The following is a 72,089-nucleotide window of genomic DNA, read 5'->3' as shown; positions in this document are numbered from 1 at the left end:
TAACTCTGTATAACAGTAAACCATTTAAATGCTGAATTTATTGTGCATTTGACACTTTTGTACAAATTAAAAGCAATGAAGCTGAAGGTAACAATCCGAAACTTTATTTAATTTACATAAAAAATATATATATATCTGCAGATGTTGCAGTAAGCACAAACTTCCTTAAATGCATATTAGAAACCTTTTCAACAACAAAAACAACGAAAAAACCTTGCAAGAAACTGGGAAATTTATATTTTCACACATGTAAACAGATGTTGGAGAATAATCTAATAAAATTTCATGCAACTATTATGTTGAAACTATTAAGCTAGACACATAAAAGCTCAAAAATAATACATTCTATACTTTTTAAGCATCTGAAAATAATATAGAAACATTATCTTAAAAATTCTAATATTGTTGGGTGTATTCAAGACTCTGTAGGTCCTTAACTTTTCAGCTCCTGTGAGTTAGGATAAGGTTCCTCCTCTCCATCCATCTGGTTGGGTGTTTCAAGCTGGTCATCTTCATCTTGAAGGACTTCCCTCTCCTTCCCATCTCCTCTCCTGTCCCTCTTGATCTCAGCATAGTCTGTGTCTGTAGGTTCTGTCTCTTGCTCCTCAGGTGGTCTAGCCTTTAAAAGGGAGTAATCGATGCTGGCGTAATCGACCTCTCCTGCTTCCGCCCCGACTGCTTTGTCTACCTCTGCTGTGTCTGTTGGTTCAGCCGTGTTTGGGTTCCCTCCATTAAGCTGTCCATGAAGAGGTGTTTGCTCATTGATTCCAGTCTGAGCTACGTCTGTCTGCACCATCTGATACATACAAAATATATCTGTATTCTTTTGACATTCTTTTATGGAAGAGAGGTCATTAGAGGATTCTATCAAGTGTAATTTTTGAAAATTCTCTGTTTGGCGTCATTCACATATTTAATATTATTCAATTACTAGTATATACTTAATTGTGAGCCCCAACATTAATGTTAAACTATTTTTATGGCACTGGCTTTTGAGAAAAAAAACAAACAAAAAAAAATCCAATGTGTTTCGAATGATATTAGGTTGAGTAAACAATGACGCAATTTTTGTTTCGTAAAAGATGGATAAAATAATGCAATGCTCCAGAGTGACACAACAGCGTGAGATATTTCTGTATGAGACTGTGTTTAAACGAAACAAAATGTAAATATTATATTATATACACATATTGGTTCCTATATTTATATTCAGTAATGCTTATTGATTCTGTTTTACCTCCAAATTGTCTTCAGTCTCTGTATTTGCAGTTGGCACTTTGTGTTTGCATCTGTTAAGGAAAGATTTTCAGCTGATCAGACATGAAGCAAACATTTAAATGCTATAAATTATAAGGACAAATGTGGTTTGATGACTTTTTAGGCAAATGATAGGCCTACCTGTGGCAAAACACCCAACAACACAAAACCATTGAGAAGATGAGCGCCGAACACATCATTCCCACCACAAATGCGAGTATCGTTGAGATGTTCAAATTCTTAAAGAAATCTTCTATACCTTGAGTTTACACAGAATTGTTAGTAATATCTATAAAAGTCAATAGACAATGCCTGTTGTTCAGAAATGGGAGTATCAGATTTGTCCAAGTAGGACATGTTTCTGAAATCTTGTCTTGGAACAACATTTAACCCAATATCTAACCATAAATTGTCTTTAAAATCAGAGAAAGGTGATAGCTTGATAAGATTTTTGTTCAGTCATCCGTGCTCAGCCCTGGTCCTAAACATAACCACATCCCTAAACCTTCTCCTAATATCTGATTTGTTGAAAGCAATGTTGTTCAAGAAGACCTAAAGATGTCAAAGAAGGAAAATGTCCTAATTGGCGAAATCATAATTGCCCTGAAATAAATCCACAGAGTCTGCAGAATGTAAATTAACTGTTTTGTTGTTTACCTGTTGTTTTTGTGGTGTCATTTTGTGGGATGTTTTCACTTCCAGGACTGAAGGACTTGTTCACTTTCAGTTCATTTGTATCACCTAGCATGTGATGAATTTGATATTATAATTAGTAAACACATGTTTTGGCTTTAGGGCTGCCCCCTGCAAAGACGTGTGTAGCCACTCAATATTTCAACAGTTGCCAACACATTTACACATTTTCATTTCATTTTTCAAAGGTTCATTGTTTTTGACACCATATTGACTGGTATGCAAGAAATAAACACTTTTATTTCTACTTTTTGAATATCCCAGGGATTTTGCTGTTTTTCTGAATTTTTGCTTTATGTAACGGTGTAGTAGTAGTAGTTCTAGTAATTAAAGTGTAAATTTGTAAACTCACATGTGACTTTGAGGGTCCTGTTTGTACTGATGGTTTTGCTTCCGTAGCTCACTTCACATGCTACAGTGGCATTGTCCAGGTCAGAGGTTAGAGTTAAGGTCAACGTGGAATTGTAAAGGCTTTTGGAATTGGTCAGGATGATGTTATCCTTTAGATAGGTGATGTTTTCCTCTCTTGTCTTGATCCACCATGTTATTTTAGGAGGAGTTTCAGGACAAGGAAAAGGAGCTGAACATCTGAGATCGGCCTTCTGTCCTTCAATGAGAAGAGGAACCTTCATTTTAGGCTTATCTGCAAATAGAAGTACACAACAAAAGTTATACACTGCCAACATTTACCGCAGTCTAAGTAAGTGAGTCATTCTTTGAGTACAGATTCATACAATACAAAAGAATTGCATATTGTACTTCAATAAATGTACATTAAATCATTAAAACATCAGAAGTGTGCAGAAATACAATTTCAGAGAACTGAAAGAGAACATCAGACTAGACAAGAATGCATTACCAGTTCAACATTGCCAAACATAAGCATTACCTTGGATGGTGATCTTAACTGTGAGGTTATAAGTGTTTCGACTAGACTCCTCCAGTCTGAGCATATAATGTTTTTTATCAATTGCTGTAATGTTTTTCATGATGATGCTGCAGTTGTTCTTGGTCAGATCATGTTCAAGCATCTCAATCCGTCTTGATTTATTTTCTTTCACGTTTTCGTCGGTCAGCTTTCTTAAGTTGAATATTTCACTACAGTTACCTTTTTTATTACACGCATTCCACAGAACATTACTAGGTTTTGCTTCACCTGGATAAGTGAAGGTACATGAAATGAGGACACACAATCCTGTAACTGCAGTAACTTCTGGTGGATGGAAGGTGATGTTCCAGTCATTCTTTTCTTGGCCTTGAATAAAACAAGCACTTTAAGCTTTTTCGATATAATCTACTTTTTAACATATTGAATATAAATATTCTAAGTTAAATGTAAAACATTAGAAACATCACAATATAAGATGTATACCTGTACACAACATATTTAATATCAAAATAAAGAGGATTGTACAAGTTGTGATGATCTGCATTTTGGATGTATTCAACAAATCTGCACAAACACAAACAAACAAACATTAATTTAGCATTTAACATTTCTAAAGAAACTATACATTGCCTGCTATAGAACATATGGATACTGCACTAAAGAGAGAGCTTCTTACCGTTTTCTCAATTCAACCCCTTCACAATGTTATCGAATTGCAAAAGCACACAAGTAACAATGTAAATGCATCCTTCCTCTTGTCATTTTACTTCCTCTTTAAAATGCCTTATAAATGAGTGTTCATCAGTATTGCTCTTGGAAGGGGGTGTATTTTAAAATCAATATACATAGCGTAATATAGCATGTGGGGATTGGGATAGCAGGATAAAAGAAAGCATCCTTGCCCAGAGATATAGATAGCACAGGGAGAAGAAAACATGTCTAGTTTAAGATTTTTTATTTACAAGAGGTAATATAAATATCACTTATATATTTATCACTTTTAAAGTCAGTTTCAACCATTACAGTTTTACAGAAATCATTCAGATGTTCAGATTTGCTGATTAGATTTTTTTTAGGTTTCTTTGATGGATAGAAAGTTCAGAAGAACAGCATTTATCTGAAATATAATTTTTTTAACATTATAAATGTCATCATTGTAACTTTTCATCAATTTAAAGCATCCTTGCTAAATAAAACTACTCTCAGCTACTCTCTTCTTCTTGTTCTGCCTGGCTCTTTGGCCTGCATCACTCATTGCAGAGCAAACCTGTTCTTAATAAAGTGGCTGTGAAAACATGGGAAAAGTCAATGAGGACGAAGTTGGGGTGAAACGATCTTTATATATGTGGAGCAAAATACTTAATCGCTCCGTCTACAGTGCATTGTGATTGGATGTTTATACTGTCAATACAGGAAACAAACCAATGGGCCACCGCCTGCTCGAAGTCCCTGCTTGTTGTTCCTCAGCAAAAAAGGAAAAAATATACTTAAAAAAGGCTCGGTATGCCCGATTAACAATCCAGCCCTGTAGGGAGCGGGAAATCACCAGATGAATACTCTGCAGTGGAGTCTTAAAACCGCGCTGTCGGTGTGCTATTTCTGATGTCCAGGAGCTGATCGGGAAAAATTCCTTAAGACAAGACAAACAAACAAAAAATGTACAAGTACCAAGAGGAACAAACATGGCTGCCATCTGTGGCGCCATCTTGAGAAGATTAAGATGGTGTGTAGTTTTGAGATTGTGTTTATAGTTGTGAGAAAATGGCGAGTTTTTTCATGAATTGTGTGTTAGCAATTTAGAAAGACTGTAAAGCCGAGTTTAGACTGCACGATTTTTAAAGTAGTCGGGTCACACTGCATGACTTTACAACAGGAAGAATCGCCGACAACTCTGGCACACAAACTACATTTCACAGCCAAACACACACGAGATGTTACAAGAAAACAACGCGATATCACGGGTGCAAGACTGGAGTTCTCAAGTGAGACAGGGATTATTATTAAAAATGGTAGCCCACAAGAAGCTTGCAATACTAATTGCCTGTGCGCTGATTTGCAGCGAAAACAAGAAAAAGAAAAGAAAGGAAGAATATGGAGGAGGGAATGGTTTGGGAGACGCGAGCCATGCTTGCTGATATTGTGGTCTATAACTCCTCCTCAAACTCCCCGCTACTCTGTATCTTGCTCTCTCATTGGCTGTCGGTCATCGCCGAAGTAGTTTTCAGTCAGAACACTTTTCACACGGACGTATTTTGAATCGCTGACAGGTCCAGATATTTAGCATGCCAAATATATCACGGGCGTCTGTGACTCGTCGGCGATTCTCCAGATAGCATCTTTGCTCATTCACACTGTGTGATTGTCACTCGCGGGAATGAGCACCGATTTGCCTGTGATTTCGGCATTTGTCTTAACATGCATTTCATAATCCAGTCACAAATGGTCAGCCCTAAAAACAGACGTAAATTATTTATAAAGTGTTTTGTGATCAGATCACCACATTGCATTTAGGCCTGTCTTTGATTAATTTTAAATGTGTTCCACAAATCTGCACAAAAACAAACAAACAACATTACTTTAGCATTTAGCATTATTAAACAAACCATACATTGCCTGAAACCGGAGGAGCCGTCGCTGTCCACCGGGCGTCAGAGTAGTGTCGTGCCATCTACTGAGGGCCGTCCAGTTCCACCGCCAGGCACCAAGGAAAGTGTTCACCCAGCTGGTGGGGGGCTGAGCGGCAGTGTGTCTTGGAACCGGAACAAGATTTTTTTTTTTCCACCTCTCCCATCTCTTGTCTCTGTCGCTCCTCATCCTTCCGTCTCCTTTTCTCTCGCCTCATCTGTCTGGAATGGAGCGAAGCCGGTGGAGTGATTTCGAAATGAGCAACACCTGCGCCACTCACCGGTCTCGAGTCCCATGGAGGAGATCCGGAAGGATAGAGGAGGACTTACGACAGTGAAGGACGAGAGATGTAACTGCGTTACAGACATATTTCCTGTATTTGGTTCAAGTGGGTGTGAGGACCACAACTACATAAAACTTCTGATTAACTAATGGGACGGACATACAGTCGTGGCCAAAAGTTTTGAGAATTACATAAATATTGGAAATTGGAAAAGTTGCTGCTTAAGTTTTTATAATAGCAATTTGCATATACTCCAGAATGTTATGAAGAGTGATCAGATAAATTGCATAGTCCTTCTTTGCCATGAAAATTAACTTAATCCCAAAAAAACCTTTCAACTGCATTTCATTGCTGTCATTAAAGGACCTGCTGAGATCATTTCAGTAATCATCTTGTTAACTCAGGTGAGAATGTGGATGAGCACAAGGCTGGAGATCATTATGTCAGGCTGATTGGGTTAGAATGGCAGACTTGACATGTTAAAAGGAGGGTGATGCTTGAAATCATTGTTTTACCATTGTTAACCATGGTGACCTGCAAAGAAACGCGTGCAGCCATCATTGCGTTGCATAAAAATGGCTTCACAGGCAAGGATATTGTGGCTACTAAGATTGCACCTAAATCATCAATTTATAGTATCATCAAGAACTTCAAGGAAAGAGGTTCAATTTTTGTAAAGAACGTTTCAGTGAGTCCAAGAAAGTCCAGCAAGCACCAGGATGGTCTCCTAAAGAGGATTCAGCTGTGGGATCGGAGTGCTACCAGTGCAGAGCTTGCTCAGGAATGGCAGCAGGCAGGTGTGAGCACATCTGCACGCACAGTGAGGCCATTTTTTTTTGGAAGATGGCCTGGTGTCAAGAAGGGCAGCAAAGAAGCCACTTCTCTTCAAAAAAACCATCAGGGAGAGATTGATCTTCTGCAGAAAGTATAGTGAATGGACTACTGAGGACTGGGGCAAAGTCATATTCTCTGATGAAGCCCCCTTCTGATTGTTTGGGGCATCTGGAAAAAGGCTTGTCCGGAGAAGAAAAGGTGAGCGCTACCATCAGTCCTGTGTCATGCCAACAGTAAAGCATCCTGACACCATTCATGTGTGGGGTTGCTTCTCATCCAAGGGAGTGGGCTCACTCACAATTCTGCCCAAAAACACAGCCATGAATAAAGAATGGTACCAAAACACCCTCCAACAGCAACTTCTTCCAACAATCCAACAACAGTTTGGTGAAGAACAATGCATTTTCCAGCACGATGGAGCACCATGCCATAAGGCAAAAGTGATAACTAAGTGGCTTGGGGACCAGAATGTTGAAATTTTGGGTCTATGGCCTGGAAACTCCCCAGATCTTAATCCCATTGAGAACTTGTGGTCAATCCTCAAGAGACGGGTGGACAAACAAAAACCCACTAATTCTGACAAACTCCAAGAAGTGATTATGAAAGAATGGGTTGCTATCAGTCAGGATTTGGCCCAGAAGTTGATTGAGAGCATGCCCAGTCGAATTGCAGAGGTCCTGAAAAAGAAGGGCCAACACTGCAAATACTGACTAGTACTGACATAAATGTCATGTAAGTGTCGATAAAATCCTTTGAAACGTATGAAGTGCTTGTAATTATATTTCAGTACATCACAGAAACAACTGAAACAAAGATCTAAAAGCAGTTTAGCAGCAAACCTTTTGAAAACGAATATTTATGTAATTCTCAAAACTTTTGGCCATGAGTGTACAACATAATGCTTTAAAAATGTTGTAAAAATGCTTTTTTTTACACATTTTGTACATTTAATTCTTTGCACTTTAAAATAAACTTCTATATTTCTATCACTAGTGCGGTTACTGGGGCAGGTGAAAACTCCGCCCACTCACCACATGATACTGGTTGTGGGCATCAAATGAAATGTAATGGTCCTTTACATTAAACAATTTAAAGGGATTAAAGTGAATAAAAAATAAATAAAATAAATAAATAAATAAAACCCTGAGAATTAACTACAATTTATTGTAAAGTAATGCATTTGGAAATCTTTAATTTACTAAAAGGCTTCCAGGAATGTCAAGTAACCATTTAATGAATTCACAATATGCACACATTCAATCTTAATATTATACCTTATTAACCTAATATATTACTTATATTTCTCAAATTAAAACCCATTCATTTCTGTGTTCTATACAGCTTCTCATGTGCATGGATAATATACAGTACTGTACACCCAAATGGAATTAAATATACTTTAGTCCTGCTAACATCCCCTAAAACACAAAAAGGATGAAATTTAAACACTTTGAAGTAATTCACACTGTTTATTTGAAAAAGAACATCTGAACAAGAAGAAAACATTCAGGAATGGCACAAATAAGTTTATGGATCTGTAAAGACGCAGTGACTAAAATAAAATATTTTAAAATTTCAGAATAATCAAAGACCAACATAAAAAAAAAAGAAAAAGAAGAAGCTCCTTAAAATCAAGGAGTTCCTTAAAATCAAATGATTCATTTCACTCTTTCAAACAAGTTCTTATATTTGACCTTACCGCTTTAAGTCAAACCATTCACAGTGTTCTCATAAGTTTTAATTTTAGAACTGCAGAAGCAGCTCACAGATGTGCAAGATGCTTCCTGCCTCTGTTGGAGAACTTCCTCATTTTATGCACAAATGGTTTATTGTTGTACATGCAGTTATATGGAAATGAACAGCATATGTCTGCAAAAAAAAACTATTATTTGATACAAATGTATCATTAGTCATCAAAAAGATTAAAGAAATTTAAATAAATAAATAAATAAAATGTTGTAAGTAAGATGCTCTTCACTTTACTTTATTAACTCTTGAAAGGGAGGATCTATGTTGATGTGACAGACAGAAAAGAGATCCATACTGCATGTGTAATGACATAGTTCAGCTGTGAGAGCAAAGGATAAAAAGAAGATTAAGCTCCGGGAGATATGGTGAAAAAATACAACAAACAACAAAGCACCACAACGTCTGTGATCAGTGTTTTAATGCTTCTGTTTCAGGCATTTTGATCAGAGGAGAGGACTGGAACCGGAACCGGAAACAATTCCCATAACATAATGTACTTGCTACATCATTAGAAGAATGGCATCTACGCTAATATTTGTCTGTTTCTCTCTTATTCCGAGGTCACCGTAGCCACCAGATCCAGTCTGTATCCAGATCAGAGGGTCACTGCAGTCACCCTTTTTTTTCTCCATTCTGTCACCAATGGAGTTTCGGTTCCTTGCCGCTGTCGCCTCTGGCTTGCTTAGTTGGGGTCACTTCATCTACAGCGATATCGTTGACTTGATTGCAAATAAATGCACAGACACTATTTAACTGAACAGAGATTACATCACTGAATTCAATGATGAACTGCCTTTAACTATCATTTTGCATTATTGACACACTGTTTTCCTAATGAATGTTGTTCAGTTGCTTTGACGCAATGTATTTTGTTTAAAGCGCTATATAAATAAAGGTGACTTGATTTGACTTGACTTGACTTGACTGGATTTACTTAGTTTATAAAAGCATACATTTACTTAAAATTATTTATTTCTAAATACAGCAAAAAAAAATTGTAAAAAAAGTATATATATATATATATATAAAAAAAAAAACATGCATTATTAAATGTTGAAATTAAAGGGTTAGTTCATCGAAAAATGAAAATTATGTCATTACTGACTCATCACTGACTCTACCCTCATTTCGTTCCGAACCCGTAAGACCTCCGAAGATGAAACGGTTGTCTTACAGGTTTGGAATGACATGAGAGTGAGTTATTAATGACATAATTTTCATTTTTATATATATTAAACTGCTCTTTGGAATGGTTGATTCTAATTGGTCAATCGCTGTATTATATGCTCAATTATTCTGCATATTGACCTCTCATGTCACTCCATAGTCTCTTCTTTTCTCACATAATAAAATAATTTAAAGTCAAATATATATATACTTTGTCTATTGTTATTTATTTATTTTTCAGTTATTTTACTGTAAGTGGGGTAATTTATATCAAGATGATTGTTTATGCTAAATAATCTGTAATCTTTTATTGTGGTAATGGCCAACTGGTTGTATGCCATCTTTTATATAATCAGTTATAGCCTTTCATTTATGTCTTTATTTCTTTTCATATGGCTTTCCCCATTATAAGAAGGCTCATGAAGAAAACCATAATGAAAAACAGCCACATGAAGAATCGATCCAGAACCTTGGCGACCTTTTTCCACTCTCCGGTTCTTCTTGCTGTGGCTCTCTGATCGCGGTAACAGTTTGCAACATATTCAATATTCCTCATGAGATGTTGCTGCTCACACTTGCACTGCACTTTGAGCCCACCATCATGATATTCATCCTCTCCTCTTTCTGTGGCTTTTCCTGCCTCTGCCGTCCCATCACCGCAATCCATGCTCATGAACACTCCCTCCTTCCACACACCATACTGACAGGTGGGGTGTTTTCCCAGTGAGCACGCCGGACTCATGATCTGAGACACATCTTCTGTGTCACCTGGGAGCTTTGGAGACGCGGCATCCTGACTTCTCTCAAATTTGAACACAAAGTCATCTTTCCCAGCTTGGCCGTTCATGTTGCAGTTGGATTTCAGGTGCTTTTTGGATTCAGGTGCTTCTGGTCTCTCTGGCTGTGAGGTCATGCAGTTCTCACCGACTTCGTAGACAAAGCAAATCCTGGCCAGATACTGCAGGATGAATTTCTTGGCCCAGTCTGGGACGGGTTTGGCCTCAGGGCCACAGTGATGTATGTTCATAATAAAGATGGTGAGGGCAGTGGATGCAGTGATCATGGTCATTGTGGCTATGTAATATTTTCCTGTAGAGAAAGTACATAAGAGAAAGTTTAGAAACTTTTTGTCTCAGTGATATTGCAAATACAAGATTATATTAGTTTGACTAGATCAGAATGAAAATTTAAAAAGCGAGTGAGCGACATTTGGCTAAGTATGGTATTCAATACTCATGGATTTCCAAACTCCATACTAGGGGTTTGATACCTTGCTTAATGTGGTTATGCATTTAATATTTATAAAATGCAACTGACATAATGTGCACCTTTACACTTTGTCATATGAATAACCAATCAGTATTCACACAGATAGCTGCACTATGTAAGATGTATGGTTTTCATTTACTGAAAATAACCGACCTAGTCATTTGTTAGAGAATCAGACTTCACTGGTTGAGCTGTGTGAACTTGATTCGCTAAAAAAACTGTCCTGTGTCTGAAATCGTCCCCTGTATGCTCAAAGGCTAGAGAATACCCATAATGCACTGTGAGAGTCAATTGGTGTCTCACCAGAAGATTGCCAGTTTCAAATAATTATTGAACTGCAAGCACAAACTATGCTTTCCGGTGCACTTGTTTCATCACTCACTTGTTTTCATTTACTCCTTTAAGTGACCTGTTTTATAGCCTTATGGAAATAGTGAATGAGGGAAGATTTCGATTTAGGATACATATGAGACACATAAGTGACACAAAACTTAATATTTAGCTAAAAAAAAAGTGCTAAAATGTCCAGGCTGATATTTGAATAGCATGTGCTCACTATTTGCTGTATATATAGTTCATGACTTAAGGCTGACTTTATATTAAAGCTTTCTATATATGCAAACTTTAATTATATCTAAATGTTTTTCAGCAGTTATGATTCACCTATAAGAGGAACATTCTCTGAGGGAGGCATGATCTCAGCTACCAACAGCTGAAACACAGTGAGTGCTAACATCACAGTGACCCCCAGTGACACCTTCTCTCCAGAGTCTGCAGGTAGATAGAAGCCCAGCGGAGCCAAGAAAGAGATCATCACACAGGGAATGAGCAAGTTGAACACATAAAACGAAGCCCTTCTCTTCAGTTTCAGAGTGTAGGTCACGTCCGGATAAGGGTCTGCACAGCAGCCGTACAGAATGACATTCCTCTCGGCCGGCATTCCCAGCACCTCCCATTCCACGTTGTCCACCAAGTCTGCGAGATCTGCGCTCTCCATGGCGTTCAGAATGTCAAGCTGGTTGCCGTTGTAGGTCCATGAGCCGTAGGTCAGACTACACTGCTGGGCATCAAAGGGGAAGAACGAGACGTCAACTTTACAGGAGCTTTTAGTGATGGCTGGAGCATCCCACATGATCTGGCCATCATGACGGATCACAACATTGGTGTCCATAGTGCTGGTGAAGTGATCATCAGCGCTGCAAGACATAGAATATTCTACAGTAAATGGTAGAGTAGTTACGGTCAATTTACAGTGGGCATAAACAGTCAACACCACTGGAAATTTTTTTTAGCTTTGTAAGATTAATCTAATGAATCAAAGTAGAAAAAAGATTCAAAATTCAAATAACAAACAAATAAAAAAGCAGAATAGAAATTTAATCTTGTAGAACAAGTGTACATGCTTTTGTCTTTTTGAGTCCTTTAACTTAGCCCATCTTGATTAGTCAATATTTTCCACGATTCATATCATCATATTTTCAGGAGGATCTTATGTATACAGTCCTCTTCAAGTCATTTCACTGTTTTTTTTTTTTTTTGTTTTTTTTATTAAATTTAAGTCTGGAATCTGACTGGTCTATTTTAAAACATTCTTCTTCTGAAGCCATTCCAGTATTTACTTTCATTTGTGTTTGAGGTCATTATTGTGCCGAAAGATGCAGGCCTTCATCTTCAGATTTTTTCATGAAGGCCCACAATTTTTATTTTCCCCAAAGAACTTCTAACACGATTTTACTTGGATTTATTTGTACACCTCTAAACTGTAATTTCAACAGGAGTTTTGTTTTGTAATTATAGCCACTGTAGAGTCATTACATTCCTCCAAAGTGGCAAAGAAAGTGATTGAGAAAGAATCTGTAATGAGTAAATACTGACTATTCCTTTGATGGGTTTTCACTATTTATATGTGCAGGGTATACAGTACAAAACTGACATGACAAAAACTTCATTCTTATATGTCGTTCAGGTGGATTTAATTGGAATAGATGCCACAATAGAAGACTAACATGGACAAATTTATTCAAATGATAGTGTGGTTGTTACTTAAATATCGCTCCATTTGATGTTTTATTATTTTATTTTATTTTATTTTATTTCAATTTTAAATAAATGCATCGCCTAACAATATTACTTAGAGCCTTTAAGGTGCTACAGGAGCATATGAATGTTTAATCATAAATGCTTTAATTAAGTGTTGAGCTTGTGCCTCTATGTGGGGGAAAAAGAAAAGGCAAACAAAAATGGCCATCTGAATACCAATCTGACCTGTTATATAGGACTATATCAGGTCTCCATACATAACTTCCAGGTATACGGATGGTATCAAGCCCGTCATAGTTCGCCTTATTCCAGGTGAGATATTTGTCAATCCAGACTTGCCGTATCCATAAATAAGCTGTCAGAATCTGGTTACGCTCGTCCTGTAATAGAAGGGTATACAGTCTCAGCAATTTATATTACCTTTTTTATCCAACCATACTGTAAAAAATTATATAAAATGCATTACTTTAGTCACTATTTTTTTATTATTATAATTTATTTTCTTACAGACTTTTCCTTACTCCTTATATGATTTATATCACAGTCTTTGTGATGCTTGCACATTTATCTGTGTTTATTATCCAACAGAATGACTACATTTTCTCTAGTGTCCTTATTCGAACTCATTTTCTGGTAGGCTGTGGTTCTGTGTATCCTGTGGCAGATTACCATGTCAATGATTTGGGAGAGTGTGATCTGAAGTGTGACGTTCAGAATGTCTTCTGTGTCTTCCACTGGCCTCAGCGCGCTTGTGTAGTTTCTAAATAAATCATTGAGCAGTTTCTGGGCATAGATCCCATTGGCCCCCCAGCAAACTGGGAAAAACAAGAAAAAAGAAAGAACTGTTTTCTGTTTGTATATTTTAATTAATACTGAATAAATACTTTTATTCAGCAAGGATGTCAATTTATTGAAAGGGACAGTAAATACATTTATCATTTTTAAAACCTTTTCTATTTCAAATAAATACTTTTGGAAACTTTATTCATCAATGCATTCAATCAATAAAACAAAAATTGAAAAGTATTGATGCTGAAAGCTCAGCTTTACATCACAGGAATAAATTATTTTCATTTTTTTTTTTCAAATATAAAACATTTCTTCTAAATTGTAATATTTTTCACAATATTAATGATTTTACTGTACTTTTATCAAATAAATGCAGCCTTGATGAACATAAGACTTATAAAAAAACATTAAAAAGTGGTGTAAATGTGATGTTTTTTGCATTTATTCGTTTAACAGATGAACTTACAAAAGTTGGAATGTAACAAAGCAAATACAAGACAAGATTCATTCTATGGTAAACCAAATCATAACTTTTCAGTTTTATTATATATTTGAGTTTTAATGATTTTCTATTACTGGACAGCAACAGATCAGAGCCGCCTGTCAATCAGGGCCACATGCCAGCTCTTGTGTGATGGATAACACATGTCCACATGACAGATGGCTTAATCGGGAAGAGTGGAGGGATGAGATTTCCTGCTAGATTACCCATCTGAGGCTATACAACACAAGAGATTGAGTATATCTACCATTAAGCAGCTGGTCAGTATACCAATATCGAATATTCCCACTGTTATTGTCCAGAAAAAAGAAAACAGATACAGTTGAAACACACTGACACTTTGTGACAACATGCCCCATTAGCAAAAAACATGGTGTCTTACTATACAGGATTAGATGGTACCCCAGTGCAGAGCAAAAGAGGATAATTAATATTAAATAGGTACTAAAAACTATCTGAAAGCCTTTGAGTGATATAGACACAGGTCCAGACTTTGCCAGATGTTTGCTACTGCTTTGTCATGTCAATGAAGCTTTAAAAGAGATTTACAGAAAGGATTATCATATTAGACTGACAATGTGATGTCAAGATACAGAAATAGATATATAGATGGAAATCAATGCATAGAGGAAATGGCAAATAATGCACTTTCACTTCAATGTCACTTTTTACAGTACGTTATAATAGAATGTTTAAAATGAATTTGCTTAGAATGTAAAGAAGGTTTAGGACCTATTACGGTCTAAAAATCAAACAATTGTGAACAGAAACTAACAACACACTGATATGTATAAAAGAAGAAAGCATTACCTGGCACAAACAGCAAGCAGAAGGTAAAAAAGGCAAAATATTGCACATTCTTGGCAGGCATCTCACAGTTCAGTTTACTGAAACTCTGTTATTGGGCATTAAATGACAATTGAATAGATGTTCGATTCATTGAAGATCTAGTCTTTCAACTCCAGATGACAGCTGCTGTATGAAAAAAAGTCAATAATACACAGAGACACGAAACAGTTTAATCCTCCAAACAGAGCACGTGTGTAATCCAGCCTCTGTGCCTCACTCTATTTGACATCATATTATATATGTTTTTGCTGCCATTGACATTCACATGTATTTATCAGTATTAATATTATTTATTCATAAAAAGGCATCAGTTCATAAATGTTAAATAGTTCATCATTTATTAAATAAACAATAATGAACAAAAATAAATTTGACTATATATTACTAATAATATTATGTCCGTCCATCAATGTTTTATATTACACAATAATATAAAAATACAAATAGTTTACATTTACATTTTACATTTATTCATTTAGCAGCCGCTAAATTTAGTTTAAAAGCAGGTTCACAAGTGTTGCTAAATTTTACTATGAAATGACTTATATTTTTGCTATCAAAATGCTCATAGGAAGACAATAGTGTCATTATTTTGAAAATAAATAATTAGACCTGGGAATATATTAATAATATATTTAATGCAGTTGTCATATTTGATAAACATTAGCTAACCTCACAACATTTCACTAATTTTACCATTATTTGAATTTCAAATACTGTAAGGGAAAGGCCTGAATAAAACCAGCAGGTCTCTATCATGTTTAGCAAGTTTAAATGAGGTGCTTTCAATCTTTGACCACAGGCTGGCAGTATTAGCACATAATTTAACTGTAGAGTCATAATGTATCTTACCACATCAAACTGAAACTATTTACATTATCTCATTATCATGTGATCAGTATGCGAGAAGAAAAAATATATATATTTACATGATCAAATAAACTGTTGTATTTGTACATAGATTTGCAAATTGTAGATCGTATTTGTATAACTGAATGAATGGGAAAGAAAATGTTAAAACATAATGAAAGCCAGCAAGGTCCAAACAAAGACAAGCGTGTTGTTTTGTGTTTGCCAGAGGCCATAACACTGATTTCACTGTCAAATTCTCTGGCTTGTGGTCTGGATTTAAGTGAATGAACAGCAGTGTTTGCCTGATCATAAAACTGCAGCAGTCTCATGTTAGTCTACTTCATTTACTTTCAAATCACACTGAGGCACATGCAACACCATGTAACTCTCTGAGATGAGATCAGATCTCGTCCAATGTCTCACTCACAGTAATAGTCTTTTCTAGAGTTTTTTGATTAGAGCTAGAGTTTTTATTTTTATTCACAACCCTGAGATTCATTTTATTTTAATTTATTATTTTCCCAGCTAAAAAGTGACTAATTCTATTGTTCTGTTCTCTTGTGTCTCCAGACATACAACTACCAGGACTGCTTCAAACTGTGCCAGAAATTGCAGAGGATTTTGAGGAGGGAAGTGAATATTTCTCATTTCTGCCGCTCTCACTAGCAAGAGTCTCGAAAGTCAACACAAAAGAAAGTACATGGACGCATGAAAATTGCTTCAGCAGCCACAAACTCATCTCCCCAAAAAAATGAACCTGAAACTAATAAGTCTCATGTTTTGTAATAGTGAGGTAAGTGGGCAAAGCACAGATTTTCATAAATGGTTCCTCCTTTTTATAAACATGAGCAGAAAAGTAAAAAGTCAGCATTTTATAGAAAACATAATATTGTCACATTGGTTGTGTGAACTGATTCACACAGAAGTGGCACAGAATCTCTTTCTTGTGTTCAAGAGTATGTGATATTTAATACTGATATGCCAATAAACATCAAATTGAAAACAGGCTTTGCTTTACATGCAGAGTCAGAGTCTTTTTTATAATGCTTTATACCTGCAGAATATTTGGAAATATCATGAATTAAACTCAAAGTCAAATGAAGTTTGAATCAGTGACAGTTTTGCTTACATTTGTTGGCTATATTTACCTTTGAGCAACAAAGAAAAACACAATTAAATAATAAATAATTGGGAGCATTAAAAAATAGGACTCAGCTAGTGATTTGAAAATTAAAGGGTTAGTTCACCCCAAAATGAAACCCTCATGTCATTCAAAACCCGTAAGATCTTCGTTCATCTTCGGAACACAAATTGAGATATTTTTGATGAAATCTGAGAGCTCTATGACCCTCCCATAGACAGCAACACAACTGAAATGTTCCCAGACAATCTGTAAAACAGTCCATGCGACATAAGTGGCTCAACTTCAATTTTGCTAGAAGCTACTTTTTTGCGCAAAGAAAACAAAAATGACAACTTTATTTAACAGTTCTTCTCCCCTGAGTTACGGTCTTCTGCCATTTTCATTAATATAAAATAACAAAAATATATGCTAGAGCTTTTCTCAGGAGTAGAACTTCAAATTGCTAGATAATTCACAATTCATTTAGAATTACAGAGAAACTGCAAGTAACACATTTTCAAGTAAAAATGTTCAAATAGAAAAACTGAAATAGTATTTTCTCGAAAAATGACCCCAATGATCTTTATTTTAGTAACAACTTTGAAAATATTTTTCACTGTGCTCATTACATCAATCTTAAACATAATATAAGATAATCTGTTGCAAAATGTAAAGTTTAACTGTCATATTGTTATTTTGAATTCCATTATCATGGAATCTTAACTTAAATATTTTAGCTGTGGAAATTTAAACTTTATAAATTTATAGCTAACTAATTCGAATGCTAACATGCTAAGTAACACATTGCTTTGATTAGCATAACAATAGTTTAATGCTTAGGCCGATTTATTAACATTTAACATATATGCTACCTGCTTAACTTGTCACAAACATAACAAAAACTCAGAACACCGAACTAAATCTCCCATTTAACAATCTTGCAAAACAAAAACAACAATAACAACATTATATAACGTTTAATTTTGGCATTTACTCTACCTTTAGAGTGCAATGGCAAAGTAGTGTGTGTTGTGATAGGTTAGCTGGGCAGTGTGTGTTGTGATTGGTTAGCTGGGCCAGTGTGTGTGGTGATTGGTTAGCTGGGCCAGTGTGTGTGGTGATAGGTTAACTAGGCCACTGTGTGTTGTGATTGGGTAGCTGGGCCAGTGTGTGTTGTGAATGGTTAGCTGGGCCACTGTGTGTTGTGATAGGTTAGCTGGGCCAGTGTGTGTTGTGATTGGTTAGCTGGGCCACTGTGTGTTGTGATTGGTTAGCTGGGTCAGTGTGTGTTGTGATTGGTTAGCTGGGCCACTGTGTGTTGTGATAGGTTAGCTGGGCCAGTGTGTGTTGTGATTGGTTAGCTGGGCCAGTGTGTGTGGTGATAGGTGAGCTGGGCCAGTGTGTGTGGTGATAGGTTAACTAGGCCACTGTGTGTTGTGATTGGTTAGCTGGGCAAGTGTGTGTGGTGATTGGTTAGTTGGGCCACTGTGTGTGGTGATAGGTTAGCTGGGCCAGTGTGTGTGGTGATAGGTTAACTAGGCCACTGTGTGTTGTGATTGGGTAGCTGGGCCAGTGTGTGTTGTGAATGGTTAGCTGGGCCACTGTGTGTTGTGATAGGTTAGCTGGGCCAGTGTGTGTTGTGATTGGTTAGCTGGCCCAGTGTGTGTTGTGATTGGTTAGCTGGGCCACTGTGTGTTGTGATAGGTTAGCTGGGCCAGTGTGTGTTGTGATTGGTTAGCTGGTCCAGTGTGTGTGGTGATAGGTTAGCTAGGCCAGTGTGTGTTGTGATTGGTTAGCTGGGCCAGTGTGTGTTGTGATTGGTTAGCTGGGCCAGTGTGTGTTGTGATTGGTTAGCTGGGCCAGTGTGTGTGGTGATTGGTTAGCTGGACCAGTGTGTGTTGTGAATGGTTAGCTGGGCCACTGTGTGTTGTGATAGGTTAGCTGGGCCGGTGTGTGTTGTGATTGGCAGCGCTTGTTGCCTGGTCAGGAAATGTCATGGCCCTTACCATAGTCGCCTGCTGCGAGCTTCAGTTGTATATTTACTTCAAAATAAAATCAATTTAAGAGCAATTTAAACCTGGATGATTGTAACCACTCTAATTTTGTCTGTCTTGGGAAAGCTAACATGTCTCCGAAATAGTGATAACACTCACTGCCTTCTCTAGTGCAGCTCAACCAAATTCGTTGTAGTTTTTGAAAATAAATTTCTGTTAAATAAAATATCTCCTTTTGAATTGGACTTTGAGCTTTTTACTTTGCAGATCTTTTTTATGCTCAAACAGCAACATTACAGACTAACTAAATTTGAAAAGTTAAAATAGCATAATAGCTCCCCTTTAGGTTTGGCCTACTCAAACCAATTAATAATTATATGGAATAATTACAGTATATTATATTTTTTTATTATTTGAAACCTAGCATTATTTGTATTAATATTCTTAAAAATATTTAATATATTTAATTTCTCTTTAAAATAAAAACCACTTGGTATGATATTTTGTTATATAATTTAAAAACATTTGTAACTTTTAAGATTTTATTTCAAAGATTTTCATTTATTTGTACATGTGATAAAACAATACATATGTTCAGATCCTGTCCCATTTATAGTAGCACGCATGATTTCTTGGGGGCTCGGGATTTGGGGTTGAGGAAAACGTGAACAGCTTCTGTAAACACTTCCTTCACCCCGTCCTGGTTGAGCGCTGAACACTCCATGTACTTGCTGGCCTGGATTTGTCGGGCCAGCGCCACCCCCTGCTGCTGGGACACCACAGACAGGTTCTTCTCTTTGAGCTTCTTCAGCACCTCTGGATCATCTCGCAGATCCTTTTTAGTCCCCACCAGCAGGATGGGCACATTAGGACAGTGTTCTGACACCTCGGGGTACCACTTTAGCTTGACATTTTCATAGGACGAGGGGTTGACGATGCAGAAGCAGATGATAAAAACATTGGTCTGTGGGTAGGAGAGAGTTCGTAGACGGTCGTACTCCTCCTGTCCCGCGGTGTCCCACAGGTTCAGACTGACTACTTTAGAGTCTACAGTGAGCTGTGAGCTGTAGTTGTCAAAAACAGTGGGGATGTATTCTTTAGGAAAGGCATTGGTGGTGAAGGAAATCAGGAGGCAGGTCTTCCCAACGGCACCATCTCCAACTACAACACACTTGATGTTCTGCATTTCTGTTCTCCCTTCAACTTTCAATAACTGAAAGATACACAAGGACCAAATGTAGACTATGATACACTTTAAAAGTTTTGAATAATTCGGTTTTTGTTCACCAAGGCTATATTTCTTTGATCAAAAATACAGTAAAACAGTAATACTGCAAAATATTAAAATTTAAAAGACTTTTTATTTTAATATATTTTGAAATGTAATTCCTGTGATGCAAAGCTTAATTTTCAGCATCATTACCCCAGTCTTTAGTGTCACATGATCCATCAGATCATTGTAATATGCTGATTTGCTACTCAAATATTATAAGTTTTTATTGGTGTTCAATTATTAATAATTGGTCTTATCTTTATCAGTATTGAAAACAGCTTTTGCTGCTTAATATTTGTTATTTATTTTTATTTTATTTTGGGGGGAAACTGGATTCCTGGATTCTTTGATGAATATAAATAGTTACTTCAAATAGAATTTTATATATATATATATATATATATATATATATATATATTATAAAGTCTTTTGTCACTTGATCAATTGAATGTGTTGTTGCTCAATAAACATTTCTAATCTTTTTAATATATTTTGAATGGTAGTGTATCACAGTTTCTACAAAAATATGAAGCAGGACAACTTTTTTTCAACATCGCTAATAATAAGTAATGTTTCTTAAGCAGCAAATTAGCATACTAGAATGATTTCTGAAGGATGATGTGGTATTGAAGACTGGTGCTGAAAATTCAGCTTTGAATTACATTTCAAAATTTATTAAAATAGAAAACAGTTATTTTAAACAGTTATCTTTTTGAAACAACGTGCAAAATACTGCACATTAATATTTGTCAAAAACAGTCATTCCAATACTGATTAAAATAAATTAACATATTCATGGTAGAACTCCATCTCCACTCCACTCCAGATTATCATGTGCATTTAAGATAAATATGACCACCCTTAATGACCACAAAACATGAGTGTTGTCAGTGACCTTTATTTATATCTTTCTGAGAAGAACAGTTGCATAGAGCTGGTAGGGAAGTAATTCATCTCACTTGGGTGACTGTTAACATCTTCTGAAACAATGCAATAATGTAATAATCTTGCAATATTTATTATAACATATGATGTCCATTCTCATCATCTTAGAAAACTCAATTGAAGAGGCTGTCGACTCGTTTTACATGTTGATTAATCTGTTGAAGGCCTAATATGTAAGATAAAGTACGTACATGTACTCTATTTATGCAGATCTGAGCTTGAAATGTGAAATCAGTAAAGTATTTATAGCTTTAGGAGTCTGACATGACTCTGCTGACAAAAAGACAGTTCCTTTTTTTTCAAAGAAACTAGAACTTGGAGCTGTACAGCTTATTCTTTTAGAGGGCAAGAACCACAAACAGTCCATTCACTTATTGTATGATTGCATAAAAAATCTTAAGCTCCAGTCAAAAGGAGTACAATGCATTCCAGTATTACGAATGCATGTTTTATAATTACTGTAAATGTAAAAAAAAGAAACAAAAAAAAAAACAATTATATGTATATATATATTTTTTGTGTGTTATATTTTTTTATAGCACACTAGATATTCAAAAGGTTTTTTGCTGAATGACACATTGGTTAGTTATTTTACAAACAGTATCTTTCTGTCTCTGGGCTGTCCAAGTACAATGTGAATCAGACTCTACAAGAGTCATTAAATCAATGTATGTGCCTCTCACATATTTCAGATGATGCTATTCTCCATCAAACCCTCTGATCTTGAATATTTTTCCATTTATTATCTAAAAAATACAAAATTGTCTTAGTTCTTGTATATCCAAATTCTACCAACACTATGTAGGCTTCACAAACTGTAACTCAAATTATATGTTTTAGTAGAAATGTTAAGGTTTTCTTTCTTTATTATATTTAAAATATATAAAATACCATTACATAGTAACTTAATATTATTATTTGGTCAGATATATAAACCACAACAGAGCTTCATTCGAATATAGCAGAAAAATAATTTAAAAAAAAGGATGTAACTGCTCTATTGACACCAATGCATTCTTATCAGTACAAATTATCAAACCAGAGATGCGAATGAAATCTGGCCTAGAATAAAAACTAATAGGATAGAGAGTTTGGGACAAAGAATCTAATGCAAATAAGAGATAAACTCACCGTGCATGATACAAAAGAGCGTCCAGGAAATTGTCAATAGTGGTATGAATAAAACTCCCTAAATACAGTAACACAGAAGACTGAGGGAGGAAGTGAGCACAGCCTAGTGCGCTGAGAGGAAGTCAGTGACACAAAAAGGCAAAAAGCTGGTGGAGATGTTCATAGATGATATAAGCCATAAGTTAACAGCCTAAAATGTATATACTTTTTCTGAAAATGTACTCACTCTCAGGCCATCCAATCATTCACATGCTCACCAGTGGATCATCTGCAGTGAATGGGTGCCGTCAGAATGAATAAGAATCAGAATTAGCTCTATTCGCCAAGTGTGTGCAAACATACAAGGAATTTGTTGTGTTTCTTTAGCTCTTGGTACATACATATGACATGAGAGAAGAAAGAATAATAAGCAAGACTTATAATAATAATAATAATATTAATGTGGTAAACATCTGAAGTGAAAGTGAAAGTCATGACATTTGCCAAGTATAGTAATCCATACTTGGAATTGGTGCTCTGCATTTAACCCATCCAAGTGCACACACACAGCAGTGAGAAGTGAACACACCATTAACACACCCAGAGCAGTGGGTATCTGGTACAGGTTTGTGCATTTTTTACTGTACAGTTAAATAAAATATGCATTTGTATTTACATAATACTTAAAAGAAAATTTATTACAGGTAATCATTTCTATTTTGCTGTTAAAGATGGAGATGGCATGGGGAGGGGGTCTGTTTTTATGCCTGGATGTTCTCGTGCACAGAGGTCTGTAGCATCTGCCATAGGGCAGAAGTGCAAACAGGTTGTGGCCGGGGTGAGAGGGGTCTGTGATGATTGTGTCTGCCCGTTTCTTCACTCTGACGTTATAAGTTTAAGTCCTGAAGGTTAGGCAGGTGCACACCTATTAGTCCAAACTGTTGATAAAAACATCACAATAATCCACAATAATTCACACAACTCCTGTCCATCAACATCTCATAAAGAAGAAAGCTGTTTGTGTGGATGCGTCAAACTGAAACTGTAAATGTCAACATCAGTTAGTGACATTTTCAGTGTCATCACGAAGCCACACGGAGGCACTGTAATCTTTTCACAGACACAAACACACTCTGCAATCCCTTCACATGAAGGGTTGAGTAGGAAAAAAAAGTATTAGGAAAATAGCATCACAACAGATGTGAGTGTCCAACAAAACAGTGAATGCATTTTTTTATTTTTTTTTGGCACCAGTCAAAGGGCCACTTCCTAAGGAATTCCTAAGGAATACATGAACTGATAAAATGTATACTTTGAATGTAATTTAAGTCGCTTTGGATAAAAGTGCATAAATGAAGAAAAATAATTTATATGAATAAAAAGTATAATAATATAAGGGGATATAAAGTACGACGTGCAAATATTTGATAAAAATAAATAGAAAATAGTCTTATAATTATTAAAATAAATTTAATATTATATAATTATATTATGAATAGTATTGTCATAAAACACCCTTCAGTGTGGTAAATAATAAACAAACTAAATACCGACTTAATGAAAAACAAAAATTGCAAAAAAAAAAAGGTTTTCGTGAAGTTCACAGTTGGGTCAGGAGATCATTTATTAAATAAAAAAAATATATTGTAGCATATATGCATTTTTTTAATTATATTAATAAAAAAGTATAATACTATAAGGGAATATAAAGTACAGGCAAATAAATTAATAAATAAAAATAACAGTTGCCTAACATTAAATGTTATATTATGTATTATAAACAGTGATGCCAAATTAAATAATTTCAAACAACTTTAATTGTGGTAAACATAATACACACACTAAATAAATAATCACTCATAAACATACTAGAAAACATCATTACTTATAACTAAGTCAGTCTATTGAAAGTCGACACAATTAAATAACAAGCAGCGTGTGTGTTTGTTGTAACGGAGACCGTTTGATATGCTTCGGCATGGTGTAGATAGCAAGGAGTGCGTGACTGCGCATGCGTCGCGCCGCAGACTGCCAGCCCGGCGTGAGTCGAGGAGGAAGCGCAGCTTGTTCGGCCTCCTTTGCTTCCGTCCCTGACCGAGAACTAACGTCCACCTGCCGTATTCTCTCATCAGCGGTACGGGAAACCGCACAGAACTGCGTGCTCGTGTGTTTCAGTGGAGTGTTTCAGTACAATGCCTCCGTGGAGTCTGATGGAAGGAGAGAGCAGCTGAAGACGAACCTCGAACACTGAGACGGTCTGCGCGAGGACTCGAGGTAACGCAGCTCATTTGAAACCGTTTAACAATTAGTTTCGCTGTGTTTTACATAACACATCTGTTTAGAGATGGATTGGGTGTTTAGAAAGTGGGAAAGGTGGGAACCATTGGCCTTTCTGTCGCTACAAAGCCAGCTGCGCATTCAACCGCATTAATACAAATATAATAACGTTACAGTGTTGTTGATTATGAATCAGCTCTTTATGACAGATTTTGTTAAGCAAATGTGAGTGAAGGAACTCTTACTAGTTATGATCTGCTCCTTAGCCATATCTGGAGATATGCTACGTAGATTAATGTGTTAATTATTAAGATTATTATTGTGCAAAGTCTGTGCCCTTCATATGGTACAGCTAAACCTTTAAGACTGTAAACCTTTCAGATGGTAAGTATAGTTATAATAACGTTACACAGTTTCCATTTAAAAATGTTAACTAGTTGTCAGGTGAGTAGGGGAGTAACTTGATAACATTCTTCACAGGTCATCCATGAAAAATAAAAGTTGCATTCGTTTTGTTGTGGAAATAACATTTGTGTAACATTTCTTGTTTGGTCTTTTTACACATTTATTTATTCATCTGTTTGTGTTTTTCAGCAATGTTTTACTGGGGGTCAAATTGACGTCAAATAAAAACATTTGTGCTACTTTTGATAAAAGTAATCTTTGTGAAATTAAAATTTACAGAAGGGTAATTTTTTAAATATAATTTTAATGCATAAACAAAAAATTGTATTAATACATTAATAAAAAAGAAAAAAGTAATGGTAATACTTTTCAGGTCAATTACAGGAAGTGAATTTCAGGTATCTTAATTACTTTAACATTTATTTAACACTTTTTACACTCTGCTTACTGAATGGGTTTTACCTTTTATATTGTTCTAATTCTTTTATTTTTACCTGTTAGAAATGATGCATTTATTGCAAAAGTGTAATTGGTGCCTACATTATACATATTTTAAAATATAATAGTACTTTTAAATACTTTCAATATGTATTATAGAGTTAAAATAGAAAACTTTAAGTCCAGAGGCACCATAACTTTATACAGAAGAAGGAAAATATAGAGCATCAAAGAACATAAATACTTCAAAATAGGGACTTTTATCTATTACCTTTACATTTAGGCAAAAATAAAACTCTACTGAGCATGTGCAGAATAAGTGTCATAATTAATTACATTAAAGCTGCATGCAAAAGTAGGTACTAATGGGTTTGAATGAAACTTACTTTGCGATTGTTAAAGAAGTATGTTCTGTATAGAATTAATGAATATGGTTGGTATGAATGAAATTTGGACATGCTGCTCTTTTTACATGCTATTTTTCAGCTACTATATAGTGAGGAAGTATAGGCTTATTCAGATTGTGTTTCAGTTGTCTGTGTTGTTCCCTATATCATCTCAGTATTACTTTTAATAAATGACTTGACATGCATGGTTGGATTGTTGGTTTGCTCACATGATCTTTCTCTCTCGTATCCCAAACCAGCTTTCCCACTATGGAGCTCAGTAGATTGGTGCCTTTCTGGATTGTATGTGTATGCTTCTTATTGGAATGTCGTTCTGTCAAATCCAATCTTGTAAGCCCAGACCCCTTACCATCGGACAACGGTGTCTCAGGTGAGTTTGAACTGTCTGAATTATTATTTTCCATTGGATATATAGTAGCTGTGTCATCATAGATGAGAGCTTACGGCCTTAACAACAAACAGAATGTACTTTAGAGTGCTCTGTTCTTTGCAGCCCTCTGTTCCAATGCTGTAGTCTTATTTAGAAATTGTATGGCGGTCTAAATGTGGCCCGGCTGAGAATAGTAAGGGAATGCAATCTCTGTTAAGTGCTGTCCTTACTTGTGGCAGCATGTCAAATAAAGGTGCCTATAGAGCATCATAGCGCGTACAATTGCTTCTGAAATATGTCTTAGGCCCATATAAAGGGTGGCTTGTCCTTAGGGTTCATACAAGTTTACTTATAAGTGATGATTGGGATCTGTTGCTTCTTGCCCGGATGCTTGCTCTACGAAACAAACCAGTTCCAGTCAAAAGTGGGGGTGGGAGGGAAACTTTCTCTGCTTTAATTCAGATTTTCTGTTGTAATTTGAATCAGTTCAGATTTTGGAAAGAAGTTTATTTTAAAAGTCATGGAGGCAAAAAAAAAAAAAAAAGTGATTTCCAGTCTTAGAAAATTATGCTATAATGTGAAATTTTTGTTTAAAGTTACTCAAAGAACAACAAAAAATAATTATAGAGAACAAAACATGTATAAATAGTATTCTAAACCAAAAGAATATATACACACACACCCATTAGGGGTTGAACGACTTCTGATTTTTTTTTTTAGTCGACTTTTATGTGATGAAAGTCGAGTCGAAGTCGACTAGTCTCTGATGACGTCATTAAACAACAAATACGTCTGGAGCTGTGATAGACACCTTGTGCACAGCTATGACATATGAAACAGTGCTGCCCACATGGCTATTGCTCCTATAACGGCTCATTTTTATCAGTTCTTATGCCTCTGAGTTGTTTTATTTCTCACAGATTTTTGCTCGTTCTAAATCAGATACAGATAAAGTAGCAGAGTAAAGGTTACATTTATATGAATGCATTAATGAGAGCGATTGTGTGTGTGAATTATTTCTACATGCCGGCATCTCTCTAGTAGTAGTGACACTGTGGGATTTAGTTAAAAAATATATGCTTGGACTTTTCAGTTTCTAAGCTATTTTATTGTGAAATCACTGAACAGTGTTGACAGTACATTTCCGCGCTGAATGATTCTGTGCGCGCGCGATCTGTGCATGATCTACGAGCTACTGTCTGTAGTCTGTCTGTCTAAAACAGTGCAGCAGCGCATTAGATGAAAATGACGATTAACTTACCTGTACAATAAGCTGTTTAGAATGTGCATTCTCCCGTTAAATTTCGAGCATCCAGTAGTATAATCACACATGACTTGTGGAGCTTTCTGAATATACATTTATTTGTCCTTTTAACTGTTACGAAACGGAGCGTAAATGTGGAAGTTCTTCAAATATTGTTTATCCTGTTGCGCCAACTATAGGACCAGCGATTAGTCGACGCCAAGCTTAAAATGTCATGGCAGAGCATTGAAGTCGATTAGTCTGTGCAACCCCTAATATACATACATATACACACAAATTGAAAAAGTACATATAGTATAATGTAATATATAAATGTATTATTATAAATAACACTGTGGCAACAATGGTTGCCCTCTGCTCTGGGGGTGTGTTCACGGTGTGTGTTTGTTCACCACTCACTGCTGTGTGTGTGCACTTGGATGGGTTAAATAAAGAGCACAGATTCCAAGTATGGGACACCATACTTGGCTACACGTCACTTTCACTTTGTTTTTCCATGTCATTGTTCAGATAATGTGGGAACCCTGGAAGTGCATTATTGGTTTGTAACCAGTATGATGAATTTTGTGTTTTACTTTTAATCTTATTTGCTTCCTTCCATAACTTATTTATGGAGCACAACGCAAATGTTGAGTGAACAATTTTCTTAATGCATTTGCTTTTTACATAGTACTATTACATGTGAACCTGGGTGATGTTTAAATTATATTTGTCTGTCATCAATCACGTCCTGCCTCAATGGCTATTGTGCAGTTCAACTTAAAGATGTAAAAAAAAAAAAGTTGTCTTTTACAATGAATAGCTATGGCCTTCTGGTGGTCTTGCTTTTCTGTGTTATGTTAGTGAATCAAACCGTCTGATCTTGATTGCAGTGTAATGACTTAAGAGCCCTTTGGGAAAACTGCCTAAAGTCCAGACTGTATTTTAGAGCTTTTGTCAAACTGGAATAGAGCCCAGTCATTAAGTGATAAAACACCATCCGGCTACTGGTTGAATGAGCTTTACTGTATGTGTCCACCATATTTCACACTAACTTTTGCACTGAACTGACCTGTAGAGTGTCACCTGTAACTTTACATATCGATCCAGGTCTCCTATTCCAACAATAGTATGTTATGCTTGGTATTTGTAGTAGTAACGCATGGTTATTTTGCATCTTTAATGCATATTTGTGTACGAGACAAGTAGTGTATGTTAAGCATACTATAGTGATAAAAACATTGACAATTGCAGCTGGTATTACTTCCACCACATTCATAACACTGGAAATGAAGTTTATACTACGTTTTAGTAAATGTAGCAGATAAACTGGGTATCTTGTGCATGTGGAGAATTTGCATACTTTATACACACACACACACACACACACACACACATATACTGCAAAGATAAAGTATCATGTTAACATGCTATTCTGAATCTAAAAATTACATTGTTTTCTCTCTGACTGTGGAAGTAACATACCATAGTTTATTTTGCATCTGAACCTGGTTCATGTAAATATTTTATAAGAGTAAGAAGTTTGCCAAGCAAATTATCATGCTGTACACATTATGCTACTAGTATGTTATATCTTTTCTGAGCAGCTTGAGCTTGTTGCTTTCAATTTCAGTAGCTGTGAGTTTAGATTCATATTATGGGTATATTACAATGCTTATATTTCTGTATTTAAGATATTTTATTCTTTGCATTAGGCACAATGTGTGTGTTCATGGTGTGCATGTGTGCTCTTGGATGGGTTAAATACAGAGCACAAATTCTGAGTATGGGTCACCAAACGTGGCCACATTTCACTTCACTTAAAAAAAAAAAATAACATGCCAAGTCACTTATAAAGACAGCATAAAGAGATGAGTATTAAGACACATAAATTAGTCTTAGATAATGGAGTCTTCCTGGCTTTCCCAGCACTTAGATTAGCAGGCACATGGGAAATGTGGCAACTTTGGCCTTTATCGAATTCAGTCACAAGCGTTCAAGGAAGTTTGGGGTTTCCGTTTTTTTTCTTTCCCGTTCTAAATGATGTTGTTACAAACTCATTACAAAATGACAAGAAAACGGTTAATGAATTAATGTTAATCTTCCAACACCTCTATGATAGTGTCCCTTTATTTAGTAAGAACACATTAAATTGATCAAAAGTGAAAGTAAAGACTTTTTATAATGTTAAAATCAATTTAAATTTTAAAATTATTGCAAGTCTTTAAAATCCTGAAAAACTAAATCCTGAGAAAATGTATCACGGTTTCCAAAAAAGGAGCACAACTTCTTTCAATGTTGATAATAGTAAGAATATTTCTTGAGCACCAGGGTTCTTATAGTTTACTAAAACCATAAAACAATATTGGTTACTTGATATAAAATAAACTTTACAATATTTATCATTTTCATTTAGTTTATGGTGATGTAAAAAATAACTAGAAATAAAAATAAAAATGAATAAAAACCATAAAAAAAGACAAACACATCAAAATTATTCAAACGTTAAAAAACTAGAATTGTAACTCTATGATACTAAAATAAAAGCAAATACCAAATCAGTATATTTGAATGATTCCTGAAGGATGAAGACTAGAGTAATGGCTGCCTTCACAGGAATAAATTCTATTTTAAAATAAATTCAAATAAAAAACAGTTTCTCAATTTTGCATTGTAGTAATGTTTCATGACCATATTCCATAAAGAATCATAAAGAATATTACCATATTCTTTATTTAAAAAATGCAGTCTTGATGACCATAAGAGACTTTTTTCAAAAAGTCTTACAGACCTCAAACTTTTGAACAGTACTGTATGTCCTAAGATTTCAACTCTTATCCCATTTTATTAAATATTTCTTGACCACATCAGCCTTTCTGTGACCAAAAACTCTTTCAAGCTTCAGCAGAGAGGATCTTTGGAACTTGCTGTGCGTGTCAGGTCTGAGAACCGCACCGAAGGGAGCTCAGAGTCTCCTGAGGCTGATGGTCAGGCTACAGACAGTACAAAACTCATGCCACTGGCCTGCTTTTGTTTCCAGTCCTGTTGGAGAAGACAATGTCCCACAGTCGGTGAGCTAGTTTTCAGCCTCCCCAAAAATGCAGCCGGCCCCTCATCTCCTGAGTCCTGTCTGTTATTTAACAGCAGATTGACAGAAAATAACTAGTGGCTTGTTGTCCTCTTTCTTTTTAGATGAAATCTGTTATATCAAGTTTATTAGATGATTTACTTTGTCTTGACTACTATAATTGTTGTATGAGGACTTTTGCGTTCCATGACTGTATTCACTGAACTCTGATTAGATACAGAGAATCATGTTTCTTACAAAGGCTGTGTTCATGGCTTTGACCAGTGCTCATGATCTTAGGCATGTTTAGGTTATATAAAACACTTTATATGGGACAACAGCCGGTATCCAAAAGCTAAAAAGATACTCTTTGCAAGTATGCATATGTGTTGCAAGTGTGCCGTCCTATTCTTAATCATTTTTGTCACTATTCTCAGGGGTCGATAGAGTTTCTTTGCTGTTATTTTGGTAGTTAACTATAAATGTTGAACTAACTAGCTGAGTTTTCTCCAGACTGTTGCTCACCCGACCTGAAAAAGAGAAGTGACGGGTTATGCAACGTGTCTTAATGTGGCAATTTTGCGAAATGTGTGTTGTTCAAAGAATGTCTTTCTGAATAAATCATAATGAAATGCAATCAAGCTTTTGTAGCATTGCAGATCTGTACTATAGTGTAAGTATTGGACCTAAAAGTCACAATTATGCCCATGTAATTTTCTTTATATGTTGTTTTGATGCAATCTGGTTGAAATATTTCATTTATGCTTGGATTAAAATTATATATAAATGTAATATGAATTATTATTATTTTGAATATATTTATTTAAATATTTTGTATATACACTACTATTCACAAGTTTATTGGAAGAAATTAACACTTTTTATTCTGCAAGGATGCATTAAATACTCATAATTTCAGTTTTAAATAAATGCTATTCTTTTAAACTTTTTAATCACTGAAAAAAGTATCACACAACATTGAAATGCTTCTTGAGCAGCAAATCAGTATATCAGATTGATTTCTGAAGGATCAAATGACCCTGAAGACTGGAGTAATGATGCTGAAAATTCAGCTTTGCATCACATGAATTGATCACATTATAATATATTACAATAGAGAGAGTTATTTTAAATTTTAGCAAACCTTGGTGAACAACTACTTTCAAAAACAAACTTTTGAATGGTAGTTTTTGCAGACTCTAAAAGTATATATTTGGGGGAAAACAATGTAACCCAATTTTTATTATTATTATTTATTTTTTTGTTAATGGGCTTATTTGCTATATCAGCATGCAGTAACCGTGACAAAACAGAGTTCCAAAAGAGACCCTCCTCTTGAAATACAATCACAGGATGTCACAGGAAAGGTCACTAGGCAGGAGACTAGTATGTTACTCACTGGTGTAAAGCAGCAATCTATCTTTTCTGATCACTTGTGATTACATCGCCCGAGACAAGTATTTGAGCAACAAATAGATATTGCTCAATTTCTTCAGGTTTGCTCAATTTGCAGCCTAGTATTCAAGAAGATACTAATAAAAGATCTAATATAATGGTTGTAGTTCATTTCACTTGGTAAGTGATACATTTCAGAAACCAGATATGCTTCTCTTCTCTTCCTGTCCATTTACCAGCCCCCAACCTGGTTCCCAATCATCTACCATGCCTTCAGGGTGACTTTGAAAGGCTTAGATAGACTTCTGTCTCTTTTTTTGGAGAGCTTTGAGACGTCTCCTCTTAAGTTTCTACATGTCTTGTGTTATGGAAAGACAGATGCCAAGGTTTATTTCTGCAGCTCATGGACCTCTTGGACTGGTTCCTTTGTGTTATATCACTCTGATATACACAAACATGACCGGATACATCCCAGCCTACATCAGTCTCTCTTGTACCACACGCTCTGAGCTGATAAAGTTCCCACTCGTGAACGTTCAAACAAGCTACTCCATGTTCGCTCGGCACAAACCAGAGCTTTCCTGGCCCTCAGAAACTTGAATGTGGTAACACAACAGCTGTGCAGATTTGGGGCCTAAAAATAGTTGTTTGCTAGTTTTAGTTAATACCACAGCCGGATCTATTTTTAGTCTCCCTCATAGTTTGAGCTGGAAACCTCCACGGACACAGTGGGATTTGGAGAAAGCTTTTTAGAAGCACTTCTGAATTCTGAAATCGGATCCGGTTATATCATTTTAGGTCTTCATTGGCACTCAATGTTCTCATTGTTAGAGTGCTTTGTGGCCCCTGACAATTAAGTTGACTATTGCTAAGGCAACAGGCCATATTGGGTTTTTATCTCACCTTTATTTCCAAAGAGGTGCTTTTATTGTTTGATTTGGTCCTGTTGAATGCACTAGTTCTCAATTACAAACCAATAAAGCTTCAATACTGTAGGTCAGGATGGTATAATGGTTAAAGATCTTTTTAAGCAAGGCACTTGATCCCAATTTGGACTTGTGATATGAAACATAACGTAAGTGATAAAAGCATCTGCAAAATGAGTACTTAAAATATCATGAATTGCCTTTTGCATCTCTACTACCATAACTTGACTTCCATTAATTTGATGTAGTGTTGTGTGAAACTTACTTAAATTATTTGAAAGCTTTATTTTCATCCATCAGGATTTGTAAAAAGTGGATGTTTGATACAAGGATGGATCTAGTCCTAATGATAATGTTAATAATGTTTTACTAATAAATCACCAAGACTAGTACATATTACCCATATTTGGCTGTTTTTATGATCTGCATCAAGTTTTTCTGTTTGGCCACTACGTTTTAGAAACGGTATAGAATTATTATTTTTTTCAATGCAAAAACATTCTACCATTCATCTATCAGCAGCATTCTTAATAAAAAAAAATCCCATATCAATTTATTTTTATCTAATATATTAACAGAAGTGTTAAAAAAGTAATATAGCAATTTGATTAATTTTAAAAACATTTAAAATTTTCCATATATTTAAAATATAAAGTGCATTGCAGCAATTGTTGTGCAAGTTATTTGCTGTCTTTATATCATGTGAACATAAATTATATATATAATAATTGTTTGCATCTTGGTTTGTTTTGGTATCTCACTAACTGTGTCTGTCTTTTCTTCAGAGCTTTGCCGCATTGACGAGCTGCTCTGCCAGGATGAGAACGCCATCCTCAGTTTTGAGGCCATCCGCAGCATTCACAAGCAAATGGACGACGATGCCAATGGGAATGTGGATGTTTTGGAAACTGATGGGGTCAGTGAATTACTTCTAAATCTGCTTCTTTAGAAGTACTTTTGGTTATTTAGGCAGTTGATTGACCTTTGGTCTCTTCTAACCTCACTCTCAGTGTGATTAAGCAACTGATTTATTTTTCTCATAGCATTAACTTTCAACTCAGCATGATGGTGAATGAGTAAACCGCAGCAGGCTAATAGGATGCTTGTTGCTGCTTGTGTTATTAGGTTTGTTATTCATTTTACAAGCTATCTGTTCATTTACCCTATGGAGTACATCAGTGACTGCCATGATTTGGAAGAAATAGATTTTTTCTGCAGAAATTCATGAACCAATACAGCTAGCTCAGATATATATTTTTTAATGATAAAAGTCTTGCAGAAAGCGTTCTCATCTAGGATCAGCCTGACCTGTCATTCAATTAATCCACTGATTACAAAAGAATAAAAGACTGATGCATTACTAGTCAAAATCTATGCTTGTGCATTTAATTTGTCATGTGTTTTCGACCTTCATCTTAAAGACTTTTGCCCAACTGGTTTTTAGATAATGCATCTGTCAACAACATTCTCCCGCTCAAGGTTATGGCATGCAGATTAGTCTTGAGAAATGACATATTTCTGCTTGTTTTCTGAGCAGTTATCACTAGTCATATCTTAGATGTCTGTGAGCTCCAGAAACTAACAAGAGGCATTGGTTTCACTACTTGTCATAGTAAGAATAAGTCAAGATAGTTATGATACCAATTATCCAAAAATCAGCTTGCCAATTAGTTTATCCAGATGTTTTAATGAAGTAGTTTTAGTAGAAGAAGTGTTTTTAGCGGCATATCCTGTTTATTTTTAATGTATGTGTGCAGCTATGTTTAACTTGAATGTGGAAGGCTTCCAGTGTCAGCTGTTATTTGAGGTTTTACAAATTAGTATTTGATCATTTTATTTGAATTCATGATAGTCATATTCATAATCAATAAAGTCATAATCACACTAGTTTATATTGCACATTTTACTGTTTATCTACATTTGATATCTTTCAAGTAGTTTATCTCAATGAATGGCCAATGAACAAGGCGTCTTAGACATTTACAGAAAATAGCTTGTTTTCACATTGAAAAATAAGATTGATAACCTTCTCAGCATGTTTGTGTTTTATGTTGTTTTCTTTCAAGTAACATTGTTACAGCCGTGGACTTTCAAGCGGACATCTTTAAGTGTTGCATTGCATCTTATGTTGTTTTGGAGATTCCCAGCTTTAGCATTTTGTTAACTCAAAACTATTTGATACATGGTTGTTTTTGATACTGCTGTACACAATCCTTCAGATTAGGGCTGGGATAAACGATTATTTTTTAAACGATTAATCTAGCGATTATTTTTTCGATGCATCGATTAATCTAACGGTGAATTTTTCCAGACCGATTCGATTTCGATTATCTCCCCATTAATTGACTACTAACAATTTATACATGTTGATTTACATATCTGAATGAAAAAAACATGAATTCCTTAACATTGCAATATATGTTTATTGCTCTTAAAATTACAAAATAAAAGACTGACTAAGAATGCATTACTTTGCACTTGTATAGAGATAGCATTCAATAAAACCTTGAAGCCTTGAAAACACATAGCTTACTGAAATAAGCTTACTGAACACATAGGGCCTAGCTTACTGAAAAAAAGTTCTTCTTTCAGATGAAAATAACAACAACTTGATGTCTAGCATTCAATAAAAAAGTTCACCCAAAATACTTGTTTAGAGCAATTGAAAGAATACAGTAACCAATGTAAACTTTAGGGCTTTAAGCTAATACAGAGAGTGCTTTTCCAAAAAATAAAAATTAACAGTGGGGGCCAGCAGCCTGTCATGTAGAAAAAAAAATCTCTGAATGCTCCACGTGAAACTTTGGCGTTCCGCCCTTTTTCTATCGTGTCTAATGATTTTGGTTAATATGCACGAGGGAGAGAGAGAGAGAGAGAGAGCGAGAGAGCGAGAGAGCAAGACAGCGCTCGTGTAGTTTGAAGACTAAGTGCGCGAGCGCGCGTGAAACTTGGGTGTTTCGCCCTTTTTCTATCGTGTTTAATGATTTTGATTAATATGCACGAGGGAGAGAGAGAGCAAGAAGCGCTCGTGTTGTTTGAAGACTGTGAGTGTGCACGCACAGCCGGGGCTCTCTCTCGTACGCGCCCTGTCAGGCGCAGCACATTCTATTATACATCACTCAACGATCAAATAAGGCTTTGACAGCCGCCAAAAAAAAGATCAATGCAGAAAAACCCCTGGATTGGTTATATAACGTTGGACAGAATGTTGATCCGGCCATCGCGTATATTCAGTGCACATAAGGCAAACGTTTTTTTAGAGAAATAAAAACAGGTCGACGAATCGATGCGCATATTTTGCGTCTACGTATTTTTTTCGGCGACGTCATCGATGACCTCGACGCGTTGTCCCAGCCCTACTTCAGATGCCTTTTGTCTTCTGATTGATAGTTCATACTTTTTTTTAGTTTGTGAAATGCATTTTTATACTGAAGCAGCTTGGGCTTACTTGTTTTTTTGTTTTTGTTTTCTCAAATGTCAAAAATAATTCAAATTTAAATATCAAATATGATACATAAGGATTTTTATTAATGTTTATTTGCTCATCTCTCAAGCATAATTTTCGTATTGCAATATGTTTTGCCCCCTACAATAAAAACTACAGAGCCTTGATAATAAAACTATTTAAATGTTATCTTACAAAGACATACTGCTATTTATGTGTTTTATGCAAGTAATCTGCTAGGGCTGCATGAAACTGTGATTCGACAGAAGCTGCGATTTTCATGCGTATCTTTCAGAGGAGCACAGTTCTGTGATCAGCAGTAAATCTCCGCCCGAAGGCCAGAGGGAAATCCAAATATGCCCCAAAGAAGAAACCCAGGAAATGCTATCGCTGCAGCTGAATAAACAGATGATTTAACTGCTTTCATTGATTCAACGTGACTAATAAACACATGACTACGACAGTTACTTCTTCTTCTTATTTTTTTATATTAAAATAAAGTATATCTATAATGAAGTTCCATTATCACCACTTAGAATACTATGAAATATGTTGTGTGCCTTGTGTAAGTCACACCATCTTATAGAAAGATTTATTTTAAACACTCGACTGACATTATGAAGTGAATTTGGAGTAAAAACGTTATAAATTGTGGTATTCATGTGCTCTCAGATGGAACAACATTTACTACACAAAGCCATAGTTCATGGAGAAGCTACATAAACGGCTGTCATTATCGCAAAACGATTTCTTCAATTTCATAATCGTGCAATAAAATAATGTTTTTTTTATTTTTTTTGCTTGTCAGTGAACTACGGCTCTTTGTAGTAAATGCTGCTCCATCTGAAAGCAGTTGATGATTATTTACTCTGATTACAGAACCGGCTTTGCTAACAAAATACGCATGACAATCGAATTTGATTATCGTGCAGCCCTATAATCTGCTATACTGTTTTAAAAATCGAATTGATTTACATTACAAACATCAGAATTTAATCTTAATCTTCGGTCATATAAATAACATCTTCACCAAATTACATGTGTTTTCTCAGTTTGGGCTCTGTACAAAATTGAGGTTTGTTTGTTTTTTTGTTCCAAAAAAAAAAGACCATTTCATACAGGTTAAATTAGAATTAGTCTTTTAAGTTTTTAATGTTTTTCAGTGAACCTGCTTGGTTTCAATTTACTGCAATCTGTTTTTCTCTTTCCCCCACATGATGTTAGCCTAGCTGCTACCAAATATGAAATAGCCCACTAGCTAACATTAGCCCACTCAAAACTGCAATGAAAGTCCCACCAAACTAGGGCTGTTCATTCTTTCAGCAATATGTTTCTAAGCCGTAAACTCACACATATGCCTTCTGTACCATCTCTCTTTTATGAATGGTATCCAAAATCTCTGATGCTGCTTTTGAACCGGTGGCTGTTTGCCCAAGAAAAGCCAGTCATCATGTTCTTTGGGTGTCGTTTTGGAAGCGTTCACAGGGCCTGCCTCTCCCTGGCATCCTTCAGTCGTGCGATATGTTGTGTAGGCGTGCTGTCCTGCTGCCTTCAGCCTTCTCGAAGCAGCATCAAGGCAAATCTGACGGAATGGCAAGCATCCTGATATTCTTGTGAAAGGCTGTGTTCCAAAATCTCAAAATGAGGATTTGAAGGCATGTAGTGCAGTTTACAATCACAAAATGTAACTGATAGAAACGGTTGCGCTACATTCAGTGTCAGTTTCCACACAGGAGTCTTGTTCATCTTGCTCAACACTTGTCTTTGAGTGGGCAATCGATGAATGTCTTGGCCTGTATCTGAAAACCATGACTAATTTTCTTTTTTTTTATGCCTTGGTGACGGCATTTCCAGTGAAAAAGCCACTGTGGGAAAAAGCCAAGCATCTCTATATGTTTTGATATGTCAGTCATAAGCCAAACACGAAAGCAGGTGTGGTTTGTCAGATGTATCTAAATATTTTCACATTTATGACAAATCTCCCACAGTGGTTGCAGTTTAACCACAGTTTGAAGCACAGTTTGAAATATTCTGTGAACTGCACTCTAACCTTCTGTTGCGTTATGTTGTCTAATCAGTTTTGCCAACTGCTGTGTCTGAGCAAACAGAGTCTTTGCTCTATATTTGTTCAAAAACCCAATGGTATTAAAAGACCCAGAATTTCTTAAACATCATGCATTCTACATGTAAGATAGGTTATGCCCAGTGGGTTGGCTGTAAAATGTTCCCTAGAGTAAATAGTTTATTGTCATTGAATTACGTGTTGGTCGTTTGCTCGTAATAGTCAAACCAACTGTAATTTTTGCTCCAGTAAGTTTTTGGTGTGGGTGGGACTATCGGATTGGAAACCAAGTGACTAACAAAATGTAGTATTGCTTGTCATAGCGGGTTAAAATCAAAGTCTCTATATAGTGTCTGTTAAGACTGTAAAGGCTTCCGTTATCCATTAGCAAAAATATCCATTTATTTATTTGTTATATTTTTAAGATTTAGTTTTGTGGTATTTTAATAGTTTTTTTTTTTACTTTATTTTATTATTTTTATTTTATTTATTTTGTATTATTTTATTTTTATAATATTGTTTTATGTATTTTGGTTTATTTTTTTATTATATTTTTTAATTTAATTATTTTATATATTTTGTTTTATATTTGGTTTTGATTTCATAATTTTTTTTTTCATTGTCCTCTGATATCATTTCTGTACCTTGGTACCACTATTCGGTTGTTAAGTGATGACGTAAGAAGCGCTGTTTCCGGGTCCAAGCCTCAACTCGCTTCACTTGAGAATACGACCTTAGCAGCCATTTATGAGCACTGTTTATTCATATTAATAATTTTAGCTAACGCTTTCAAACTTACAGTATACACTACAGTCTCCGTGCTCACAGCGTCCCAAACACAAATAATTTTTATATATTTTTTTTATTTTTATATTTTCATTGTCTGGCTATCTGGGACTTCGGTATGGAGTTAAAGGTTAATATTATAACTTTTCCGCTAGTATTCTATCACATTGTGAGTTTATATTAGCACCTTTTTGTTGTTTGGACACGGAAGTGCTGCTACGTGACGTCAGACTTAACAAGCTTTTTAAAGGCTGCATTAAGTGTCTGCTTAATTTTGTGCAGTTGTGCACAAACAAATTATTCTACACATCTCAAGGTCTTTATGAAGGAATTATAAAAATAAATAAATATCTGCTCTCAAGCTCTTTATAAAGGAAACGTATATGAAAAACAAAAACTCTGCAATACCTGAGATGCCTATTGGAATATATTTCATTTTGTTCCCTGTTATCCAACAGTTTTTAAGAGAGGACCTCAACTACCATGACCCCAAAGCCAAGCACAACACTTTCCACGGTGACGACCAGCTCATAAGCGTGGAGGACCTGTGGAATACCTGGAAGAGTTCAAAAGGTGAGCGCAACTCTTTCATAATGACCCATAAACGCAGAAAGCTGCTGGTCATGCTTTTCTCACATGCAGTGGAATATGTTGTACCTTTTATTGAAAAACAACTCATCGGTTGACCTGAATGCATACTCCTATTCTTAATGTTTTTTGCTGACCTGAAAACCTCAAAGTCAGATTTTTTTTTTTTTTTTTTTTTTACAATAAGTTTTTTTTTTTTTTTTTAGTTGACTGCATAATGTGCCTTAAACTGTACAGCTGGAAAAGATGATGTGGAAAAAATATGATAATTAATTAAAATGTATCCCAGATTCATTCTGTGATACCACATGATTTTACCATGGCATTTCTGGACATTTATTATAATAACAAAATGGTTTTCTTTTAAGTTACTTGGCCATGGTAATATAATGGTGAATCAGTATTATATAATTAAATTATTATTGTCAAAATATGTATTTTACTTCACAGTACAACAAATTTCAATACAATATTTATTATTATTGTTATTAATCATTATATTTGTATAATTATATTTACTTTTTATTTTACATTAAAATATTACAACATATATATTTATTTTATTTTTAGTAGTAGTAGTAGTAATAATGAAAATTGAAATTCTAATGTAACATGGTACAATCATAATGCTAGGACATGGTCATTTTATTTTGGTCATGTGTTGTGTTTAGTGTTAACTTAAATGGGCCTCTTAACAGCAGATGTGTGAACACTCAGGGAGCCACTTTTCAGTGGTGTTCAACACCTCCTACAAATCCAGATAAACTCCAGATCCGCTCCAGAACACTCAACACGTGCATCCTGCCTATAAATGTGAATGAGGCATTGGTAAAACTAAAGCTAAAGGGAATAAAAGGGTGTGCTGCTTGCTGCAGTGGATGTACTGCTGCACAATGCAGTGATTGTGGACCGAAATGTCACAGGTTTGTTCCTGAAAGAAAAAGAAACAGTGCTGTATTATTAAATAACCATATATTAGTGTAAAGGTAAGACAACATAATAAATTGGACTATCAAGTTTCAAAATGAAAAAGAAAACGCTCTCCATTTATTTTGTCGATAAGTTAAGAGGCTGATCTCAACATGAGCGTCTTGCATGACCTCAATCTCAAATCATGAACAAAACTACGCAGGGTAACATAAAATACTAGTTATTCAGCAACCAACTTGTCAGTTAGAAATTTATCTATTTTCTTTATTGTCTACATTGGAAGTAATAAACATATTGCGTCATTTATTATCCCTTTATAATTTATGCAGTGATCATTTAGTGCAATAAAATGTTACTTAAGCCGCGTTTCCTCCGAAATTAACCAGAACAATTGTCTCAGGAACTTTTTTTCCCAACGATTTATTTGTTTATATATTTATTTGGGGGTTAATATTTTACTTCAGCAATTACTTTTAATTGATCAAAAGTGACGAAAGACATTTGTAATTTTACAGAAGATTTTTACATGCTGTTCTTTTGAACTGTCTATTCATCAAAGAAAAAAAGTACATTTAAAATGAATAAAATCCTTCCAACTCCAAACTTTTGTACAGTAGTGCAGTGCAGGTTTTTGGCCTATTTATATATTAAATATGTTATTTAGTTTTTTTGACTTTTAGAAGATAAATCTGTTATTCTGTTTAATGGTTGCACTTAGTTTCAATTTATTGCTAAATGTATGTATGTATGTTTTGAAAATGTATGTTAAAACCTCCCTTATAATGAATGACTGAATAGTCATTCAAAATGCATTCTATTATGGGATTGCATGATTGCATCATGCATGTGTTCTGGTTGTATGCTGGACATTTTGGCAACTATTCTTGGATCTGACAATAAACCCTCCACACTGTCTGTCTAGTGTTGAGACATCCTCTCAATGTCTCTCTTTGGTCTGGTTTATCCTGCATTGCAGCTCTTCCTCAAACCACAGCTGTAGAGCCAAGGCTATGAAAGCCAATCTGTCCACACACACACACACACACACACTGAGCACAGTTTTATGCTAGGGTCAGGCGAGACGTGAGAGAGATAGATACTCTTACAGTGTTTTCATTGAGAGCTGGCAGTGTCTGCTAGTTGTTGTTTTTTTTTTTTTCAAATGTGGTGTGACTGTGATTGTTATTTATGCCAGTTTAATATTTATTCTCCATTAAAATGTGATATAATTGGATGGTTATGCCAGCTGTGTATGCTTTATTTTTGATGTCTTTTTCTCTTTTCATTCAAATATCATGGGCAGTTTTGATCGCTTTGGGTGAAATTGCCACTGACAGCTGATTTATTGCGATGAATCATAGCCTCTGGCAATTTATTTATTTTTTTTACAAATTTCCTTTTGTTTCATTGTCAGAATGTGACACTGCAGATTAGGGCTGTAGCTATCGAATATTTTAGTAATCGAGTATTCTACCAAAAATTCCATCGATTAATCAAGTAATCAGATAAAATGTGTTTTTGCTTAAAGTGCAATATTAATTATGGAAGAGAAAATAAGACTCCTGGGTCTCTAAAAATGAACAACTAAGTTTCACTTTTATTTTGACGGGTTGACGTACCTTTACAGTTCTGTGTATGTGATGTGACGCTAGTTTTACTCAAATCAAATGGTCAAATGCTCATGAAGTGGCTGTCAGAGCAGTTCTGGAGATGTTGTTCATGTGTTCATGTCCTTATTTAGTGAGACAGCAGACGCTGAAATCACCATGAGCGTCACCTGCGCTTCCGTGTGTTTAATGAATGAAGACACGCTCCTGCTCCATTCATTAACACAGACATGCAGAACATGCAGGATTCATATTTAAATAGACTCTTCCGGCTTAATATTTACGGATATTAGTCCATATCGTGATTCGATGTAAGTGCAATGCGTTTAACTGTAAATTCCATTTTTATGACTGGATTCCGCGATTCCCTCCACGTTTTCTGCATCGCGGAAATCATAGGGCCCTAGTTGTGGTATGCCAGCTCTATCTTGCAATGGACACACGCCACGACGTTCTCTTTACGTTTGCCCACGGCCTCAAATCAAAACACTGCTGACTCCTTGCAGTATGCTATTTCGGACGCAGTGCTTGTGTCTCCTTCTGCTTTGTGGGTGACGTAAATGCATTGTGTCACATCGAAAAAATCATTGCGAAAAAATTAATTAAACTTCGAGGCAGAGGAATTTGCCTCGATCATTTTTTGTAATTGAGTTACTCGAGGAATCGTTTCAGCCCTACTGCAGATAAACGAGTCAATTTCAGCCATGTCCCAAAAAGTCTTAATTTCAAATATTTCATATCTTTTGAAATTTTCATTTTTTAAATTTATTATTAAAAAAAAAATATGGATTGTTTTTTTTTTTCAATTATTAGCTTTTAATACCTCTCAAATCCGCTGCAGTTTCCTCTTTCCTCGCCAAGATTTGGCTTCTACCAAAGATCTCAGCAGGCTAATATTGACTATAAAACGTTAATTTAAAGGCCAGAAATAAATAGAAAACCGTATGAATAGGATAATTTATCAATTAAGACCTATGTATTTTGCATGAAAAAGAAGCTTCTTCAAAATCAGATATTGAAACTCTTAGTCACACGCTCTATTCCCTGCAGACCTCTGAATCATGTAACGATGTGTTTTTTAAAATCCGTCACGATTCTTACTAAATTTAAAAACTCCACTAGGAGACTCATTTTAAGTCAAAACCACCCACTTTTGATCACACGTTGTATTACATGGCATTTATTAGCTTGTTTTCATAAATGAATCCTGATACATTGCAATGTTTATGAATTTGGCCTAATTTTAGCTTTGTGTTTCTGTTCTCCAGTGTACAACTGGACAGTGGATGAGGTTGTGGATTGGCTTATCGACTACCTGGAGCTGCCACAATATGCAGATGCCTTCCGGAAGTTGAATTTCAATGGTACATCCATGCCTCGGTGAGTTTTAACAGCAATAATTATCAAGAAGCTTTATAATCTTTAATCAATCTTCAATCTTTAAAGCTGCTGCTGTGTGTAATTATTATTATATAAATGTAATGTATATGTATATATATGTATTTTTTATAATTATAATATTTCATTATGTATCTATTGCATTATATGTATATATAATGTATGTGCCTACACACGTACATACACACTACTGTTAAAAAATATTTAATGCACAAGTGAAAATACAATAAAAGCAGTAATAATGTGAAATATTACTCAATTTAAAACAATGTTTTTATTTTAATATACTTTAAAAAAATTAGTTTATTTCTGTGATGGCAAATCTGAGTTTTAGGAAGTCATGAGTCACATGATCCTTCAGATATCATTCTAATATGCTAATTTGCTCAATAAATATTTCTTAACAATTTTGAAAACAGTTGTGCTGCTTTACATTTCTTTGAGTTCTTTGAAGAATAGAAAATTCAGAAAAGCATTTGAAATAGAAATATGTAAGTATATTCATAAAATTCATAAAAGTTTAATCAGTCTCAGTTTAATATGCACAGACAACTGGAATTTAGTAAATTTGTTTATTCTTAACAAAAATGGTCATCTGTGCCATTTGGTGGTACTAGTAGTGCAGAAATTAAACAAAGCAGTTTAAAAAAAAAGAGCAGGACATTTAAATACATTTGAGACTGTGCTCTTAACTTCTGACATGCTGGTTAAATTAGTTTGGTCCAAATGTGATGGGAAACACTTGACACTCATCCTAACCGAGCATTTATTCCACTTTTAGTGAGACAAAAATTACTTGACACTCAAATCTTGACCGTTGTGAGCATCATTTATGGATTTAAAACCTATTTATTATGGTCAAATGTTTCTTCTTTAACTTTGAAACTCATTTTTCTATTTGACTCAGTAAGTCTGACATCTTTTTCCGAATACATCTGCTGCACTTTTGTATTAATTATTTTTTCTTGTTTTTAGGTTTGCAGTGAAGAACGTCACTCTGACGCAGACCATCCTGAAGATTCTGGACCGGACTCACTTTCAGAAACTACAGCTCAAGGCTCTGGATACGGTTCTGTTCGGAGCTCCTATGAGTGAGTGAGATTTCCCTCTGGTAGACCATCACGAATCAAACCAAAACATTCAACTCGTATATATTTTCTAGAAATGTTTGTAGCGATCTGTACCTTGTGTCTGCTTAGGTGTGATCATTTCTGTTTCTGTTGTAATCTGTCTTTAACTTTAAACGTATTCAAACACGAGCCAGCTGCTGAGGTGTCCATCACATCAGATGGTCGATAGACCAGTTTAACTTGCAAATAAGCTCAGAAGAACCAGCTTATTTACTTGGGCTTTAGACTACTTGTAGTGAATTGCCAGCAATTGTTGATCTACATATATATGGGAGGAGCTGTAAAAATGCAAACATGGTGTTACTTTGGATTTAGAATAAGAATCTGAAAAACAGGCAACTGTTAGTTTGTTCAAAAGTATGACATTGGTAAGTATATTTTTTTATGTTTATAAAAGAAGCCTGCATTTATTTGAAAAACAGTAATATTGTGAAAATTATTACTATTTCAAATAATGAAATATATTTTTAAATGTAGTTTATTCCTATAGTGAATTTTCAGCATCATTACTCCAGTTTTCAGTATCACATGATTCTTCAGAAATCATTCTAATATGCTGATTTGTTGCTCAAGAAAAAAAAAATCTCTAATATTTTCAGTGTTGAGAACAGTTGTGCTGCTTAATATTTTTGTGGAAACAGTGTTACATTTTCATCAGTATTCTTTGGTAATTAGAAAGGTGAAAAGAACAGCATTTATTTAGAATGTCTTAACTGTTGGTTGATTTAATGCTAAATAAAACTGTTGATTTAAAAAAACTTTAACCCCAAACTTTTGAATTTCTCTTATAGAAACATAAAACAGGCTAACAATAGCACTTTTAAGTTGGTCCCAGACCAAAAAGTCCAGAACCCATTGCCATATTCTGCCATATTGATCAATGCAATCTTCTTCTATTTATTTTCTACGGTGGTCAGCCAGCATCCACAGGTCTTGTGAGGCTCGTAGTCATCTGCTGTAGGGTGATGGGGAAGGCTTGAGGGGTTGGATAGGGAGGGTGTAGACTATCCCTCTGTATTCTGAACACACGTCTTAGGCGCACTGAAATGGATGCGGCCCATTGTTTCTATCCTTCCAGAATGCTGCTTTACTGGCTCGGCAGGTTTAGAGGTATTTGTAAAAGAGAGAGCATATTTGATAAATTCCCTTTCTTTTGTTTCATCAATATCTTATGTATTTACAAAAAAGCTTGTTCCCAGGAGCACATTCTTACACAGTCTGTTACATTCCTGGGAGTGTTATCTAAAGAATCTGCCTTGAGCCGGAAATGGGATCAGTCTGTGCCATGCACTATTTGCTCTTTCTGTTTGCTGACCATCCATCATCTCGATTGCACGTCACAGATTGGACAGTAGCACTGCGATGTGATTTGATTTACGCCACACCCCAGAATACACCGGGGCTGACATAACTATGTGCTACACATGCCTTTTGCTATGAGCAAGAACAAAGTTGTTTTAGTGCTAGAATGAGTGTCTTGACATTTTATTAATGCTCAGAATGCTGTTCCAGATCTAGCCAAAGCGATTGTTTTTATTAGCCATGTGACATGTCTCCCCTTCTGTTATTGCCATTTGTTTATTAATATTTATTTTGGATTAATAGCTCTATAAAAAAGCTATGAATTTCAAGGGGAAAAATATAAATTGTCTGCAATAACTACAAATGCATGATGTATCGTGTCTTTATTGGTTGATATTAGTTTTTATTTATTTATTTATTTATTTATTTTTTACATTTAGATTAATGTAACATTCAAAATTAATCTTTAAAACAGTTATATTTTTTTAATTGCCAATTTTTTTTTTTCGTACTGTGCATTATAATATTGTGATTAGATTTATTATTATTAAATAGACACAATATTGTACATTGTAATATAGGACATTTATCAGCCACACTATTAAAATAAGAATTTCAATATCCCCAGCAATAATGACAGCAATTGTCAGAGTTAACAAGATATTTGCATTTGGTTATTTTGAGTGCAATTTAAAAAAATTCACAAATCATTTAATGTTGGGGTCAGGTATTTTATGAAAGAAAATTATACTTTTATTCAGCAAGGATGTCTTAATTTAACTGAAAATGACAATAAAGATTATATAAAGGTTTATAAGGTGAGATAATATTTATTTTAAGTAAATGCTATTCTTTTGAAAGAATCTTAAAAACATGTATCATTGTTTCCAAAAACAACCGATTTCAACATTAATGATAACATTGAAATCAGTTTATTAAAATAATGATTTCTGAGATCACATGACACCGAAGACTAAAGTAATAACTACAAAAAATTCAGCTTTGCCATAGCAGAAAAAAAAATACATTTTAAAATATATGAAAAAATAGAAAACCATTTATTTAAATGATAACGAGAGAGCTGTAATGATAGCGGTTGCCAGATAACAAGAGTTTAAATCTCCCAATCAGAGCTCCACTGTTACAAGGATACATTTTCTTCCCGGTGTTTGCTTATTTTAAGCAATCTGGCAACCATGCGCACGTGCTCACTCCTCATTGCGGAAGAGCCGCCGACGATAATCTGAAAACACGAACAAGCTGGAATTGAGCGATCTAATGAAAGCGTCGTTCAGCCGGTCTGTGTTCTGTCGTGAGATCTCAACTGTATTGTTTGCATTTGTGATCGCAAAATAAATGCACTTACTCGACCGCTGATGTTTGAATAGAGAAACATAGGCTATGGCCATTTGGAATTACTATTGGGGAATTTCACTGATATGTTTACCAGTTTCCATAATATAGACAGAGAGAATGCAAAAGTCTTTGGTATTCATTTATATATATTTATATATAAGAAATAGCTATGTGCTTCAGCAACTAGCTCCCCATCTAAGAGGGTTTTTAGTGTCAGTAGGAACATAGTTTCATGCCACAGAGCTTCTCTTAAAACCACAGACAGTTGACAGACTTGTGTTCTTAGCTTAAAAACTTGTTGAAAAATTAAAATAAAATACTTATCCCAGTTGCATAGTTTAAATTGTGAATTGCATGCACTAAAAAGTTGACAGAATGCACTTTCTGTAACTGTTACTTAATTTGCACTGCTTCAGTTACATATAGGCCTACATGTATTCATTAATAAAAAGCAGTAAGTGATCTCTTGGTCTAGATTTTTTAACTGCTTAAATTAGCTGTTTAATCTAAATGTTTTTTTTTTTTTTAATGGGCAAAAGAAAATCATGTTTTATTTTTTATTATTTAAATGCAAACATATCGAGATATATATCGAATATCGTAAAAAAATTGACAATATCGAGATATCATTTTTTTTGTATATCGCCCAGCCCTACAACACATTTTTTTTCTCGCCAAGATTTACTAAATACTTTTCTCTCTCTATTAGATAAAGGATGGAAAATTGCCAAGTTATTGTTGTACTAACCTTAACTAGAAAGCCAAAATGATACAAAAGCCTGCAATCTCGCCCCTTCAGATCCAGCAACCTTAATTTAAGCATTTGCATTTGACATTCCCTACTGTGGTTCCATTTAGAACAAAATGTCCATCCGTCATCAAGACCGTCCTATCAAAGGTCTGAACGGGAAGTCACAGACAGAGGGTCTGAATGTGGCAGATCTCATTGTGCAAGTTGACCCTGAAGAGGTCCGCCTCCAGGAAACCAGGGAGATGGTGCAGCCTGCATGTGACGGCTCGACACCACCCTACTGATCTCCAGGCACAGATTCCAGCTGTCCTGGTACCTCGGGACAATACTTCCATCAGAAGCACGACTCCATTACCCCTTGTTTTTGTTAATTCGCTGATACGGTTGACAGGCTTTAAAGGACTACAGTTCAACGTTTAACAACACCATTTGTATAATTTGAAGAGATTGTCCCATCACAACCTTCTGCTTGTGAGATTTGTTTTTAATGTTCGAGCTATGGTGCTGCAGCTATTAGTGCAGATGTCCCAGGTTGCTCAGTTATTAATGGTTCTTGTTATAAGTGTTGTACAGTTTTTGCTTTTTAATATTTTTGTGGAAACTGTGATGCATTTCTTTTCTGGATATTTTGACGAATAGAAAGTATTGATTTAATTTGCCAGTCTTTTGGAACTTTATGCTGTCAGTTTTGAAGAACTTTGCCATTTTTGGATGAATTTTAATGCCACCTCGCTTAATAAAAGTATTCCTTTTTTTAAAATGTATCTTTATATGGTAGTGTATCAAGGTTTCAACAACAATATTAAGCAGCACAACTGTTTTCAACAATGAAAATAAGAAATTTTGCTTGAGCAGCAAATCAGCATATTAGAATAAATTCTGAAGGATCATGTAACTCTGAAGACTGGAGGGATGATTGAGCTTTGCATTACAGAAATTAATTACATTTCAAAATATATTAATATAGAAAGCAGATATTATAAATTTTAATGATATGTCACAATATTACAGATTTTACTGTATTTTTTATTAAATATATGCAGTCTTGGTTAGTCTTTTTTCATAAACAGTAAAAATCATTTTGGCCCGAAGTTTATATCCTTACAATCAAAGGGCAAAACTCTGTAAATAGTATTTTAGTATGTTAGGTTTTAGTTATTAAAGCTATCAAGCTGATGCAGACCTACTACTTTTCTACTATTTACTAGACAACTGGTCATGCTCCCTAGAGGATGAGGAGTTGAGAAAAGTGTTTTTTTCCATCTCTCAATGCAGACATTTATATTTAATCATAGTTATGTGCAGACAGAGTAAGAGATTGAGTCATCCATGGTCAGGACTGTGTGCTGTCCCTGGGGCTGTTGTTAGGTTAACTGTCTTGCCCAATGGCACATCAGTGGCAAGTATTGCAGGACTGTAACTGCAGAAGCACCATCTATCCCTACAGTAAATGCTTTAACCTTTACGAGATGAAAGTACTGCAGTTGCTCTGTGTACCAGCACAATGCTTACAAGAAAATTGCAATAAACAGCTTTTGTGGGAAGCATTTGGACAGTTTGGAGAGAATGCCAATGTTTTGCGTGTATCAATCTGCAAACTGAATTTAGATGTTCTACCTCATTGTTCAGAATGCAGATTGAATTCTACTACTACAACCTACACCTACACCTCAGCTTTGCACTCTTAAACCGGTCATGGGATCTATTCCAAAACCTTTTGAACTGCCTACATACGGTATGCAGCATATTAAAGCATCATCGATCATCATCGATCGATCATCATCATGGGAACCCGGGTCCTACAGTAAAGCCTAATGTAAAGAAAAGTCATTTTACTGGAAGTGTCTTATTAGAAATGTTGCAAATTATGAGTTCATTAAGCACAGCACTTAACCCCAGGTTAGTCCCTGGTTTTGATAAATGACTACTTGTTTAAAGTATATGCTGGTTTCTGTCTCTCACAGTGAACAGACATAACCATCTGAAGGACTTCATGCTGGTAGTGTCAATAGTCATCGGACTGGGAGGCTGCTGGTTCGCTTACATCCAAAACCGGCACTCTAAAGACCACATGAAGAAGATGATGAAAGACCTGGAGAGCCTCCAGCGGGCAGAGCAGAGTCTTCATGACCTACAGCAGAAGTGAGAACCTGTTCTGCTCTGTCTTTATTTTTAGATTCTTGAACGAGTGTGAGAAACTGTAGTGACTCTTGACGCACTTGGCACTGATGCAAGGCTTTTTTTTTGCACTGTTTTTAAATAGTTTTTTTGCACCACGAACATGTGTTAGACAGGCGTCTTTGTCCAATCCAATGTCTAATGCCATATTAACCACAGTTTTAAGTCACAGGAAGTTGAATAGTTTTTGAAAACTTGCAGAGCTTGTTTTGATATTCAAAAAGACAAGGTTATGGAATAACCTTGACCTCCAGATGAGCCTTGTACTCCTGTTTATAGTGAGTTAAACTACTGACACATGACTTGCGCACAGGAGCTCATTAAGTGTTTTTTTAAGCCTTTTTTTAAGTGTCTTTTTTTTAAAGATTCCCTTCTGAGGGAACATGATATGAAGGCTTATGGGAGTAAACTGCTGTAGAGAACATCTGTTCAAAGAGAAAGAGGAATGGCTAGAAAATGAGTATCTATCTAACTATCTGTCTGTCTTTCGTTCTGTCTATCTGTCATTCTATTTGTCGTTTTATCTATCATTCTATCCATCATTCTACTATTCTATCTACTGTTCTATATATTGCCCTATCTATCATCCCTATCTGTTGTTCTATTGTTTTATCATTATATAATTCTAGCTGGCGTTCTTTCTGTAATTCTATTTATCTTAATTTGAAAGACTTAAGGCTGATTTATACTGATTTATAAGTTCGCTTGGGTAATATGACGTCATTGAGTTGTTGTCGCAAGTTCATTTTGAGTGCGCGCAAACTCATTTCGCGTGCCAGTTTGAAGAAGTAACAGTTTAACGTGAAGTTTAAACTCCATCAGGTGCTTTTTGATGGAAAATTATTTTTTTGCATAGTTTGTCCAAGGCTTTTTATTTGAAGTACGTTTTATTTTTATTGTATAAAAATAGAATTAGAATTCATTTACATACTAACGATACACTTTTTGCTTAAAGTTGTCTTGTTTGATATGAAATAAAGCCAATAGTTTAAGATCATTTTAAGTTTATACATTAATAAATGATTAATTCATCAACTCATTCATCACAAGCCTTGTACCGGCTAATGACTTTTCACCGGTGATTCCCGGCAGTTTTAGAGACAATTACTCCTTGTCGCCCCCTGTTGTTTCAAAGAATAGTACAACAGCGAACGCGACAAGTATAAAAGCCTCGTCCTTTTGGGTAGTTGCCCGCGCAGTCAGCGGAGGCTTGTCAGGCGAAAGTATAAATCCCGCTTTAAAGTTCTGTCTTCATGATTTCATACGGTATGACAAATGAAAACTGCATATTTGACAAAATAGTACCTTGTGGTGCTTGTAATGTCACATTAAACTAAACTTGTTAACCTCGTTACTGTTTTTGAAGGCACAAACATTCAAATATACAATTTATCTTAATATGGCATTATGCAATTTATTATTCACTTTCTTTGTCTAATTGACTGTTTACAACTATGCAAACTGTATGTTCTCGAACTAGAAAAGGCACCAGTTTCAGAGAATGACCCATAGCTCACTGAGAATATTTACCAGCAAGTGTTCAATAGTTGAGCAGCATTTGAAAACCATTACACATATGCTAAAAATCCTAAGGAATGTGAGAATGCAGATAATGCTCTGATCCCGCAATATCAACTGTCATCCACTAGCTTCCTGTAGAAGTCCTCATGCAGACTCATAGTCTGTCACCTTTTGAGAGAAAGGCACAGGAGTGTGAGTGTCAGGAAGAGTTCTTGTATCCCTTTAACATGTGAATGAAGTGTGAGAGTGTGTGTGAAGAGGACGGGGCAGTGGAAACTATGAATAGTGTGTTTGTTACAGTGGAGAACGTCCAGCATGTTATGTTCTGACAAACCGGCCGAGTCACCGGGTCACGTCTCCGGGGTTTGGTGGGTGAGAGGCCTACAGTGCTTCGGTCGCCCCAGAGGGAGGTGATTAACCCTGGATACTTCAAATCATCTCAGCTTAAACTCAAGAATAAAGATTAAATATATGACTTGGGTAGTTATGATGCATTTCACACCAGACAAACCTCTTCTCGAATGCTTCCAAATTACCACATGCGTGATCTATGTCCATTCACTCTGAGTCAGAATTGAGGCGTAATGTACACTGCCCATTCTGCATGGCAATTTACAATTCAGTATGATTAGAAGTAGAATGATGCATGTGCGGTAGGGTTTTGTGGGTGGGTGGCATTGCTATCCAGTTGCTTTAGTGAGCCACTATTACGTTGCTAGGTCATTCTGGTTTGTTGCAGTGGTATTGGTAGGATGTTTAGATGATTACATTACCGGTCAAAGTTTAAAGAATTCACAAGATTAAAATTGTACACATTCTGTTTCATTTGAGAGCAGGACATAGTATTTATACTGCTACTACTACTGCTACTATTTTATGCAATAAATTATAAATGCATACACTACTAGTAAAATTATTAGATATTGTTTTTATGTTCCTGAAAGAAGTGACCAAGGCTGCATTTATGGTAAAACAGCAATATTGTGAAATTATTACCATTTAAAAGAATGGTTTGCTCAAATAATTAAAGTCTTGGTGAGCGTTATAGACTTAAAACATTTACAAAATTGTAATTATTTCAGATTTCATGTTCTTTTTTTTCACTTTAGCTTTCAAAACTTCTTTAAAATATTTCTAAAAATCATTGCAAAGGGTTTAATTAAGAATTACTTCATTGAAAAGCTATGTTCCTGCATCATCTACTCTTTTGTTTGTAGTGTCTTTTGTTTTCATAACTGTACTTTCACCAGCATGAAAGAATGTTTTGTGAGAGTAAGAGTAAAGAGAGTAAAACAAACAATCGTCGTTCAAGTTCGAGCAAAGATGGCAGGTCAGGCGAAATGTTTTGTTTGAATATGGAAAAACTAGGAATTGAATAAAACGATTCAAATTTTAGCTCCCTGATTACATAAAATAGTAATTCATTCATAAAGAGTTTTAAGAGTGTAAATGAGACGACTTATCTTTCTAGATATTTGTTGTTGGCTTGTAACACAGAGATATGATTTCTTCATTTGGAGGATGGTGAATGGCAGAGGTCAGGATTGAGTGCTATAGTTTTTCAGTCTTGGCTGGAAGTTCAGATCACCTTACACTAGTCCTTCACTGAATGACCACTTCTCCCCCCATCCACCTGTTTATTTTTCCATCAGGTCTCTTAAGCCTTCGGTCTGCCATCTTCTGGATATTATTGACACTGCATGAGCCATACAGCAATTGTATCCATTCAGTCCAATTCCAAATTACCCATCATTTTCTCCATGGAGAAACTGATTTTTAACATGAGCATAAAACAGACCCGACATGTGATATATACTGCTGCAAAAGCTCAAGCCAATCTGGTTTAAGCTTCATTTGAAAAATTTTGCTCAATGTGAAGAATTATGCTACTAAGAATCCTGCAGTGATTGATATCGTGTCTTCTGAGGCAGTCCAGTGTCCCCTAAACTTTTGTTATTGGAAATGCCTCAAGCGAAGCCCTCAGACAGATAAAGCCTTTTCCTTGAAGTGAAGATTGATCTGAGGTCTTATATAGACTCGACTGAGTAAATCAGGGGCTCTGCTGTTCCTCTCTCTGTCGCCAGGAAAAATCGTTAATCCTGTCGTAGCTCAGGGAAGCCTAGAGTTGTCAGTGTTGTTTCTGCTCCTCTTTCATGCTCGATATGACCTCATCTTGTTTTTCTTCTTTTCTTTTTAAAGCCACACCCTAGTTTTGCAAACAGAGTTTCCTATGAATGTAGTTTTTGGATGAAGGTGATGGAATTGTGTGTGAAAACGTCATGTGAAATTGGCTGCACATATATGTGTACACACAGACAACATAACCAGGCAAACAGCAAGGATTATTTTATGACTGTGGTTTCATGATCTTTAGCTTTTATCCTGCTAATGTGCTAATTAATAATGGATTTATATGATGAGCAGACATGACCTGTTTTTTAGTGTGTATTTTTATGGGTAGTTTTTCAAAATCACAAACTTTGTTTCTGTTTAAAACAAAACTCTAACTTTGAACCTTAAGCATCTTGCTGGACCTGAAGCTGAAAAGAGCACAGCTGGGTTTAAGGAGCTGCTGAGATTTAACTTCTGAAAGCTAATGTGTGGTTTTTGTCTGACAGATGGTTTTTGTCTTTTATCAAGCATGCCTTAGTTTCCTGTCATTAGTAATATTTTGTTTTAGCATCTTTATCCTTGGATCTTATCTATTGGTCTTGCTGCACAACTATCGGTTTGCTGAGCTGTGCTAAACACAATCTTGGTGTCTCATAACGAGTGAGACATCATGTAATTGGCCAAGAGCTTAGATCCACTCCAATAACTGATGCCAGTGAAATCACACATGCAGAAGTTTTTTCACAGTCTACTGGTTTTTGAATAAAATGGCTCTTGGTAGCATAGTTTAAGAACCTGCTTTCTCCACTCTTAAGTATTTAATTCCTTAAATATATTATTGACCCTAGATAGATAGCAGTTTTGTATTTTTACTCAAATTCCCAAAAGGATCAGCGAAATCAAGGGTGTTGCTAATGGAATATTCTACTGTTTGATCTATAGGAATGCATCTTTTGTGCATTTTGCATGACTTGTATCGTTCATGTAAATTTCTCCTCTGAAAGTTTAGTGTATAGACTTTTCCAGGCATGGCATGGTTCATGAATATTAATTACAAAGTTTAACTTTTCACCCTAAAGCTTGTTAGGGGAGCGCCTCGCATTAGTAGAAATGCTTTGTCACCTTTTTTTTTTTAGCCTACTGCTTAACCAATCATTTGACTTCTGTTTGATCCTCAAGTTGTTGATTTTACCCTGCTATCTACATTTTCTTGACTTTTCCAATGCGGTCAAGCAAAATTCATTTCTTAAACATTTTGTACTTGCAGATTGTAACACTAGTGATCTGCGACTTATACTTTGTGGTTTATTTTGCCTTCTCGCAGGCTGCAGATTGCTCAGGAGGAACACCGTTCAGTGGAGGTGGAGAAGGTAAACCTGGAGCAGAAGCTGAGGGATGAGATCAATGCTGCCAAACAAGAAGCGCAGAGACTGAAGGGGCTCCGAGAGGGAACTGAGAACGAGCTGAGCCGACAGAAATATGCAGAGGAGGAGTTGGACCAGGTAAAAGTCCCCTAATAAATAAGCAAGATGTTCAAGTGTGGTTAGACTTAGATATAGATGTTCTAAGTTTGTAGAACTTAAATTAGCAGGTTCTGCAATACCGCCCATATTTTTGATTTGGTCAGGAAGTGGGTGAAAATGCTTGCAAGATGATCTGAAAGGTTATCAACAAAATGATTTCCTGTACTAATGAAGTTTGAGTATCTTCCCAGTGCAGTATCTAGTGTACCACCACGCTGTGGCCTACTTTACTCAGCAATTACCACAGTGCTGTTGCATAACAGGCAGTATTATACTTCAGATCTGGTGAAAAATCTTTGCAGAAGCTGATCACAGAATTGTAACAAGCTCCAGTATGTAAGGGACAGCAAGTGGTTCCTTCTGTGACTGTATATGTATATTATGTATATTATTCAACCTGTATTTGTGGCATGTTATTGGATGAATTGTTTGTTTTCATGATGGTCTATTAAAACCCCTGTGCTAAGTGGGTATTCTGGGTCAGAGGGTGGTACAAATCTCTGTGGGTTTGAAGCTCATTAGCACTTCTCTATAAGGAAAAGGGGCCTTTCGGCTCTCTGAACCCTCAGCCCACTCCCCTAGGCCCTTATTGGATGAGATCTGTTATTTACTGCTATAATGGAGGAGTTGATTGTGTTTTTCCTAGTAAGGTTAGGTTGGGGTGTAAAGCTTATCTGTGACTAATTATTTTGCATCTTGTCATAGCAAAATGTTTCAGGCGGTGAAATTTATGCCATTTATTCTCATTAGCTTGCCAACTGATTCATTCATGAGTCATGTAAATTAGCTAATTGTCCTAATCACATATGCAAATAATGGGATAAATAGAAGTTAAAAGGTTAAATACTATGTTGCAATTTCAGTATCCAAGTGTTTGGGTTGTTATTTTGCAGCATTTACCGATTTCGTAGGGTGCTGTGTGGCAAGGTTATTGTTAACTAAACTAAAACCATTTAAAAAAAATTAATTAAATAAAAAATAATACAACTTAGGCTAACTTCCAAGACAATATTTATCAGTATTGTTTAGTTTAACTTGAAGTACTGAAATTACTTAAACATAAATGAGCTGATAAGAGCGATTTCTGAATTGATTAAAAAGTGCTCCCATCTGAAAGCAGCCTTGTGAGGTTTGCTTGATGATCTGCTTTGCTTTGTTCTCTGATCTGATGTGTCTCTGGCGCTCCCTGCAGGTGCGAATGGCCTTGAGGAAGGCAGAGAAGGAGCTGGAGTCTCGCAGTAGCTGGTCTCCTCCTAATGCCCTGCAGAAATGGCTGCAGCTCACTCATGAGGTGGAGGTGCAGTACTACAACATTAAAAAACAGAACGCAGAGAGACAGCTGCAGGTGGCCAAAGAGGGGGTAAGCAGCATTTGTCAGTCATTCATTTAGCTGAGATGGAACAATGGTAAACACATTTAGATTTATTAATGACAGTGCAGCTTTGTTGTAGGACAACCCTAAAATGTGATGATAAAAACTTTACTAGGTCTAAGATTACAATATAATCATACTACTAATAATAGGTATACTCAAATAAGTATATATTGTAATTATTTTTTGTAATGTAAGGTTTGACTAGGATGCCAGATTCTTATTCAAAAATGAACAAAAATCTTATGATTTGGTGAGACAAAATCTTTAATAGGTTTGTGAGATAAGTAGATGTATTTATAATACAATAAAATAGGAATTCTATAATTATAATAATTTTCTTTAAAAAATTACACCCTTTTTTTAGGCAGAAAAGATTAAGAAGAAGAGAAATACTTTATTTGGTACGTTCCATGTGGCACATAGTTCTTCACTGGATGACGTGGATCACAAAATACTTACAGCCAAGTAAGACACATTAACATTTCTCAATATTTCTGAATGCTAATTTAAAAATTATATATTTTTTTACCATTTACACACATTGCCTTTAATGTCTTTCTGTCAAGGCAAGCTCTGGGTGAGGTAACAGCAGCTCTGAGAGAGAGACTCCATCGTTGGCAGCAGATTGAGATCTTAACAGGCTTCTCGCTGGTCAATAACCCAGGCCTGCCTTCTCTGGCCTCTTCCCTCAACCTGGACCCCAGCTTCATGGGCGGCCGCGGCACACCCCAGCACTTCATGTCTGAAGACATGGATGACATGGACGAGGACATAGTGGCACCAGGAACGCTCCAATGTAAGGACTTGCTGGACAGTGATGGGGATAAGCCCCTTTCAGCCAAAGGCCAGCAAAGACCTTGTGGTCTTTGGACCAAATCTAAATATCCCTAGTTTTGAGCTATTTAGATTTTTGATTTTTGTTGTCTGTCTGTGTGCAAGCTCTGTCAGAAATGGTTGTGTGCACCAAGCATGTTTGCAAACTTCTTATATATGCTTTCTGCTGGAGAATTTTTCCCCCATCTACAGATCTGTATTGCACAGAGTGGAGTACTTCAAGATCTGCACCACACAATTGCTGTCATATGATTTTGATAAAGCAACTATGCACACTTTATTTTTTTTTAGTTTATCATATTATATATGATGGAGGGTTACGGAGTAGGCCAGAAGAAACCGGACCACGTGCGAGTTAAGATTAGAGGTCTTAAGTCGAAGTCTGAAGTTGTTGTTGTGGATTGTAATAATTGTTATGTGTGAAATAATGTTATCAAACAAGCTCAAAGAAAATAGTTGTTTTCCCAGGTACAAAACATAAAATAAAATTGGTGTTTACTGGGCAAAATGTATCAATCTTGACATTTGTATTGCTTATGTCTTTTTGCACAATATATATTTTTTGCTGTTTTAACAAATAGTTAATTTTCATAGCTTTTATCATATCAACTTGTTGGCTCAAGGATTTATACAAATCCTTTAAGTATTTTAATTGATTGAGCAAATCACTCCCAAAATGAAGAGGTCTGTTCTTGTAGAACTGTGTTAGTAGTACTGTTATTAACAGTTGCACCCCTACCCTTGCCCTTACCCCCTCCAGATGCAGCGTGGCTAATGGGCCGCCGAGTAAGTGATCTCTGGTCATTGAATTCGGATTGCCAGTCATTTTGGAAGTACTCTGGTGGGCTAAACTACCATGCCCTTCACCCCAGCCACTCCTCTTACTTCCACTTGTTTTTCTTTACCTCTCTCCTTTAAAGCGAAATGCTGCTCATAACCCTAGCTACTACAAAGGGAAACTGGACCGAAAGAAACACTGTCTACACACCTCAATCTTTTTCTTGTCCACAGCCATGAAATGGTTTACTCTGAAATGCATGACCTCTCTTAGCTTTTGTTTTCTAATTTGTTTATAACATATCACTAAGTTCAGACTTGCAATTTGATATTTACATGATACTGTTTTACATTTTGTGCATCTTAATCTTTGAGTCTGAAATCTGAAAGTAAAATAGAGCCTTTTTACTTCCTTAGCACACATTCCTGGTCTGGTCATAAACAATTAGAGTTAAGTATAAAGTAGAAGTATAAAGATATTTAATCAAAATATAGTAATCACCTGAAATGTTTTTCCGTTAAAACTGACACCTCCAATCCCTTTTGTTTTGCACGATCCAATCGATTCCTGATGGATAGAAACAGGAAATGCAATAATGAAGGAATGCATTAAACGGATGGTTAGGGTCTTCGTTATTGTGTCTATTTCTGAGAAAAGCCACTGAGACTGTACACATCTGTACATATTTCCGCCTTAACACCTTGTTTCACCTTTTCCAGCTTGCCACCCATCACCCAATGTTATTACAGTGTCTGCATGCTTTGAGTCATTTGAGTCATTTCAATAAGTGACTTTATTGTTTTGTGCCCCAACAGCTCCCAGTATGATGTCACTCCGGCAACGGCACATTGACCCGCAGCTGGCCCTGGGTTCGCAGAGGTTGGTAGAGAGTTGTCTCTCACTTGGTGGTCAGGAAGGGGAGGGTAGCTTGTACTCGTCCAGGTCTAGGACGGCGATACGCCAGGCACGCAGCCAATCTTTTGGGCACTTTGACTCTCTGGGACTGCCTCCTCTTTCCTCAGCAGTGTCTCATCCTGCTATCTTCTCGGCTACCTCATCCCACGCTCCCCACTGCTCTTCTGTCACTACTGCCCCTCATGCATCCCACTTTCACTCTTCACATTTCCAGCCTATGGACACCATCCCAGACCTCCCCTATGATGCAAGCCCAGAGCGCTCCCGCCATTGCGACAGCTATGGGTATCACTTCATTCTGTTGTGCTTGATTTGTGCTTTTCACTTGGCATGATCCTGGGACTTCGTCCAAAACATTTAACAGTCCTCTTTTACTACACATTTCACACTTTCTGGTGAACCACTACTTGTCGGGTTTGTTGCTGTTGTTTGTACAGTTTATGACAATGCGGCTTTTAACTTGGTTGGGACATTTTAACTTCCTGTGACATTCCACCTCTTTGCTTAATCTGTTCTTGCAATGTTTGTTCCCTACTAATTCTCACACCTGCATGCCTGAATTGATCATGTTGTGCAGGGGTGGGTCACATTTGGCAGAGTTTAGCTCAGGGCTCTTTAACTCCAGTCCTGGAGGGCCAGGGTCCTGCAGACATAAGTTTCAACTTGAGTTAAACTGGGTCTGGATTTGGACTTGAAGAGTCTTAGCTTGAACTTACCTTAGAGCACCTGCCTGGAAGTTTCTAAAAGTGCTGAAGACATTGATTAGCTTGTTCACGTGTGCTTATTTGGGATTGGTGCTTAACTCTGCAGGACAGTGGCCTTCCAGGAGCAGGACTGGACACCCTTAATGTTGGGTTTCTCCATGTCAGGCTTGGGGCTAAAGGGATAAAGCTATAGGCACCAGGGCTTACTGGGCATGCACTCATCAATATTGCAAAATTTTTTGTCATGCTGAACGAAAATAATAACTTTATTTGCTCTACTATAATGCTAATTTTAGGGTTTAGGTAGGTGTAGATGTTAGTAAAACAGTGTGATAGGTTGCAAATTTAATTTATTTTATGGTGAGATTTTGCATCATTTCCTGCCTTAGCTGTATCCCTTCTAGCCACAACCCTGTCTGGGCTGTCCAATCCTGTTGCTGGATGGCTACCTTCTTGTAGAGTTAAGGTCCAACTTGTGTACATTTGCTTGAAAGCAGGAGCAGTACTTTTCTAGTACTGGGTAGTTAAGCCTTGGCATGTTGTGCTTCAGTTTAGACCACTTTGAGGTTGGAAATGTTGCCATTATTGCGGGCTTCTAAGGGGTTCGGGTAGCAGTAAATGCAGTGCTACCTTGTGCTTTCCCACTGCACGGCATGGGACGGCTCGCTTTGGAGGGGTTTTCCACTGTGTACAGTACCTGATACTTTTTTCAGTACCACCTCGGCTGAGGTTACAAGCAAGCCATACCATTACCAAAATGTGACATGTAAACCCTGCTGATCACTGATTTGCTGGAGAGAAGCTTTACTACTCGTGTAATTGCACTTGTGACACGTGACACTAGACCCGCTAGATTAAATCGAATGAGCTCACCTTTTTTTAAACAACAAAATTATGGCTGTTTCGTGGTCTGTTGAGGAATTACAGATGTTCCTCTTATTGATAGCCGAGGAGCGGATCCAGCGAGAGCTTGATGGGATGACATGGAATGAAAAAATTTTTTCAGGAGGTCATGGCTGTAGAGGCAATGCAACTTTAACAACATGTCTAATCCTGCCCACTATAAATTGATACTGAACTTCAGTGGAAACGCAACCTGAGTCAAGCCGTGCCGAGCCGAGCAGTACTATGCAGTGGAAAAGTGCCATTACATATAACCAGCAAGATGTCTTGACTGTTTGATTAGTCTGATATCTCACAAATTTTTTTTTTAAATTTCACTATTTTCATTCACAGGGACTTGAATCGCTCAGACTCTGATTCCTCCTTGTGCATATCCCAGACTGGCGAGCAGCTACGCCTATCCTACAGTTCCAAAGGCTTCCCTGTAAAGCCCACTTCACTTCTGCATGGCCCTCATTCATGCTCTGAAGAGGGAGCACACTCCCAAACCCATAACGGAGGCAACAGAGTTCCTGATGGGGGTTCATCTCCTGATGGAGTTTCTGAAAGTCCCATACTAATGAAGAAGGTATATGGCATAGAGAAATCCGCCAGTATGAGCGAGATCCAAGTCTCCCAAGCAGCGATGTCTATGTCGGAATCCTCACGCTCCTTGAGCCCAAACTCCACTGAATCCGATACCCCGTCCCTCACTGGACTGACTGGGGAGAAGGCTGGAAACCGCATACCACAGATCTCCTCGAAAAAAAGTCCCCTAGAGGAGGACAGTGGCTCCATATGTGAAGACACTGACTCTGCTGCCAGTCGCAAGAAACTTACCTTCAAGATCTTCAAAAAACAGAAGAAATAAGACAACTGGACAGCCGTTTTGTTTTTCTCTTACAGTCCTTTTTGTCGTGTTGTTAATAAACATGTTTAGATTTTTTTCAGAAGTTACGGCACCACCAGACACCTTTCCGAGGTCTTTATAGAAATGTTTGCTTTTTCAGAGGAACACTTAGGAACAAGCGTGATTTTGGGGAAGGGTGGGAATGACACATCAGTGGGAATGGGATGGACTATTTTTTTGAGAATGTAATGCATTATTTATTCAGCAGGAGACAGTGCCAGGCTTTCAAAGGAATCTCCCCTCTGATGGACTTTTCTTTCCTTGTATAATCCGTATCAGTTTGCATGTCTTCGCCTTTGTTTGATTGAACTTTGAATGCTCCTAGATGTTTGCTTGGTTCTTGTTCCCCTTTGCTTAAAACACGAAACAGCCTGGTTCTTTCATTTCTATCAGCAAACTCCTTTGTCTTTCAAGTTAAAATGAATTGTCAGCTTAGCGTTTAATGGTACTCTTTGATAAGTGTTTGTCAATGGTCAGAGAAACTGTAAAAGGGCTGAACTATCAGTGTGAAAGTCCCCTAAAATATGTTGCACTATTTCTGAATGTTGATGTGTCAGTTTTGTAAAGATAACTAGTATACGCTGGGATACACACTAAAACCTTTACACATACCAAGACACTGAACGTATCTGTAAGGCTTCAGGGATTTCTAGTATGTTGAAGAATTACACGATTAGAATTAACTGATCATTGCCGATTGTTCCAAATCATTTAGAAAATACAAGGAGCTTTATGAACATTCACATTTATTTTTTTTGAGCATTTACACTTAACCATGCCGTTTGCTGACTAAAGACATCATCCAAAATCCAAATCCAAAAAGAAATAAGAAAATATTTCTTTAAAAAAAGAATATAAAGAAAATGTATGGTGAATGGATACTTTAATTGGTTCAAATTACAAAGAGTAATTATAGCTTTAGCAGATCTTTCCATCTTTTTATTTAAAGCGCCAAACTAAAGCCAGAAAATGTTATTTTCTTCCATGAAACTTCCCGAAGGTTATATTTCAGATTTATTAGACCACTGATCTTAGATATGGTCTTATCTTAATTAGGTTTTCTATAGAGGTAAAAATAGTCCAATTTTTTTTTTTTTTTTTTTTTTTTGCTGAATTTGTTCATATTTCTTTGACCCACAAAGTTGAATACTTGATTTCTGGTGCTAAGCCACATGCAATTACTGTTATAATGGAGTGACTTGCCTTTAAATGGTCAGATGTTCGGGCAGATGGATTCTACCACTGTGCATTTTCAGAGGAAGTGGAGAACAGTCTCTGCTCTTCCTGTGGGTTTACATGATATTCACTAAGATGCATGTTTTTTAACCCAGAGCACTGAAAATGACAAGCACATTTTTTTGAAAAAATAGGATTTCAAGAATCATTAAACTTGGTGAGGGATGTCACTAGGCATTTTTATAGTTTTTACCCACAGGCAAACCAAAGCAGCGCTGCATGAAACATCACCTGTTTCTTCTATCATTTCTTTTGTGAAAGATGGTACAAGACCGCATCCAAATGTATGTCAACCAATCAGTCTTTAACAGGTATACAACTGTGCAGATGTATTAGTTTCATCTGTGCCTCTTTTGCACGAAGAAGCTCTTTTGTCTGTATGTCAGTGTGCGCGCATCAGTCTGGTCCAGTTAAACTGCACTTCACAGTGTTGATGCATGTTCTCAAACATGGACGGGAGAGATGGGAAATGTTTTAGACTGTTCCCCATATGTTTAGATATTCCAGTTCAATTCTCAGTTTGAGCTATTTATGCCTATACTGTACAGAGAGGTGTAGACACAAAGTAAAAAAAAGAGAATTTTGCATCTTCTGTAATGTTCAAAATTGTAGTCTTATAATTTTATGGCACTCCTGCATGAAGCAATAAAATTGGTTTTAAAACGACTGAGATTTCCATTATTCCATATAGTTTTCCCCCATGTTGATATATACAGTAGACCCCCAAACTTCTAAATATCTATTTATCAGTCTGACAGCCAAACAGATCTGTTTGCAATGTCACATACAGTTACAGACCAAAAGTTTGGACACACCTTCTCATTCAAAGAGTTTTCTTTATTTTCATGACTATGAAAATTGTAGAGTCACACTGAAGGCATCAAGGGCTATTTGACCAAGAAGGAGAGTGATGGGGTGCTGCGCCAGATGACCTGGCCTCCACAGTCAGCGGACCTGAATCCAATCGAGATGGTTTAGGGGTGAGCTGGACCGCAGACAGAAGGCAAAAGGGCCAAGAAGTGCTAAGCATCTCTCGGGGAACTCCTTCAAGACTGTTGGAAGACCATTTCAGGTGACTTCCTCTTGAAGCTCATCAAGAGAATGCCAAGAGTGTGCAAAGCAGTAATCAAAGCACAAGGTGGCTACTTTGAAGAACCTAGAATAGGCCTATGACATATTTTCAGTTGTTTCACACTTTTTGGTTATGTATATAATTCCACATGTGTTAATTCATAGTTTTGATGCATTCAGTGTGAATCTACAAAAACTCTTTGAATGAGAAGGTGTGTCCAAACTTTTGGTCTGTACTGTATGTAAATATGTACATTATTTATGTACTTATACGGATAGGGGAACGTGTTTACTTTTTTACTTGACTTTATTACCCAGAATGCTGTTTCCTACTGAATTTCCCTCAATGTCACTTGCTGTGCTGTTATTCCAGTTAAACCATCTGATAGTCGTTTCGAAGAGGAATGATGGGAGATCTGCCAGAGTTTTTACTGCTTTTGTTTACATGTCATTGTTTCTGTAAGTATAGTGAGTTCATTTCAGATGCAAACTGGACCTATAGTTTACATCTATAATTAAATATGTCTGATTTGTATTTGTTTATAACCAAATAACTGGCTGTCTGAGTCGATCCAGCACAGGTAATGTGGCTTTCCTAGACGCACCTGACGCGTCCGTCTACAGCTGTCCTTTACGCGTTAAGTACAGTTGTATTCAGTCGTCCGTAGTGCACATTCAGGTTCTGGTTTCTTTCAGTACTGGATCTACCTCAGTTTTCCACAAATACTGGACCTGCGAGCCAGGACATTCCAGATCTCGAGTGGTGACCGTGAGTTTTCCTGACTGACTTGTGTACCGACCAGATTGGGTAATACGCGGTTCTGACTGGGTTTATTGAGTGGTTGGATCGGACCGGAGTCTAAAGGACTGGACAGGTTTCCTGGAACCAGTGTGACAGTTCCCCTCGACTTTTACTCGTCGACCCTTTAAACAACACCAGCTTTGTGCCAAATGGGACAAAGATTTGCTTGAGAATATTACTGAAAATAATAATGCTATCTGAGGTTTCATTGTGCCATGGTAAAGAATATCTGTTTTGGCCAGCAGAGGGCAGTCTTGCAAAGCATTTGAAGTCAATGGAGGTTAGATGAGATCAAACTCATTAAAGATCATATTATCTTGTATTAACAGGGCCAAGGAGTTCCAAAAGATGTTCAGAGAGCTGTGATATTCCTGGAGAAAGCAATTGATCAGGTACATCTAGCAAGTGTTGCATAAATATTTGTTTAAAACCAGGGGTTTTAAAACTGGTTAAAGGCTGGAAATTGTGCTAAGGGTTTTGTTGAACCTTTTTTTTTTTTTTTTTTTTTTTTGTTTAGGGAAGATATAAGATTAAATAAATTAAAAAAAAAAAAAATATATATATATATATATATATATATATATTTTTTTTTTTTTAAAGTAAACAATAATTATTATTTAACATAATTGTAACTAAATATTTTTACAATATTTTTGTTTTATATAATAAAGTTCTTTATATAGTTGCCTTTTACATTTGTATGACTAGATTTCTCATATGTGGATGGAGATATTTGGTGATTTTCAGAGATTGAAAACCTCCAGTTCAGTCCTCAGTGTGTTTATGATTGTTTATTGTTTATTTTTGTTAATTACGTCATATCTTGAATTATTTTGGCTTTAAAGGGTTACTCCACCCCAAAATGAAAATTTTGTCATTAATCACTTACCCCCATGTTGTTCCAAACCCATAAAAGCTTTGTTGGTCTTCGCAACAGAATTTCAGAATTTTTGGAGGAAAACCAGGAGTCTTGTGAATGTCCCATAGACTGCCAAGTAAAATACACTGTCAAGGTCCAGAAAAGTATAAAAGACATCACCTGAATAGTTAATCTGCCATCAGTGGTTCAACCGTAATGTTATGAAGTGATGAGAATACTTTTTGTATGCGAAGAAAACAAAAATAATGACTTTATTCAACAATTTGTCTCCTTTGTGTCTCTCCGCATCCCTGAAGTGCCATTTTGGAGAATATGAGCTTAACTCAAGCGGCGTACCCTTTTCTGTGTCAGCCGCGCTGCACAGATGCACTGTTTTCATTCAAAACAAAATGTAAATAAATACACACAGAAAACGTATCCTTGTGGCGCGGCTGACACAGAAGAGCGTATGCATCTTACAACATATTGACTGTTTTCCACTCAATCCACGACCTGTAAGTGATTTTTACATCCCGCAGGGGTCCATTGGTCACTGCTGTGTGCTGGTACTATGAGCAGTGTGAGAATGATTACAAGAAGGTCTGTGGGAAGAAGCTGATGCCAAAGATCACGCTGAAGCTGCCATGAACAAGGCCTCTATCCTGGTCAACCTACCGACCAGGTAAACACCCTGCGCAACATGCTAATGTGCTGTTAACTCTAATTAACCTAATAAAGAGTTTCTTTAACTATGACTTTGCTTGTTCAATAGTTTAGGGCATATAAACACTATTTAAAGTCAGCCCAGAGAGGACACTTAAATGGTGGCATTGACTTGGCTTATATTTGGATTCATGGGTTTTCCGGCCAAATTGCTAGACGCCCGTTCTATTCTGTATGTAACTCAAAATAATATACAGTACAGACCAAAAGTTTGGAAACATTACTATTTTTAATGTTTTTGAAAGAAGTTTCTTCTGCTCATCAAGTCTGCATTTATTTGATCAAAAATACAGAAAAAACAGTAATATTGTGAAATATTATTACAACTTAAAATAATAGTTTTCTATTTGAATATACTTACAAAAATGTATTCCTGTGACGCAAAGCTGAATTTTCAGCATCATTACTCCAGCCTTCAGTGTCACATGTAACATCCAGTCTATCACATGATCAATTAGATATCATTCTAATATTCTGATTTATTATGAGTGTTGGAAACAGTTCTGCTGTCTAATATATTTGATGAATAAAAGGTTAAAAAGAACTGCATTTATTCAAAATAAAAAAAACATTTTCTAATAATATATATTCTAATAATATATTTTCTTTACTATCACTTTTTATCAATTTAACACATCCTTGCTGAATAAAAGTATTGATTTTATTTAAAAAAAAAAGAAAGAAAGAAAAATGTCCCCAAATTACTGACCAGTAGTGTATATTGTTATTACAAAATATTTATATTTTAAAAACATAGCTTTTTTTTTTTTTTTTTTTTTTTACTTTTTATTCATCAAAGTATCCTAAAAAAGTATCACATGTTCTGAAAATATATTAAGCAGCAGAACTGTTTTCAACTTTGATAATGAATCATCATATTAGAATGATTTCTAAAGGATCATGTGATAATGATCCTAAAAATTCATCTTTGCATAACAGAAATAAATGATATTTTAAAGTATAATAAATTTAAAAACAATTATTTTAAATTGTAATAATATATCACAATATTACTTTTTTCTGTATTTTTGATCAAATAAATGCAGGCTTGATGAGCAGAAGAAACTTCTTTCAAAAACATTAAAAATAGTAATGTCTCCAAACATTTGGTCTGTACTGTATATAACTAATATTTTATATATTTTTACATTTAGATATAAAACCAAGCTTTAGCAACCCTTCACAAGCATCGCGCAGCTAATAATTGGCTGAAAACACTATGCACGTGTTCACTTAGTGTAAATGGGCATGATGCCTCTGATAATACCTTAGAGTAGACGATTCAATCTTCTGTGGCTCAAAGCTATTTCTTATTGACATTTTGTTATTGGATGTTTTGGGAATATATGTTTTTTCTTTTTTTGTTTTTTTTTGTTTGTCTTTGAACCTTGGTTGGGTTAAATGGGCATCTGAACAGAATGGATATCTGGGAATCGTCTTGAGAAACGGACTGAATGCCTATTTCAAAGGAGACTGGTAAACCTTTCAGTTTGAGTGGCCACAGAGTTATATTAATGTATAATTCTCACATTATTAAATTACAACATAAATGTCCTTTTAGATTTCATTTACATTATAAAAGGATGTTGCAAAGGCCACTTTCTATTGTTTATTTCGTCCTCTCTCTCTCTCTCTCTCTCTCATTGCTGCAGGATCATGTCTTTGATTTATTGTCTGAGTGCTGCAGAGAGTGGATTTGAAGCAGCTCAGTTTAATGTGGCATACCTGTGTGAACTCAACTCAGTGATTCTCTTCTAAACACTTGCTTTAGATTCAGATAAGCATGTTCACTCGATGTCTTTGACAGATATTTTCTATCTTTATACTGCAGGACTCTTTGGATCCAGCGCTGGTGACTCTGGTGCCTGTTAAGATATTATAACATGTCGATACAGGCTCAAGATCAGGCTTCGTACGGTAATTTGAACAAATCTAAGAATAATATAATAATATAAATGATAGTAAAAATGTATTTTGTTTATCTCTTAAAAAAAGTTATAACAAATATAAAATGTAAATATATATCTTTATGAATTCAATGGGAAGAGCTATTTATTTTTTTTATTTTTTTTTATGTACATTTGTAATTTTTTCATTTTATTTCTAGTTTCAAATTTTCAGTTTTCATGTTCTGGTCTAATCTCATCTGTTTCATCTGAAAGGGCTGACATCTGCTGCAGTAGAATATAAAATGAATGTAATTTAGTGTGGGATACGGTGGCAGTCATATATCTTTATTGTGAACTGAAATGCTCGTGGTGAAGGACACCTGAGGTTTGACTCAGTGTCCTGCGTCAGTACATTTGTGCTCTTTCTCAAGCTCCCTGTTGCTTAAGCTGGAGTCTCTGCATGTGGTGATGAGTATATGTTTCTCTCTCAGCTTTGATCAGAATGGGAGATCTGTTCTATGGTGAACAGGCTTTGGGCAGAAAAGAGGTTTCTGATGCAGCAGAGATGTACAAGCAAGCAGCACTCAAGAATGAACCACAGGTACCTGTGACAGCAAAACGGACTGAAGTTTAACCTTGAATGATCAGGAATTGTGATTATTTAATAAACTATTAATCTCAAGTCATTATTTGTGGGGAAAAAATAATAAATAAATAAAAATAATTAATTAGTTTATTCGAAAAGGCATGTTTGTTTATTTATTAATAATATAATATTATATATTAATTTAAGAGGCTGTATTTGTTCTAATGTTTTAAGAGTATTGTTTAATGTTTAGTTTGTTAGTTTTTGTTTGTTGTTTTCCTGACAAGTGATATGTTTCTTTTTAAAAAATTATGCATGTTGATAATTTGTTACAAGAAGCTCGGTTTTGTTTGCTCTAAAAAAACGTTTTTCTTTTAACAAGCTGTTTGTTTGTTTTTTATTTGTTCTAACAAGTATTTCTGTTTGATTTGGGTTTTTTCTACAAGCAATATTTTGTTTTAACAGCCAAATTTGTTTATTTATTCATTTGTTTTAATGCCCAATTTGTATTTGTTCTAATAGGATTTTAATTTATTTAATTTATTGTCTTTTATTATTATTATTATTATTATTATTATTTAAGAGTTTTTTTGTTTGGTTTGTTAATGTTTTTTCAATGAATTCAGATTTGATTTCCGGTCTCCTCAGGGTTGGTATAATCTTGGCCTTGTCCTTAATAGAGAGTCTCTGCCGTTCAGTGTGCTTTCTGAGCTCAGTTTGCTCCACCTTCACTTAACAGACAGACAGAAGCTTCTCAGCAAAGGTAAGACAACACCACAATCATGAAACATTCAGACTGCCATTATCCACTTCAGATGACTCCGTTGTACTATCCTGACAGTGTATTATAATATGGCCCGTTTTCTCCACATTTTCCGTAGATGTTGAGAGACCAATAGCACTGAAGCCTACCTGCTCTGTACACTGGTGCTGTTCAGCACACACATGCATTCTATACAAATAAGTGAAAGTCATGAGATTTGCCAAGTATGGTTACCCATACTCGGAATTGGTGCTCTGCAATTAACCCATCCAAGTGCACACACACAGCAGTGAGAAGTGAACACACCGTGGACACACACCCAGAGCAGTGGGCAGCTATATATCCAGCATCCGGGGAGAAACTTGAGGTTCAGTGCCTTGCTCAAGGGCACTTCAGCCATGAGTATTGAAGGTGGAAGAGAGCACTGTTCATTCACCCCGATTGTGCCACTGAAGCTACTTCAGGATACTGCCATAAAGGTTAGTTAATTTTTGTAATTAAAGCTGAAATATTGACTTTTGGATGCCTGCACTGAAAACGTACTGTAACCAAGCAAGTCAGTCAACAACAAAAAAGAAAAAAAAGAAAAACAGCCTAAATGAACTCCTTGTTGTTTCATTTGTTTAATAGTGTATAATTGCATGAGCGTCTCATGGGGAAGCTCCTGTGGTTACTGTGTTAACATAATAATGATTTGTCTCTGAGACTGTCTAATGATGAGGGACTCATTTTTACAAATAGATGCTTTCCGTGTCCCTGTAGCTCATTGCCACAGTTTCGGCAGCAGTTTTTTGTATTTGGACTAATTAAATGGAGGCCAACACCACTCCACCAAACATCTGCTTCCAGCCAGACCCAAGGGGAGGAATCCTAGAGAAATATACCACACAACTTTAACTACTATTGTATATGGTTTTCTATTTTATATGGTTACCATTGTATATGGTTTTCCTCCATGTAAAGCCTTTGTTTACTGTTTTTAATAGGAATAATGTTTTAACCTTCATTTTTGTGCTATAAAGAGATACAAAGTGCAGTATGACTTGAAATTTTGTTGTAAGAAAGGCACAGTCTAACATTTAACTGCAAAATTATGTTTAATTAAAGTAATATGCATTCAGTTTATATTCAGGTGGAAGGGATAGTTCACCCAAAAATGAAAATCCTGTCATTGATTCACCTTCTAGTTGTTCCACACCTGTATGAGTTTCTTTCTCCTGTTGAACATAAAAGAAGGTATTTTGAAGAACGTTGGTAACAAATCAGTTGATGGAAGCCACTGACTACCATAGCATTTCTTTAAACTAGTGGGCATAATGTGAATTAATTTTGTCACCTAAATCATCAGCATTTCAAAAAAAAAGTAAAAGTTCTTCTGAATAAAGTAATATTTTAATTCCTGTTGATCTTTCTTGTTCTTGTTTCTGACATGTAATTTCTTCTGAGAGTTCTGGCTGTACTACTTCTTGTGTCTCAAGAAGACAAACTCATTTTTTCCCTCTCTTGGAGGTACGGTGTCCCAGTGGGGCCACTCTGTCTGTGTCTAATGAAAAAGTGCAAGGGCTCTCCAGGCTTCTTTGCAGACTGATGCAAACAGCAGGTGTGAAGCAGGCTGTGATGTGCCTAGGGCCACACCGGGGCCCCAGGAACACACACCGTTGCTCACGCTTAATTAAAACAACACTAAAAGCAGGCTAGTCCTCAGAGAGAGGGAGTGCACCAAAGTGTCAAGTGTCCAATCATCAGGGGACGGGAATCTTACTGCGTTTACATTCAAATAATGTGATGCTTTCTGTGAAACCTCCATTCTGGTGCCTCGTCATGATTTATGCATTCTAACTTACAATATACCTCATGTAAAGATATTTTATTAAATAGTTTTTCTAAATTGTTCAGGGAATATGTTAAACTCGGCCCACCGTTCTATCAATGTAATAGCTAAAGAAACATGTTTTAATGTCCTCAATCACTGTGAACTGCCTCCAAGCGGTCTTTTTCCCTGGCTTGCTTTTATATTTAATTGCTGAACTTTAGATGATGTTTATGACTTTAAAAGGCACCAGAGGAGTGTGAGATATTTGGCACTTTTGCTACAAAATAGGGCTTGCAAGTCTAAGTCAAAGTAAGTGAAAATATGTGCTTAGCCTTTCAAATATGTTTTTAATCCATAACTAAATGTTAACTTTATTATTATTATTATTATTTATTTAATTATTTATTTATTTTTTACATTTAATATTATATTGGATTTGTTTCGGACATTTGATGTGAACTTTTCAAACTTTATGTTTGGGTAAGATAC

The 72,089-nt window shown here is 35.9% G+C and overlaps 4 protein-coding genes and 1 pseudogene across 7 annotated transcripts; 2 read left to right on the top strand and 3 right to left on the bottom strand.

Annotated features, from left to right (window-relative positions):
* Positions 1-102: 102 nt before the first annotated feature.
* On the bottom strand, positions 103-3,551 carry LOC132123165 (myeloid cell surface antigen CD33-like). Its single transcript, XM_059533726.1, has 8 exons — positions 3,516-3,551; positions 3,323-3,403; positions 2,840-3,205; positions 2,303-2,593; positions 1,915-1,998; positions 1,399-1,516; positions 1,238-1,289; positions 103-796 (listed from the first exon to the last, which is right to left on the bottom strand). The coding sequence occupies exons 2-8, from the start codon at positions 3,381-3,383 to the stop codon at positions 434-436; spliced, it is 1,335 nt and encodes a 444-aa protein (XP_059389709.1). The 5' UTR covers positions 3,384-3,403; positions 3,516-3,551; the 3' UTR covers positions 103-433.
* Positions 3,552-9,743: 6,192 nt separating this feature from the next.
* Positions 9,744-15,054, bottom strand: chrna10a (cholinergic receptor, nicotinic, alpha 10a). The gene is made up of 5 exons (XM_059533725.1): positions 14,908-15,054; positions 13,476-13,621; positions 13,032-13,186; positions 11,430-11,962; positions 9,744-10,586 (listed from the first exon to the last, which is right to left on the bottom strand). Exons 1-5 carry the CDS (start codon positions 14,966-14,968, stop codon positions 9,886-9,888), a joined length of 1,596 nt encoding a protein of 531 aa, XP_059389708.1. The 5' UTR covers positions 14,969-15,054; the 3' UTR covers positions 9,744-9,885.
* A 4,443-nt stretch (positions 15,055-19,497) lies between these two features.
* Positions 19,498-22,380, bottom strand: LOC132123163 (rho-related GTP-binding protein RhoG-like). The gene is made up of 2 exons (XM_059533724.1): positions 22,265-22,380; positions 19,498-20,128 (listed from the first exon to the last, which is right to left on the bottom strand). Exon 2 carries the CDS (start codon positions 20,099-20,101, stop codon positions 19,526-19,528), a length of 576 nt encoding a protein of 191 aa, XP_059389707.1. The 5' UTR covers positions 20,102-20,128; positions 22,265-22,380; the 3' UTR covers positions 19,498-19,525.
* A 1,838-nt stretch (positions 22,381-24,218) lies between these two features.
* On the top strand, positions 24,219-63,760 carry LOC132123466 (stromal interaction molecule 1-like). 4 transcript variants are annotated; one of them, XM_059534090.1, is made up of 14 exons: positions 24,219-24,517; positions 26,010-26,140; positions 33,557-33,687; positions 39,523-39,637; positions 43,458-43,569; positions 44,563-44,678; positions 50,091-50,268; positions 55,262-55,439; positions 56,653-56,820; positions 57,200-57,300; positions 57,402-57,631; positions 58,430-58,510; positions 59,263-59,647; positions 61,303-63,760. In XM_059534090.1, the coding sequence occupies exons 2-14, from the start codon at positions 26,020-26,022 to the stop codon at positions 61,817-61,819; spliced, it is 2,433 nt and encodes an 810-aa protein (XP_059390073.1). In that variant the 5' UTR covers positions 24,219-24,517; positions 26,010-26,019; the 3' UTR covers positions 61,820-63,760. The 4 variants fall into 4 exon arrangements, with proteins under 4 accessions (XP_059390073.1, XP_059390074.1, XP_059390075.1 ...); XM_059534092.1 differs by having other exon boundaries at positions 24,223-24,517; positions 59,263-59,326; XM_059534091.1 differs by lacking the exon at positions 58,430-58,510 and having other exon boundaries at positions 24,220-24,517.
* A 1,481-nt stretch (positions 63,761-65,241) lies between these two features.
* Positions 65,242-70,549, top strand: LOC132123013 (protein sel-1 homolog 3-like; annotated as a pseudogene).
* Positions 70,550-72,089: the final 1,540 nt, after the last annotated feature.

This window comes from Carassius carassius, chromosome 41, assembly GCF_963082965.1.
Source record: "Carassius carassius chromosome 41, fCarCar2.1, whole genome shotgun sequence".
NCBI lineage: Eukaryota > Metazoa > Chordata > Actinopteri > Cypriniformes > Cyprinidae > Carassius > Carassius carassius.
The sequence above is the reverse complement of the archived record's forward strand: the minus strand, read 5'-3'. Positions and strand labels throughout refer to the sequence as shown.

What these genes read in the sequence shown, in the direction of transcription:
- LOC132123165 (XM_059533726.1), bottom strand. Translation starts at nt 3,383, where the DNA reads ATGCAGATCATCACAACTTGTACAATCCTCTTTATTTTGATATTAAAT. An exon ending in AGTTAAGATCACCATCCAAG is followed by an intron (nt 2,594 to 2,839) that starts GTAATGCTTATG and finishes TTCTATTTGCAG; the next exon opens with ATAAGCCTAAAATGAAGGTT. An exon ending in CAGGACCCTCAAAGTCACAT is followed by an intron (nt 1,999 to 2,302) that starts GTGAGTTTACAA and finishes ATCACATGCTAG; the next exon opens with GTGATACAAATGAACTGAAA.
- chrna10a (XM_059533725.1), bottom strand. Translation starts at nt 14,968, where the DNA reads ATGCCTGCCAAGAATGTGCAATATTTTGCCTTTTTTACCTTCTGCTTG. An exon ending in TCTCCCAAATCATTGACATG is followed by an intron (nt 13,187 to 13,475) that starts GTAATCTGCCAC and finishes CTTCTATTACAG; the next exon opens with GACGAGCGTAACCAGATTCT. An exon ending in AGAGAATGTTCCTCTTATAG is followed by an intron (nt 10,587 to 11,429) that starts GTGAATCATAAC and finishes CTTTCTCTACAG; the next exon opens with GAAAATATTACATAGCCACA.
- LOC132123163 (XM_059533724.1), bottom strand. Translation starts at nt 20,101, where the DNA reads ATGCAGAACATCAAGTGTGTTGTAGTTGGAGATGGTGCCGTTGGGAAG.
- LOC132123466 (XM_059534090.1), top strand. Translation starts at nt 26,020, where the DNA reads ATGGAGCTCAGTAGATTGGTGCCTTTCTGGATTGTATGTGTATGCTTC. An exon ending in ATGTTTTGGAAACTGATGGG is followed by an intron (nt 33,688 to 39,522) that starts GTCAGTGAATTA and finishes GTTATCCAACAG; the next exon opens with TTTTTAAGAGAGGACCTCAA. An exon ending in AATGGTACATCCATGCCTCG is followed by an intron (nt 43,570 to 44,562) that starts GTGAGTTTTAAC and finishes TCTTGTTTTTAG; the next exon opens with GTTTGCAGTGAAGAACGTCA.